At 38.9% G+C, this 50,716-nt stretch overlaps 1 protein-coding gene across 1 annotated transcript; it reads left to right on the top strand.

The window, feature by feature from the left end:
* The first annotated feature begins 5,398 nt into the window (after positions 1-5,398).
* STK17A (serine/threonine kinase 17a) lies at positions 5,399-43,820 on the top strand. Its single transcript, XM_007941231.2, has 7 exons — positions 5,399-5,592; positions 15,902-16,114; positions 28,194-28,338; positions 40,033-40,159; positions 42,208-42,256; positions 42,344-42,523; positions 43,496-43,820. The coding sequence occupies exons 1-7, from the start codon at positions 5,399-5,401 to the stop codon at positions 43,818-43,820; spliced, it is 1,233 nt and encodes a 410-aa protein (XP_007939422.1).
* Positions 43,821-50,716: the final 6,896 nt, after the last annotated feature.

Genomic DNA, 50,716 nt, shown 5'->3' with positions numbered 1-50,716 from the left:
GGGCAATCCTACTTCCGTAGTGATACTGCCTCGGAAACCCAAGGAGGGGTCGCTATGAGTCGGGGCTGACTCGACGGCACATAACAACAACAATAACAACAACAATTTAAAAATTTGCCTTTAAGCTTCAATATCTGGATCTCCCATTTTATTGTTTTCTGTATTTTTCTCCTAATTTTCAAGATAACTCTTGTGTGTGTGTGCATGCGTGTGTGTGTGTGTGTGTGTGTGTGTTTTAAACTGAGTGCCAGGCATTATGTATGAAAAATTGTAGAGCTAATTTGTAGCTCTGGATGAGGTTGTTTTCCTCCAGAGGGGATTTACTTCTGCCTTTTGAAGCTGGTCTTCAGTCCTATGAGAGTTGGTCTATTTCCCTTTTACTCATGCTCCTAGGATGTATGTAGACTATCAGGATCTCGCATGAAAACCGAGAGCATTTCCTTAATAGGTCCTAAACTTCAATTTTTTGTCTCCCTAGCACCATGAGACTGCTGAAAGATTCCTCTATTATATTCTTTATTTCCTTCTGTATTCTTTTCTTCCTAGTACTCACCACTCTTTTTACTGCATATTTTTGTGATTCTTTGACTGTTATCTACCTCCCTCAATAAACTCCATGACAGTATGTACTTAATCCATTTCACTTGCCTTTGTACCCTTAGTTACTAACACTGTCTGCTGCTTGTTAAATGAATGAATAAACGAACGAGTAACTGGGGCATTAAATTTTAATAATATTCTAAGAAAACATTAATACAACCAGAATGTTAACAATTAGCTACTTTATCCAGTGCCTTTCATACTCAAGCAGTTTCTTTTCTCAGCACCTTAGAAAATGCTGTTTTCTCTGTTTGAATCACCTTCTTCAGTCTTTTCTGCGAGGATTGCTTGTCTTTGAGTCTCAGCTTAAATGCCACCTCTTCAGAGAAACTTTTTCTAACTCCACATCTGAACCCATGCTATAACCACTCATAACAGCCATTACTTTGATTTATGATACCTGCCACAGATGTATTTCAACAGTTATATGGTCAACGTACATTTCCCCTACTACCAAGCAATATCTCTGCACTGTCAACTTCTGAATCACTAGGTACTTAGTGGCTAACACGTAGTAAATGCTCAACAAATATTTGTTCAATAAAGCACAGAGGAAGAGCAAGACTAAGAAATAGATAAACTGCAGTTGCTGAGTGACTGACATGTAAGGAAACGATGAAAGGGAGAAAGTGAAAGGGGTATTCTTAAAATAAAATAAAAGCATAAAGCACAAATATACACATATCCCTGACCATCTTTTTCTTTTTGGTTCTCTAACATGATCTCCCCAGGAGCCCATTTCCGTTAGCCATTTATGAGATGATTCTCAAGTCTTTGTCAGTTTGCTGTCAATTGATTCATTAATAATATTTAAAGAATTTCTGTCATATATACAATAAAGCAAAAATCCCTTAATGAACAAAATCACCCAGTGAGAATCTCAGCTCAAATTACTCTTAGACAATCTCCTCTGCCCTATCAGGTATGCCAGATCTCCCCACACATGACAAACAGGTGCAAACCATCATCACTAAGGATTCCCCCCACTCCACAAGCCCAGAATCCCAATATAAGTGGTTAAAGGTTGATTCACCCTGAGTTAGTTCAGAAAGGCAAATTATGTGCCCCATCCTAAAGAATTAGGAAGGTTAAGTACCACAGGAAATGTGCCCTATTGTAATGAGGTGGTTTCAGCAAGGTTTAGAGAATAAAAAATACTCTATTTTTGTTATGGCACATGTAATGAGGTATTGAAATACATTATAAGTAGACACCATGAAGTAGCCCTGGGCTTTATTTCAGTGATGCGTGGCTTAATTTGTAGTCTTTGGATTTTTCTACAAAGTTTGGGAACTCTAATAATTAGCCTGGTATTGTAGAAAAGTAGCTGACATCTTTTATAGACTTCTACCCTGCTAGAAACTGTGGACTTTCAAGCATCTGTGTCACAAAGTGAGTCCTTAAATTTAGAAATTTTTTTATAAAATTAGTATATATATTAGTGTAAAGTATGTGTTGTTGTTGTTGTTATGTACCATGGAGTCGGACCCGACTCATAGTGACCCCTCCTTGGGTTTCCAAGGCAGTATCACTACGGAAGTAGATTGCCCAACCTTCCTTCCAAAGTATATAGTATAGTATATAGTATATAGTATGTTAACTTTTAATATCATATGCAAGTAAAATTTTGCTGAAGATAATTCAAAAACAATTGCAGCAGTACATCAACAGGGAACTGCCAGAAATTCAAGCCAGATTCAGAAGAGAGTGTAGAACGAGGGATATCATTGCTGATGTCAGATGGATCTTGGCTGAAAGCACAGGATACCAGAAGGATGTTTACTTGTATTTTATTGAATATGCAAAGACATTTGACTGTGAGAATCATAACAAATTATGGATAACATTGCAAAGAATGGAAATTCCAGAACACTTAACTGTGCTTATGAGGAACCTGTGCATATTACCAAAAGGCAGTCATTCAAACAGAAAAAGGTGGTAATGCATAGTTTAAAATCAGGAAAGATGTGTGTCAGGGTTGTATCTTTCACAATACTTATTCAATCTGTATGCTGAACAAATAATTCAAGAAGTTGACTATATGAAGAAAAATGTGGTATCAGGACTAGAGGAAGACTCATTAACAATCTTCGATATGCAGATGACAAAACCTTGCTTGCTGAAAGTGACAAAGACTTAAAGCACTTACTGATGAAGATCAACAACTACAGCCTTCAGTATGGACTATACCTCAACATAAAAAAAAAAAAAAAAAAAAAAAAAAAACCTCAAACCAAATTCACTGCCGTCGAGTAGATTCAACTCACAGCAACCCTTCCTTGGGTTTCTGAGACAGTATCACTATGGAAGTAGATTGCCCAATCTTCCTTCCCAGGAGTGGCTGGTGGGGTTTGAACTGCTAGCCTTCTGATTAGCAGTCAAATGCCTTAGGCACTACGCCACCAGACCTCCCAATCTTTATAGAAATAGATTGTCCAATCTTGCTTCTGTGGAGTGGCTGGTGGGTTTGAACCACCAACCTTCTGGTTAACAGTCAGACACCTTTAGGCACTGTGCTACCAGAGCATTAATCTTCACAACTGGACCAATAAGCAACATCACAATAAATGGAGAAAAGATTAAAGTTGTCAATGATTTCATTTTACTTGGATCCACAATCAATGTGTATGGAAGTAGCAGACAAATCAAACCATGTATTGTATTGGGCAAATATGCTGCAAAAGACTCTTTAAAGTGTTAAAGAGCTAAGATGGGACCTTGAAGATTAGGGGCCACCTCACCTATGTCATGGTATTTTCAATTGCCTCATATGTATCTAAGAGCTGGACGATAAATAAGGAAGACCACAGAACAATCAACACATTTGAATTCTGGTGTTAATGAAAAATATTGAATGTACCACAGACTGCTAGAAGAACCAGGAAATCTATCTTGGAGGAAGTACAGCTGGAATGCTCCTTAGAAGCAAGAATGGTCAGACTTCATCTCTCATACTTTGGTCACGTTATCAGAAGGGACCAGTCTCTGAAGAAGAATATCATGCTAGGTAAAGTAGAAAGTTAGCAAAAAAGAGGAAAATCCTCAACTAGATGGATGAACACTAACTGCAACCATGTGCTCAAGCAAAGAAACAATCCAGAGGATGGTAGGGGAGTAGGCAGTGTTTCCTTCTGTTGTACATAGAGTCTCTATGAGTTGGAAGGGATTGGACTGCATCTAAAATAACTTTGATTATTGGCTATGGAGATTTAGAAAAGATGGTTTGTACTTCCCATAAGTAGCTCTGTGTGAATCAAACAGCTACCAACAAATTTATTTAAATGGATACCTCTACATTTGAATGACTAGATAAAACGACTTTCCATATAAAAGTAGAGGAGCTCTGGTAGCGTAGTGCCTAAGGCTCTTGACTGCTAACCAGAAGGCTGGAGGTTCAAACCCACCAGCCACTTGTTGGAAGGAAGGTTGGGCGATCTACTTCCGTAGTGATACCGCTATAAGTCAGGTTCGACTCACCAGCACGTAACAACAACAGCAACAACATATAAAAGAAGGGTAATCAGAAAGCTCAAATGACCAACATATGTTCAAATCACACACACACACACAGTTTCCCACAAAACATTTAACTAAAATGGATACTTTTCTCCTTTGTCTTCTTGGTACAAAGTCTGGAATATTGGACATACTGTACCCTGCCATGAGAAATCACATGTTACATCTTGACTAGGTTTTATGATAAGACAAGATTTCGAGAATTTATCTGGGAGTTTAAGTATGGAAGCCAGAAAAATAATAAACCATAAGACAAGGTGATAAAGGTAGAAGGGAAAAAACATTCCTCTGTGGTCACTCAAGGTAACGAGTTTTCCAAATTATAAATACCTATCTTGCTGTTTTCGCGGGGTTTGTACTCCTACCTCCAGACTAGGAACCAACCAGCTGCCAGGTGCAACTTCCCAGCCCAACACTCTGCATAACAGCCCAGATCAGGGTCTTAACGTCCCTCCCACAGGCTCAGGGGAAAGTAGATCTTGAAGCTCTGACTCGTAGCGCATTCCCTTTTCGTTAACCAAAGAAACAAACAAACAAAAGACTCACTGTCTTCAAGTCGATTTCAACTCATAGCGACCCCTTCTTGGGTCCCAGGTATCTCAACGGAAGTAGATTGCCCAGTCTGGTAGCATAGTGCCCAAGGCACTTACTTGACAGCTAACCAGAAGCCTGGCGGTTCAAACCCACCAGCCACTCCTGGGAAGGAAGACTGGACAATCTACTTCCATAGTGATACTGCCTCGGCAACCCAAGGAGGGCTCGCTATGAGTCCGGGCCGACTCAATGACACATAACAACAACAAATGCTCAAAAGGTGCGCAACCTGGCAGTGGATCTCCTGGCCAAAAGGTGGTGCTGTTCTGCTCTAGGCCGCGCTGGCGGCCCTCTTGACTGCACCTTCTCCTCCTCGGCTCCAGAGGGCGTGCGTGAGGCATCTGGCTAGAAAGAACACACTGGAACACTCTGAAGGGGAGGAGCCAGGTGGAGAAGGGAGGCCGACCGAGGGGGTGGGGCTGAAGATAGAGGCGGAGCTAAGACTAGGGGCGAAGCCAGGCTGAGTTGTGGAACCCGACCGGAATGCGGGGCGGAGCCAAGCTTTCGGCTAGGGTCAGGCAGAGGGGCGGGACAGTTTGTAGCCGGTCGGCGATAGAACAAGCGCCGCGCGGGAGAAAGCGCTAGGTGGGAGTTTTCCCGGACTCGCACGAGTCAGCTGTGCCGGACCGTTACCCGCCAGGAGCTCGGAGCGAGCGGGACGGCAAGAAAACAAGTGCGTCCGAGCACCATGATCCCTCTAGAGAAGCCGGGCGCCGACGACTCTCCCCCTGTCGCCGCCTCAGGCCCGGCCCTCCGGGGTTCGAGCGTGTTGCGCCGGTCGCCGCCCCAGGCCCGCGGGCTGCTAATGGAGATCAGCGCTACCGTGCGCACAGAGCCCTTTCAGGACGCCTACAGCCTAAGCCCTGGCCGGGAGTTGGGCAGGTGAGCGCAGGTGGGACGGGCCGGGGCCCGACTTAAGCTTCCCTCTGGCGAGGCGGGCGGGGTGGGGATGTGAGGCCGATAAGTGCTGGGGCCGTCCGCGTTGCTGGGGCCGATAACAGGCGCAGTGACTTGTCACATACTTGGTGCTGGAGGCGATTATGGCAGCTGCGTCTCATCTGCTTTCACCCTGCCGGCCAGGACTAGCCCATAGTGTCGGCCGGGCGTTCCGAGAAGGCTGCTGTTTAAATAGCATCAGTGAGAAAGTGTCCCCAACGGATAAACCAAGAGGAGGGACTCGTTTCATCGGGTAACCAGAAACCTTGACACCTTTCTCTGCTCTCGCTCATTTGGTAATTTAACGAAAATTGCACCTGGAGTGTGAACCACGCTTTTATCTTACTCTGGAGTAGCAAATCTGAAAGGAAGCTAGAGTCAGCTTTTGTTTTGCCTTAAGCTCTTCTGGATTTCTCCTTCTCTTTGTGGCTTTAATAAAACATAACACCAGTGGTGACAACTTCCTTTGCACTAGAAGTGTGTTAACTTGTATTAGCTGTTTTCTGCTTTTCTCATCATTTTAGTTTTGTTCTTTTAGTACTGTTCTAAAATATTTAGGCCCCTGTGCCTCAAGAGTGGCTTCATTCATAGGCTCTTGACCCTTTTCGCACTGTGTATGTGGACTCTGCTGAGAGCCAGCTCTTGCCTTCTCCTCCCACCTCCACCCCTGTTCTGTAGGGCTAAAAGGAGCTGACAACTTGGCCTCTGTTTGAAGTTGGAAAAGGCTGTTTGGATACTTTACGTCTTGGATGTTGAAGAGGGGTGACCGGGTGATTTTTAGGGAGTTTTGGGGCTCCCCTTCCTCCCTGAGAACAGTTTGGGGAAGTTGTCAGAAGTCCTAGTTTTGGAGTCACATCTGACCTCATATCTCTGATGTGCCTTTTGAGCGGGAGGCTTAGACCCTCCAACCTCACTTTTCTACTCTGTAAATTCCCTGTAATGGCAGTACTTACCCCCGGAGTGTTGTGAAGCTTGCATGCCTATAAAGGGCACACCACTGACCCTTGCAGGTGGTGTTCAAGAAATTTTACCGATTATTGCAAACATTTGTCATGGTTGCAAAATAGCACCATGTTGTAATGAGGAATGGGTCTGACAGTTATGACAGCCTTCAGCTTGGGTCTTGGAAAAGCCATTGGTTAAAAGTAATGGTCAAAACATGGCTGCTTTACAAATTTTAAGGAAACTTTTTATTAAAAAAAAAAAAAATTAGAGGAAACTTACCTTAAAATGTCAAACATACTCCAAAAATATTAGCAAAAGCAACAACATCTTTCAAGAACAAGATTTCCTTCAATAAGTTAGGCACGAATTGATGCATTCTGTGCACACCTTTTGAAGTTGAAAAAAAAAAAAAAACAGGTGAGGTGGGCTACTGGCTCAGCTAGATATTCTTATTTGTCTAGATTCCAGACATTCTGAAGTAACTGTGATTACTTGAAAAAGGAAAGCTAAACCTTCCGTTATTGGTTGAGTTGTCTAGCCTCATTCCAAAAAAAGGAAAACTGGAAATACAAAACTTAAATGTCTTCAGGTGGCAAGCACCATCTTGTAGACTTTATAACAAATAATTTAATCTAATACACTGATTTGTACCCTACCAGGTATTGTGGTACTAATTCCTCCAGGAATGTTACTTTTGACTTTTGTTTTAAGCTCTGTTACAGAATTAGTTTGTTTATAAGGGTTTTGTTTTTTTCAGGTGTGATGTTTTCTATATACTTTTTACTACACAAATTCCTTTACAAAAGGAATAAATCCTGAAGCACTGAACCAATAGAAATGAGATAGGTACTTGATATAAGAGCCTAAAACTGTGAAAAATAAAATTAATGTATGTTTTTCTCTTGGTTCCTTCTTTCATCTTGGAGGAGGTTAATGCAGTGTGGTTAAGATCATGGCTTTTGGAGTCAGAGAGTCTGGGATTAAGTCTTGGCTCTTACTAGTTATGTGGATTTGGACATTACCTAACCACATTTTTGCCTTACATGCCTCATAGAATTGTTGAGAGAATTAAATAACATACCTCTATAGCCTTACAGTTGTGCTTGGCACAGAAGAAGCACTCAATAAATGTAATTCATTGTGTAACTCAATAAATGTTATTTTACATGTAACCAGAAAGCACAAATAGACAACTTCAAAAAACAAGCAAGAACTGTTTAGAAATCTTAGGAAGTAAAAGCTCTGTTATGTGTTATAAGTAGTCCTTGTTTAAGAATTACAAATTTTGCCAGTTTATTATGGTTTTGACATAATTCAGTGTATGTATGCTCAGTCCTTTCTCTGGTAAGATAGGAAAGTTGCCTGTTTTTACAGCTATTAACTCTAGTTGCATTTCTAATATTACTAATTGGTCTCATACTAATACAGAACTTACAGAATTACTTGTGTTATATTTTAATGTTGTGGGAGGAAACACAAGATCTATTCATTTTCTATGGTCTTTCATTTAGTAAAATGTAGAAGAGTACAGAGTTAACTGTTTAAACCCCGAAATTGATTTATTTCATGAGTTACCATTATTTTATCTTAACAGAAACATAAAGCATTCACTGAGATGGGTGTTCTAAGAGAATTTCCTAAATGGTCAATATTGATTCCAGAGTAATGACAGGATGTGATGATCATTTAAAGAAAAGTCAGACTCTTTAATTTCTCCAGTAGAGGCCATAGCAACCTAAATGTGGGTAAATATATGATGTAAAACTTTCTTTTATTGCTTAAAGCTTCCCTTGTTATTTCTAAGGCTTGTTACCTTTCTTTGAGTCAGGATGTATGCCAATGTAAACTGCATTAATGATTGCAGTACTGAGGCACAGAAGAAATGACCTTGGGTTCTGAGAATTTTTTCAGAATGTTGCTTTCCCTTGTGTTTATTGATAGGTTAGGAACAGAAAGATGTTTTTAGAAACTTAAAATTACACTAATTTCACATTAGATGATTTGCCTTACATGCATTTTATTATCTAGTCCTCAACTTTAACGTTTTTTGACATATTCATAATAGTATCATGAGAAAAAATGATTTTTTTCACTTTTTAAAATACATTTTTTATTGTGGTAACAATAAAGATAATATTTCTTATTTCAGCAATCTTCATATGTACAGTTCAGCATAAAATATATATATATTTAAGCCATAAGAACATACTTTGCAATAGTTTCTATGTTATGACATACTCAGTTTAATTTTCCATTGAGGGGAAAATAACATATAAATATGAGTTTCCTGCTGGAATGTTGTTGTTGTTGTTACGTGCTGTCGTGTCGGACCCAACTCATAGCGACCCCTCCTTGGGTTTCTGAGGCAGTATCACTACAGAAGCAGATTACCCCATCTTCCTTCCGAGGAGTGGCTGGTGGATTTGAACCACCAGCCTTCTGGTTAGCAGTCAAGTGCCTTAGACACTATGCCACCAGAGATAGGTACCTATAATTGTATAGGGCTTTACAGTTTTACAGGTGCTTTCACATGTGTTATCTCATTTAATTCTCACTATAAACCTGTTTAGGAGTTCTGGTGGCATAGTGCCTAAGGCATTTGACTGCTAACCAGAAGGCTGGCAGTTCAAGCCCACTACTTCTGTAGTGATACTGCCTTGGAAACCCAAGGAGGGGTCGCTATGAGTAGGCTCCGACTCCATGATAGTGAGTTTGGTTTGGTTTGGTATAAGCCTGTTTAGGGAGCTCTGGTGGCATAGTGCCTAAGGCATTTGACTGCCAACCAGAAGGCTAGTGGTTCAAACCCACAAGTCACTCCTTGGAAGGAAGATTAGGCAATCTACTTCCATAGTGATACTGCCTCAGAAACCGAAGGAGGAGGGGTCGCTATGAGTTGGATCTGACTCAATGGCAGTGGGTTTATAAGCCTGTTTGGAAAGCCCCATTTTTCAGAGAAAAATAAGAAAAGCCAAAACCAAGAAATTGAGTCTCTTGTGAGAGATGGCTGAGCTGGGACCTCTGACTTTGAGATTACTCCCATTATATCATGAAATTTCTCAACGAATAATCTATGTAGGTAAAGCAACTTCCCATTATTTTATGAGAGGATTTGTTATTGAGTTCCAAATTGGAACAAATCCCACCAAGCTTCAGTGTCATATGGTACAGAGAGATGTCCTCTCTCCTCTCCTCTGAGCAGCAGAGACAAGAAAGGATTTTTATCAGAGAATAATAGAAATTTCAAGCTGAAAGAGACTTATTTCAGTAACTGTGTGTCCTTTACCTAAATTGATGACTGTAGGTAATGGCTTCAGGTTTTGTACCTTATAATGCCTTAAGCATATATCATAAATTATAAGTTATAATTCTTTAGAAATAAAGATCATTGTTAAATAATATTATTATTCATGTAGAAACTGCCTTGTTTTGGACAAAGATTATTTAAGACTTCTTGGCAGCTAATTATTAATTTGAAGAATTACATTTACAAGCAATTCTGGATAACCTGATATTTTTGGATGGATAAAAGGAAATTGCCCTTGTTTGTGATTTAGCAGTAGAAGTTGCATAGGAAGTATAACTTCTGCTCTAAGGCAGTTACTTCATTGTTTTAATTTTGAAAGTTGGAGTTTATAATGTTAAAATTGTTGTTGTTGTTGTTGTTATGTGCCATCGAGTCGGCCCCGACTCATAGCGACCCCTCCTTGGGTTTCCAAGGCAGTATCACTACGGAAGTAGATTGCCCCATCTTCCTTCCGAGGAGTGGCTGGTGGATTTGAACCGCCAGCCTCTGGTTAGCAGTCAAGTGCCTTAGCCACTATGCTACCAGAGCTCCTAATGTTAAAATTAAAATTCAAAATATGTAAATTTAAGAATTTAACAAATTTTAGGCTTGTTGCAAAACTATAAATAAAAAATTATAAAATCTGATTATCATACCAAATGCATTAGAAAAATTAAGAGCTAGGGTCATTGATTCACCAATTCAGGTAATAAGGAACTAGACTTATTTGGGGAAATTATGCATCATTCGCTGTCCCCTTTATAGGCAAGATGGCCTGCCACGGGGGAAGATTACATGTCATGGAGGAACATCTTATGGGAAAAATAGCATTTGAGCTGAGCTTTAAAGAATGGATGAAATTTCAATAATAGTGATGAAAGATAGTCTAGCCATTGGTAGCAAAACAAATAAGACATAATGCAAAAAAAGCACAGCCACTGCTGTGGTGTTGGATGCAACTCATCGCAACCCCTCCTTGGGTTTTCAAGGCGTTATCACTACAGAAGTAGATTGCCCAACTTTCCTTCCAGGGAGTGGCTGGTGGGTTTGAACCGCCAGCCTTCTGGTTAGCAGTCAAATGCCTTAGGTACTATGCCACCAGAGCCCCCAAATAAGACATAATGGCAGAAAAATTCAGTGAGAGAATGGCAAATAGTCCAATGTGGCTAGAAAATTAAATTTCTAAAAGGTTAAGTTGTCATAAAACTTGTATTTAAGAAAATAATAGGGACAGAATACATATATACTCTCAGTGTGCTAGCTGGTATCATTTGGTCACCCACTGCAGGGTACTGTGAGATACAAAGATGAATAAGCAAGATCCCTGCCCTCAAGGAACTCACAGTCTAGCTGGGGAGACAGTTATGAGTACACCAAGTTGTAATATGTCAGACCGAGATAAATAGTATAATGAAGGCATAATCAAAGCACTATATTATAATCTAGAATCAAACAGAACCTCAGAGATCATTTTTATTTTAAACCAAACCAAACTCACTGCCGTTGAGTCATTTCCGACTCATAGCGACCCCTCCTTGGGCTTCCAAGGCGATATCTATATGGAAGTACGTTGCCCAGTCTTCCTTCTGAGGAGTGGCTGTTGGGTTTGAACCACCAGCCTTCTGGTTAGCAGTCAAACACCTTAGGCACTGTGCCACCCGAGCTCATCTTTATGCCGCTCAGATTAGCATTGACATTTTCTGTCTTTGCTTAGGTCTTCTATATTCTGTTGTTTGCCTTTGTTTATAACCCCACATTTGAATTTATATTTTGAATCTGTCCAGTAAATAGATTTGTTTTTATAGAGAAAGGTACCACAGACTTCTCCCATCCAAAATCTAATGGATATCTTTGCCCTAAAATCTGTTATTATTCTGAAAATTCTTGTCTCAGCTGATGATAGCACATTTACCCAGTAGCCCAGGCTAAATATCTACAAGTCATCCTCAATTTATACCTCTCTTTTCTCCCCTCATCTCTCTCTGCATCTTAATCTGTCAAAGAGTACTGAGGAATCTTAAACTGAAGTATCTTTTAAATACATTCTCTCATCCCACCTCTACTACTGCAACTTTATACTCCTTTGAATTATTTTATTGGCTTCTCCGTTTCTAGTTATCACTTGATAATCCACTCTTCCCAGCATTACCAGAATTATGTTTTTTAAATAACTACCTTATTTCAAAAAATCCCAATAGGTGCACATTTTTATCCTGATGAAGCCAAACTCCTTAGCAAATCATGTGTACTTTTTTATGTATCTTTCCTTTTCCACCACCCTGGAATATGTTGTTTATCAGTGAGTAGTTCAGAAGTATGGTGTTAGTTTTTTATAACCCCTAAAATGCTTGGTGACCTAAGTTCTCTGTTTTGTATTAGTGAACTACAGATGACTGTGAAATGAATTAGTAACTCAGAAAATTCTAACAGCTGTGTATTCCAGGAAGAATTCTGGTGTTTAAGTCAACAACAACAACAGCAAGAAATAAATGTGTCTAAGTACATTTTATGATCTTTTAACTTCATCATTCCCAAGTCTCTCTAGATAACTGCAGTCTGTAGTGAGAGAAGAGCATTCTTTCTTATGCTTTGTTAGAGCCCTCAGTAATATAAAGCTAAGAAACAGTAACAATCTTTACCAGGAAGCCATGATTAACATGCATATTGGGGCCCTTTTGGGGTATGGAATTTATGGGGAATGCTGTGATAATGTACTTCTTAGTGTGTTTACTAGGGCTGTGCACTTTGAATGCATGGTTTTGAAGATTTTGCTCTATAGAAATACAGCTCCCAGAAATCTCTTGATCTGCTTCTAACTCCTCCTTAGTGGTTTTAAGGACCCCCCCCCTTCCATTGTACCATTTTTTTAGAGATGAAGATAGTATGCATGTTTCCTCAAACCATTGTGATGTGCTGTCACTCTCAGTGGTGTGCAGTATCAGAACAATTAAGAATTTTCCTAAGCATGGGATAGTGCAAGGGTCAGCAAACTACTGTGGCTGCCTTTTTTTTTTTTTTTTTTTGTATGGCTCGAGAGCTAATGTTTTTTGCATTATTAAATAGTTTAAAAGAATCAAAAGAAGAGTATTTTTAATAACATGAAATTCACATGTCAGTGTCCTTAAATAAAGTTTTTTTGGAACCCACCCACACTCATTAGTTTATGTATTGTCTGTGGCAGTGTTGAGTTAGTTGCAATAAAGCCGAAGGATTTACTATCTGGCCCTTTACAGAGAAAGTTTACCTACTTCCGATGTAGTATGTGATATGCTGGAAAAAGAGAATAAACCTAACCAGTGAGAAATGATGCCACAAAAGCAAATAGCGTATCAGAGTAGTCATTGATACAAGAGGAGAGCCATGAAACTGTGTTCTGTTGACTTAAAGAAATGGGTGACAAGCGTGACAGCAGACAGAATTTAGTAGTGGCTACTACTAACCTAAAGTTTGGTGGTTTGAACCCATCCAGAGGAAAATGGCTTTATTAAAGAATCAGTATGGAGACAAAAGTTTCTGATCTGTCATTTAAAAATAAACTTGTATTTCTTCATGTTATATAGTAAAGTAATGTTAAAGACTATAGGTACAAGCTCCTTTCTACTTAAACTATCTAATAGGATAGCTGTAGTCATTTCCACATTGCTAGAAGCAATTTTAAAAGTCTCTTCTGTCCCTTCCCTTCAAAAAGTGATGAATAGTATCAGAAGATGGGATTAAAAAAGCCATTTTTTCCTTTTCCTTCTGTAGTATTGGATGGGTGGCTGTTGCTAAGAAGTTATCATAATTTTGCCCCTTGTTAGCTTTATATGGACATTCTTACAGCACAGTACTTTTATCATTATAGGGTACAATTCTCACTTTATCCACTTTAATATACTCTGTTACCTCTCTGAATTGAACATTATTCAAAACAAAATTCTACATACTATCACAGAATCCGTGTATATTTAGAGAGCCCTTGAAATTGATTCTGTTCCTATGGAGCAGTTCTACTCTACACACATAGGGTTGTCTTGAGTCACAGTTGATTCCATGGCAACTACCAACAACAATTCTGTAACATAGGGTTTTATAAGTCAGTGATGTATATGAATCCAGTTCTCTGTTTGCTGATCACTTGTCTTCCCATCTGGTCTTCAAAAATATCCTTTCAAGCTAGATAATAAGTAGTGAGTTTGGTTTTGGTTTGGTAATGTTTGTTATCACTGATAACACCGTCTTATATACGTAAAAGAGTTTATCTTTGTGGTCTGTACCTCTTGTGCACCTCTTTATGTCTCCCTTGTCCTTAGCGTTACTGTGTTGGTCACAGGCTTTTGGTATATTGCGTTTCCCTTCACCCAAATCAGTATTTGCCTCTACCTGTCTAGCAGTGTTCCTTTGCCTCCCCTCCTATACCTGGTAACCAACAAAGTTTTCTTCCATATATAAACCTTTCTTTGACTTTTTACAATAATGAACTAATACAATATTTGTCAGAAGTCTTTCATATTTCTACAAACAAAAAGAATTATAATCTGAATAATGATATTAGATTGTTACCTAGTTAAATAACTATAGGAGTATGCCTAACAATTTATAATTCACCTTTTTTCTATTATTACTGTTGACAACAAAGATATAGAGCATATGAAAATCATATTTGTGGTTAACAGTAGCTGGGAAAGAAATCTTAATACTCAAAATAATGTCAGTTTTCTAGAACACTGGGCCAAAATCTAGAAGTTAGAATTTCACTGGGCAAATTAATACTTTACATTTAATTCTTTAATGCATTTAAAAAGTATAGTAGGAGGATGCAGGCTTGACAAAATTCATGAAGAAAAAGATACACATAGGTTATTTATTAGCCCAATATAAAATATGGAAAGCCTATAAATTTTTTTAAAAAGCAGTATTCTGTTGTATCAAGGTAAACAAAACAATAATTATGTAACACTTGATAATACTATACTTGGCGTACTTGTTTCAGATTTGGTTGGCACATTTCAGGGCAGTTCTGATGAGCCATATTAGCGAAAGGGTCAAGAAACCTTATGAGGAATGATGAATAATTGAGAAAGGGAAGAGGAGGTGGCACTTAACAGATTCATGATTGCTGTGGAAGAGTGAGTGCATCTATTCTGTACTACTCTGCAAAGGATCCAGAACTACAGCCCTTCAGTTGAATTTATAGAAAATCAGGTTTTGGCTAATAATGAAAACCTTAAAATTATATTCCTCCAGTAATGGAACAGACTACCTCACAATTAGAAAGAAGGCATATTGACATTTGCCATTAAGTTAAAAAAATATGATTTATAAGTTGCCTTCCAGCCTAAGAAATCATTGGGTATTTATTAGTGGTTACTATCACAACTTAATGCTTTGTCTCATGAATATTTTATTGCATACTTACTTTGTGGCAAGTTCCATACTAAGCAATGATGTGTATTACATATTTTAATTCTCACAGTAGCCCTTTGAAGTAGATGTGTTCCCATGTCACAGATAAGGAAAATGAGACTTAATGAGGTTAAATAAATTGCTCAAGATCATGTGTCCAGTAAGCTGCAGAGCTACTTGTGGGATTGAAGCCCACATCTCTCTTAATTCCAGAGCTCATACCCTTGATCAATATACTATACTGATTCTTCTGTTTGACTTGCTTGTTTATTTAGTGTAGTATATTGAGTTAATGCTTGTTGTATCTGTCTTTATAGGAAAATTAGATATTTTAGTTGGTTTTGTAGTTGAAATGAGATCATATGAATAACAATTCCAACTTTTATAATTTTGGAAAGTGATAGTGTTCTTTAGAGTAAATGAGTGGCAATAAAATTCATTTTATTAGGAATTCTGGTAACCCGATTTCTATTAAAAAAAGCATGTGGTTTTTAAATGATTTATAAATGTATAAATGTGCAGAAGATTAATTTTATGATCTAAATTTGAATCTCTACCAATGGGTATTTAGAAATTTGATTAAGATTTACCATTTCTGGAAAGCTGTCAATATTAACAATGAATGATGTTATTTAATTCTAGGGGGAAATTTGCAGTGGTGAGGAAATGTATAAAGAAAGATTCTGGAAAAGAATTTGCAGCAAAGTTCATGAGAAAAAGAAGAAAAGGCCAAGATTGTCGGATGGAAATAATTCACGAGATTGCTGTACTTGAACTAGCACAGGACAATCCTTGGGTCATTAATTTACATGAAGTCTATGAGACGCCATCAGAAATGATCTTAGTTCTGGAATAGTAAGTACTGTTGTAACTTTATTTGATAGTTGAACCACTTTACAGGATGCCACTCACCTATGATAATGTGGCAGGGCCTGATTCTCCTTTTTTGTTCTTCTTACTAATTTGACATATTCCACAGGACATGTGTATGTTAGATTTCTCATTTTCATTCTTAATGAAATTCTTCTGATTACAGTATAACACTTTCTTGTATTCTCATTGGAGGCATTCTTAAAAAGGTAAGTGATAACATGACATTAAAATAAAAGGCATATTAAAACCTCTCACATGTTCATGTATCTGAATTAATATTCTCCTTTCTTTTAGAAACAAATGTCTTGACTCATACCATGTTTTCAGTTTGATTAAGTAGGTAGGTGCCAAACAGCCAGTATGTTTAGTAGAGCCTGTCACTAGCAGTTTGGCATTGGCTACTAACCTAAAGGTTGGCAATTTGAACCCAGTCAGTGGCTCCACTGAAGAAAGGCCTGGCTAGCTGCTTCTGTAAAGATTGTTGTTGTTATTGTCATTGAATCATTGAGTCATTTCTGATCCAAGGTGTTCAGGGTAGAAATGCTTCATAGATCTTTCTTGTCCTACATTCAAAAAAAACCCTATGGAGCAGTTGTACTCTGTGACACATGGGGTTACCATGAGTTGTGAGCTGGCTCATCGGCAGCTGACAACCGTAGCAAGTAGGTACAGCATAGAATACAGCTTTGGAAAATGAAAGATTGTCCTTTCTCATTAAGAAATCCATTTTCCCTCTCTGCTTCCCGTGCCAAAGGAAAATATTTATAGATTTGGATACACTAAAAACCTGAGTATGTAAAAAAAACACAAAATGAAGAGACAGACTCAGGGAAAAATACTCATTTAGGCAAATCTTTAGTATCATATGACTAGATCTTACAAATCTAGCAAAATCCTAAATCTCCCAGTTTTAAATAAAATAAAGATACGAAGAGAAATTTCACAGACACACATATAAATGCAAATGAATATTGAGTCTTATAATTTTTATAATACAAATAAAAAGTAAGTTGCCATTTCCCCCTGTAAGATTAGCAAAGACACAAAATAATTTTTATTGGTCGAACCATCTCATTTATACTATAAGAGGGGAATATTAATGCCTTTAACTTTTCTGGGGAGCAGTCTGGTCGTTATTGTTAGTTGCCATCAAGTCAGTTCTGACTCATGGTGACGCCATATGTACAAAGTAGAATTGTGTCATTGGGTTTTCTAGGCTATGACTTTGTGGAAGCAGATTGCCAGACCTGTCTTCCAAGGCACTTCTGAGTGGGTTCAGACTGCCAGCCTTTTGGTTATTAGTCAAGCACTTAACCATTTGCCCCAGTTTTCTGGAGAATAGTCTAGAGTGTGTTTCAAAAGCCTTACCAGGAAAAAAAAAATTACACTCTTTAACCAGCAATTTCACTTACATAAATTTTTTCTCAAGGAAATAATCAGGCAATTGTGCAAAAATGTGTTACAAAGATGTTCATTGTAGCATTATTTGTATAGCAAGGAAGTAGAAATCTAAATATTTAGCAGGAAGGTTGATTAAATAAGTGAGAGCATTATAAAATGGATTACTATGTAGCTGTTGGGAGCTCTGGTAGTGTAATGCCTAAGGCACTTGACTGCTAACTAGAAGGCTGGCACTCCTCAGAAGGAAGGTTGGGCAATCTGCTTCCGTAGTGATACTGCCTCGGAAACCCAAGGAGGGGTCACTATGAGTCGCGTCCGACTCTATGACACATACCAACATAACAACATGTAGCTATTAAAAAAAAGATAAGGTAGATCTAAATATATTGACATAGAAAGGTTTTTTTAAATACCATTACATAAAAGATGTTACAAAACAATGTGTGTTTTCTTTTGTTTTTATTTAAAACTTTTTGTATATTTATAGAAGTAAAACTTTGGACAACTGAAATATTAAGTATCTTTCTCTTGATAATATTCAGAAGCATGATGGATAATATTACTTAAGAGCATTGTATTCATATGTTTTTAATTCTATAATTTCATTTGTAGGAATTTCTTCTAAAAGAATAATAAAATGTGAGCAGTGAGAGGCACAGAAGTGTTTACCACAATGTTTTTTGTTGTGGTGGTGGTGGTGGTAGTGGTTTTTATTATTATTATTATTATTATAGTAGAAATATCAAAAAAAATTGTGGAATGGGTAAGAAATGTAGTGTATGTGAATTATATCTTAATAAAGTTTTTTGTTCCTTTCCTCCAAAAAATATTGGTTTCAGAATCTCATATATAAGCCTTCTGCCTACCTAGATTTTGTCTTATCCAGTTTGTTTTGTAGAGGATCAAGGTAGAATTAGAAATTGATTTATAAAGACCCTCTGAAATTCTCACACAACCTGCTCTTCAGCCTTTAATCCTTGGACTCTTCTCTGTTTGGTCTTTCAGCCAGCTCCTGACTTTATTTTCTTCCCTTTTATTCCTTCCTCTTTAATAATCATTGTAAGTGATCATCTCTCACCAGCACCACCTATTATTTCCCTGTCAGTCTGCCTTTGCAACTCCTTTTGCCAGTTTGAACCTCAGAATACATGTGTGTTCCTACTCCTGTATTGCTGTACATTGGAAGGATTTGCAAACTTTGGTCAGCTTCATTGTGACTCTAAGAGTTCTATCCTCAGCTAAACTCTTGGTGTAGTTTGGTAATTCTTAATCTCTTAGCACCTCCTTTTAACATTCGCCAGGAGCTCATCAAAACTTTTACCAACTCTTACCTTGTTGCCTACTCTCCACCTGACATCATATACCTAGCCTTTTCTCCCTTGGTGGAGAAAAAAGAGGTCACCAGGCATACTCCCTCAGCTTTTGTCCTGATCAATCTGTCTTTACTGGAGGAAGAGATTTCAGTACTCACTGCCAAAGCTCAAACCTTTATTTATGTTCTCTAATTCTCTTCTTTGTTCTTATAGCATCTATGCTTTGTTTTTTCAACCCATTATCTAGTTTCTTTTAGAGTTTCAGTCCCTTCTGATGTGGTTTTATCCCCTATGTTTTCCAGTATTTCATAGTCTTTTCTTTCCTAAAATTCATTTAAACTATTGTCTTGCTTTGTTCTTTCCTTTACTGCTATATTCCTTAAAAGATTTGTCTGAATTTACAGCTTTCCTCACCTTCTAATCAATTGTGGACTATTTCATTGAACCATTTATCTATTCATGTGCCATTACCCCAATTCATTTTCAATCAGCTGCCATCTGCTCTCTCAGACTTTATGAGGCTACCAGCCTCCTTGCCAAAATCAATAACCTCATTTTGGTAATCATTCTACTTCTTGCTCTCTTTAAGCACTTGAAATTAATACCACCTTGAAAATATGTTCTTTGACTTTTACAGCTCTATTTTTCAAAAATCTTTTCCACCTAATATCTCTATCCTCGTAATGTTTTAATCTTCCATTGTGTGTTGGCCAGAATTCCCTCAGTTCTAGTCTATACATTTATCCTGGATGTTAACAATCTGTTTTTTGTGGCTTCAGCTATTATTCATGCTTATTATTTCTAAAATTTTGTTTCAACCTTAGCTCTTTGCCTGAGCTCCAATTGTATTCTTCCGGCTGCCTACTAAATGTACTCATATGCATCACAGATAATTCAGTGTCAGTACGTGTGAAGTCCTACGTTGGGCTTCTAATGCATGTTTTTCTTTTGTTCGCCATTTCTGTTGGTACCCTTATTTATTTAATTACTCAAGCTAGAGACTTTGAGGGAGTTCTGGTAGCATAGTGCCTAAGGCACTTGACTGCTAACCAGAAGGCTGGGGTTCAAACCCACTAGCCACTCCTCGGAAGGAAGGTTGGGCAATCTACTTCTGTAGTGATACTGCCTCGGAAACCCGAGGAGGGGTCGCTATGAGTCAGGTCTGACTCCACAGCACATAACAACAACAACAAACTTTGAAGCAATCCTCGATTTTTGTTATTTCCTTTAACGTTCATATATAATGCATTAGCTGGCCTTCCACACTTTTCCTCTAAAACCTGTTGGTCCCCCACCCCTTTTTTTGTACCCTCTGTTTTTCCTCTGCATTGGGCCTTCATTCTCACTCTCCTAGTAGCTTCATAGCTGATCACTGTTATCCTGATGTTAGAAAGGTAACCAAAACATAGATGTGGTGCTATTCTTTGTTTATAAACCGATGGCTTTTTTTTTTTTGCTTTGATAAGCATGTTTTCAGAACCAAAAGTCAGTATGATTTGGCCAAAAAAATTTTGTTCTACTTTTAGTTTGAAAGGAGCTCTGGTGGCGTAATGGTGGATAAGACTGTTGTTGTTAAGTGCCATCGAGTCAGACCCAACTCATAGCGACCCGTCCTTGGGTTTCTGAGGCAGTATCACTACGAAAATAGATTGCCCAACCTTCCATCCGGGGAGCGGCTAGTGGATAAGGCATTTGGCTGCTAACCAGAAGGTCAGTGGTTCAAACCCACCAGCCACTCCATGGAAGGAGGATGGGCCAATCCATTTCTGTAAAGATTTATAGCCTCACAAACCCAGTGGGGGTCACTATGAGTTGGAATCAACTTGATGGCAACGACTTTGGATTAGTTTACCTTTAGTTTGAAGGGGAAATCTTAGAGATACTCTTTGAACACTTAAATATCCAAAATTCTCAACCACATCAATAGATTGTTGTTAAAGAAACATGCAGGATATTACCACTGAATCAGTTACTTATTCCACATTACTTAAACATCTGCCATGTGCACTAAATACAAAAATGTGCTGGTAATATAAAAGTGAAAATAACAGTCCCTGCCTTCCAGTTTAAAAATTTAATAGAATAAATTGATATAAATGATCATAGCAGTGTTTGTTTGTTCATTTGTTTTAACTAGAAATTCTTGTTAGCTGCTGTGGGAACATAGAGGAAGTATAAGAGTCTTAATGTATTATGTATTTACTGTGTGCCAGGCACTATGCTTATTGCTTTATATACAGGTAGTCCCTGACTTACGAAATACTGGAGTGTATATACGAATCACACTTAAAATTCTGGGGTTTTTTTTTTGGTACATGTTACTGATAGTAATACACTATTTATAGTGCTGCAGCATGTAATTTGCTGATGTATCACTCTCACATGTTTACTCATAGATGTTCAAAGACCAGATTTATAAAGATACTGATCATAAACAACAATAATAAAACTAAAAAAAAAGAAAAGATCTTTGACTTATACCAGAACTGACTTAAGATGGAGTCATCAAAACCAAACCTTGTCATAAGTCAGGAACTACCTGTACAGTATTTATAAATTTTGGAGCAAGATTTTTATGAGAAAAAAAAAAAGGAGCTCAGAGAAATAATCAACCTCAGATTACACAGCAAGTAGCAGAGCCCCAGGATTCAATTCAGCAGTGTGTGATTCCAAAGCTTCTGCTTTTATGTATCTCCTGTACTGTTTGACTCTTCCTGGGAGATTCCTGGAGGAGACATTTAGCATTACATAATAGCTCATCGTTGTCTTGGTCAAGATTTTTCCATTTGTTTTGACATAAACCCATACTGTCTGTCTGACTTCTGTTCTACGTCCTGCAAGTTGTTGTCCAAGCACACAGTCTGTATTCTATTTGTTTTCTCAGCACTTAAAGATGTTCTTCCATTGTCTTCTGCCTTGGATTATTTATGACAAGAAGTCTATGATCATTCTAACTTTAGTTCTCCTAAAAATGGTCTTTTTATCGCTGGTTTTCAGCAATTCAGTCATGATGTACCTTGGTGTGGTTTTCTTTGTGTTTATCCCACTTGAGGTTCATTGAGCTTCTTGCATCTTTGGGTTTATAGTTTTTATCAGATTTAAGAATTTTCAAGCTATTAATGTTTCAGATATTTTCTCTGCCCTGCCTTTCTTCTTTCCTTCTTCCAGTTGTAGTGTATTAAACTGCTTAATACTGTCTGAGAGGTCACTGAGGTTTGGTTTATTTTGTTTAGTCTTTTTCTGTTCTTTCTCTCTACTTCAGATTGGATGGTTTCTATTGCTGTGTCTTAAAGTTCACCAATTCTTCTGCAGTGCCTGTTGTTGTTGTTGTGTGCCATCGAGTTGGCCCCTACTCATAGCGACCCCTCTTTGGGTTGCCAAGGCAGTATCACTATGGAAATAGATTGCCCAGTCTGTAGAGCTCATTTAATGAATTTTTTCATTTCAGCAACTGTGTAGTTCCATTCAGTTCTTTTCATACCCTCCATTTCTCTTCTCATTATATTCATGTTTTACTCAATCCTTAAGTAATACCGTTTTTAAGTAATAATACCGTTTTTAAGGTCCTTATTTGCCAGCCATTTTTACTATCTCGGTCATTTCTGGGACTGTTTTCATTGATGATTTTCCTGCTGGTTACGGGTTTGTAGTTTGTGGCTTTTTCAGATGTTTAGTATTTTTAATAGGATGCTGTCCATTTTGAATGTTACAGTGTTGAATGCTGTAACAGTCAAGGTTCTCCAAAGAAACAGAACTAGCAGGAGAGAGGGGAAAAGAGAGAGACTGATTGATTTTAAGGAACTGGTTCACCCAGTTGTGGGGGCTGGCAGGTCTGAAATTCATAGGCCACGCCAGCAGGCTAGAAACTCAGGCAAAGTGTCTATGTTGTAGTTTTACAGCAAAATTCTTTATTCCATGAAACCTTGTTTTTTTGCACTTAAGCCTTCAACTGCTTGGATGAGGCCCATCCGTATCATCAAGGTTAATCTTCTTTATTTAAAATCAATTGATTATAAATGTTAATCACATTTAGAAAATATCTTCTCAACAACATCTATACTAGTGCTTGACCAAACAACTAGATGGCATATCCTAGCCAAGTTGATAAAAAATTAACCATCACAAGTGGATTTTATGGTTCCCTGCAGTGCGTTGCATTTCATTGCATTGTTAAAGAGTGGCAAAGTTTATTTTGGCATGCATTAATTTGCTTGTAGAGCAGGTTTGTTAGGACAGGCTTAGCACTGGTTTCACTAATATGAAAGGCAAACCCCTTCTGGGGAGTCTGATTTCCCCAAGTGTTGGCATAATTTTTCTCCTTTGGGTGGACAGAATTTAGATACCTTCCCAAGTCCTTTGTTTACTCTGGAGATTGCTCAGCTTCTATTTCCATTCTTGCCTGACCTCATAGCATTTCACCCTGTGCATATGCATGTAAGGCGCTGGTAGCATAGTGCCTAAGGCATTTGACAACCAACTACAAGGCTGGTGGTTCAAACCCACCACCCACTCCTCGGAAGGAAGATTGGGCAATCTACTTCCGTAGTGATACCACCTCGGAAACCCAAGGAGGGGTTGCTATGAGTTGGATCCAATTCTACAGCAGTGAGTTTGGTTTTTTGTTTTTTATATGCATGTAAGTATTTTTGCCTAAGATTCCAGGATACCACTAAGCAGATTTCTGCAACTCTTTTGCTGTTTCAGTCCCCCCTCTCCTGTACTCTTCCTGAAAATTCCCACTGCCTCAGCCTAGCTGTTTTCAAGTCTATCTCCAAAATTTAGCAAGACTGCCAAATTCTGCTTGGGTTCCTTTCCTCTCTGTGCATCAGCTCATAAATTGCCTCCAATTAGGAAGGAAGGAAGACAGTAAAGTTCACCTTGTTTGTTTCCCTTCTCTCAGGGATGATGGTCCTATACTGCTTGTTGTTAATGCCTGAGCGTAGTTCTTTTTTTAGTTGTTACAACCAGAGGGCAAGCTATATATAAGTTGGCTGAAAGGGGAAGTAGCTACTTATCCTTTGTAAAGGTACCATGCATTTTTCACAACAGTGTGTTCTCTTCACTCTACCTAGTATGTACTTTTACCATTTTACCTAATAGATTCCTTTTCCTCCTTCCAAGCCCCAGCATAGGTATCATTCTGAGATATTTTTCTTCCTCCATTTTCATTAATTGACCCATAGCTAAGTTACTAATCACTTGATTTATAATTTCACACACATATATGTATGCATAAACATTTGTTCTTAAAAATATCTTTCATTTTTCTCTCCGCCACTAGTGTTTGAAGGCTTAGATATACTTGTTTGTAATTCATCTTTCTACGCCTAGCACATAGCATAGTGTCTGACATATTTGATCAGTGTTTGTTGAATTTAAATAGTGAAGGAGTAAAGATCCGCACTGGCCATCTGAGTAGAGTAGAAATGGAAATGCTAGTTTAGATAGAAAAAAATGTTTGGTCTCTGAGATTGGAAGCTGTGTTCTAGGCAAGGCTCAGGCAGCCAGGGAATCTTTAGTTACTGGTGGCCTAAAATGTCATTTATGTGGCTATGAATAATGTTGACCACATATACTTACAATTTTCTAAGGAACTTTAGAAAATTGAAATTTTAAAGTTCTTAATTTTTTTAAAAATAGCTTTTGTATAAATTTTTTTAAAAGTTCTTGAGTTATAAGAAATTTTTGGTAAGATGTAGTAATCTTGCTTTAGTTAAAGGGAGGAATAGCAAAATTCTTCTTAGTGCTTCCAAAAAGCCAAACCAAACTCACTACCATTGAGTCGATTTGACTCATAGCGACCCCTCCTTGTATTTCCCAGAAAGTATCTCTATGGATGTAGATTGCCCAGTCTTCCTTTCTGAGGAGTGGCTGGTGGGTTTGAACTGCCAGCCTTCTGGTTAGCAGTTACATACCTTAGGCACCACACCACCAGAGCTCCCAGTGCTTAGGTACATTTTATATGAAGGAAAGTGCTTTGTGTGAAGTAAAGTTGTTAATTACATTTTTTGTTACCCTGCTTGACAAGATGCTTTTAACATTTCAAATTATACTTCAGTAAAATTACATTTACTTACATTACTTAATATGTGTTTTGGTTACCTAGTGCCAGTCTAACAGAAGATATCACAAATGGGATGGCCTTAACAAACAGGAGTTTATTCTCTTACAGTTTGAAGGCTTTAAGTCTGAGTTCAAACTGTCAGGCTCTAGGGACTGAGTGAAAGCCCCTGAACTTCAGATTTCAGCTCTGCCTTCTGTTCCCAGCCCACTGAAGCTGGAGGCTTTTCTTCACTCAGCTGCTGGCTGCTGAGGCTGACAAGCCCAAGGTTGACTAGTAAAAAAGACACAGTCCCAATGTTACCAAACCACATGGCAGGCCATTAATTCAAGTCCATTGAAAGTCCCAAGGTTGGCAGAGCATGGCAGGCTGCTGAACAACGACACGGGTACATGCAGGGTTCAAGTGTGCCATAAGCTAGAGACTATGCCCAAGGCTTCTCCTTATGTACAAGAAGCAGACCGCATCCCTATGGTAACTACTCAGCTGCTCATAATAGATTCCACCATGGAGTTGATTACCAGTCTCATCATGGGGAATACTGCATCTAGCTGCCCAGCCCCTCAGCCACACCCAGCCAGGTTGACACACAAATGTAACTACCACAATATGACAATTAGTTAAGTCAATGGATAAAGTTTACAGTTAAGCAGGGTAAGCTCATGATTGCACATTGTACCCATGAAGTATCTAGTCTTACTTACTGATCACTCAAGGCTGCCTTTTGAATCTTATCTTATAATAGTCTGCATTTAGAGTTGGCCATATTTTTTGAGCATTTATGTGGCCTACTTAAATTTTTGCTTTTGTTAAAGCAAGATGGGTAAACATAGTGGAAAGAACTAATGATAAATTCCACTTAAATTTTAGATTAAAAAGATTTTTGTATTTATGTAAATTGACCTCTGTTGAGTTTTATTGGAGACGGTAGTAGTGAGCCGACTCAGATGACAATAAGTTGCAATTGAGAAACTTTTCCAACTGAAATGCAGCACTTTGTTTCAATTCTGGGTCATGGACAATTCTGAGTATACCTGGTAAACCTTGGCTGGTCTATGTACAGGGCTTTGTGGCCTGCACAGCTTGGGGCTTAGTCAACCCAGCTCATGCTGCATTTTGTTTTAGGTCATCAAATCCCTAGTGTACTATTCTTCTAGGCCATTAGTAATTTACTCTCAAATTTGTAAATGTTTACCATTTCCTTTCTTTTGAGTTATTTATTACTTTAACTTTACCAGAATATCTAATAGCCATTCACAGTTAGTTACATAGAAATTGTTTAAGTGCTTTCAAATATTATTTTTATGTGATAAATAAAATATAATAAAAAACCAGTAGTATGTTGTTGTTGTTGTTGTTATGTGCCGTCGAGTCGGCCCCGACTCATAGCGACCCCTCCTTGGGTTTCCGAGGCAGTATCACTACGGAAGTAGGATTGCCCAACCTTCCTACCGAGGAGTGGCCAGTAGTATAGGTTTAACCAAAATGCAAATCTTATCAGCCAATGAATTATTATCTTTAACTTGCATCACCTGTAACTTTTCAGCTAAATTATGTTTCAAACATAATAGAAAGAACTAATTATAAATTGCTCTTAAATTTTAGATTAAAAAAGTCTTCGTATTTATGTAAATTGACATCTGTTGAACTTTATTGTAGATGGTAGCAATGAGCTGGCTCATTCTTCATCTTAATGAGAAATTATGTTTCTTTACATGGGCAGACCTTGGAAAATACGTTACCTTAAAAAAAGAAAAGCATTACATTATGTTCATGTAATAGAGGTTAATGAATGACTTTGATGTAGTTGTGTGGTCCTTTTGGATTATATATTTCATGTTAGTATTATGTCAACTTCATGGAGGCACACCAAAATTTTTTAAAACTCATAAATAAAAATTTTAAGATATGCCATTGATTGTCATTTATGGTACAAATTGATTTTTTTTATTATTTATTTTTTTTCCCCTTCACCCAAGTTAATATGAGTCTACCCTATAGTTAGTGTTTGTGCTCCCTTACCCACCCACCCTTGGTAGCCATCAAAGAATACTTCTTTGTGAAACTGTTTTCTTGACTTTTTACAATATTGGTCTCATGTAATATTTGTCCTTTGGTGATTGACTAACTTCACTCAGCATAATGGGCTTTGAGTTCATCCATGTTATGAGATATTTAGCAGATTCATCATTGTTGTTTAATATTGTGTAGTATTTCATTGTGTGTATGTACCATAATTGTTGATCTATTCCTCTGTTGATGTTAAGAATGAATTTTTTAAATGTGTCAGTTCCATTGAAGGGAAATACCGATTCAAACAATGATGATTTTCTTCTTGGCAAGATTTTTTTAAAATAAATAAATAAAACTAAGAAGCTTTGGCCAGAGGGTGGAAGAAAACATTAATACTGCTCTTTTGATAAGCAGTTTGGCTGTATCTGTTAAAATGTTAAATGCACATATTCTTCAACGTAGCAGTTTCATTAATAGGTGTCTACCTTTGAGAACTCCTCGTACCTGGGCAAACAAACATGAATGTGCCTTCTCATCAAAGCATTGTTGATAATAGTGAATAATTAGACTGAACTATATGTCCTCCAATGGAAAATGGTTAAATAAACTATGGTTTATCTGTTCACTGAGCAAGAGGAAAATAATGACATAAGTAGATAGATGTATAGAATCTTCATGGAAAGACTAAGAAATTTTGTTGTGTGCCATTGAGTCAGTTGACTCATAGTGATCTTACAGGACAGAGTAGAACTGCCCCATAAGGTTTCCTAGCCTGTACTATTTACGGGAGGGAGCACATTGCCAAGTCTTTTCTCCCCTGGAGCCACTGGTGAGTTCAAACCACCAACCTCTTGGTAAGCAGTTCAGCACTTAACCAACCCTTGTATCACCAGGGCTTGTTAAGAAATGTTAAGTAGGGAAAAAAGAAAAAGTTGTAGAACAAGTTCATATTATACGTTACCATTTATGTTTTTTTGCTTTTTAATCAATAAAACTAACATTTTAAATGCATTGCAATACGTAGGCTCTGGAAGGATAATTTACCAAATTGATAATAGGACTTACTTCTGAAATAGGCACTAGGATTAGAGAATGGGTCTTTATTTAAATTATTTGCTTTTTTTTAAAAAAAAAATAGTACTTTTGTGTATTCTATAACCAAAAATTAAAAAGTATACATAAAATTAAGAACAAAAAAGGATTTTTTTTTTTTTTTTTTTTTTGGTGTCATTCATTTCCCTTTGTAATTAACATATGCTCTGTCCTTCTCTAGCGCTGCTGGAGGTGAAATCTTTGACCAATGTGTTGCAGACAGGGATGAAGCCTTTAAAGAAAAAGATGTTCAAAGACTCATGAGACAAATTTTAGAAGGTGTTCGATTTTTACATACTCATGATGTAGTTCATCTGGATTTGAAGGTAAGATCTGAATTACTTTACAATTTTGAGGTTGTTGGAGCTAATGACATTCAAAAAAATGAATGGAATTGCAAGACCAAGTAGAAGATGCAGAAAATTGAGAAAAGACCAGATTCTAAGAATTTCAAATGTCATGTAGAAATGTTTGAATTTAATTTTGTTACAGTGGGTGTTAATAGATGGTTTTTGAGCAGAAAGATTTGAAAAGCAGTGTTGTGTAAAATTATGCAGGCAACAGTGAGTAAAATAGGGAATGAAAGAGATTAAAACTCACTGCCATCAAGTCAATTCCGACTCATAGCAATCCCCATTGGGTTTCCAAGATAGTAATTCTTTACAGAAGTATATTGCCCCATCTTCTTTCTGCAGAGTGGCTGGGGGGTTTGAACTGACAACCTTCTGATTAGCAGTCAGATTCCTTAGGCACTGTGCCATAGAGGCAGGTATATTTCTAATTTAAAATTTTCACAGAAAGAATTGAGAGGAGGAGGAAAGAAAATACAAAGAGCCATACATCCATTCCTCACTTATTGACATGGTTAGGTTCCAAAGATCAGGTCTGCAAAATCAGCATTATGCAAGGATGAGGAGGACACGGAGGGGCCCCAGATCCCCGTTCCTCAGAACTGCTGTGCCCTTGGCACCATTTTGCTCTGGACCTCAATACCTTGCTGTAGGAGCTGGCGCTTGAGCAGTTGATGACTCTGGGGCTCAGAGAACACATAGGGCTGGGGGTTAAGATGGTCAGTGGGGGTTGCTCCTTGTGCCTGTGCCCCCTGCAGCCACTCCCTATGCAGCCCCAACCACCTGCTGCCCCATAGGCCAGGGAGGACCCTGCGGAAACAAGTGATGTTCTGTTGGTCTTAGAAGACTTAGAATCCAAGAGCCTGGAGACCAACACCTGCTCTGAAGAGTGCTCAGAAGCCAGGACTATGGAAGAAGAGGAGGGGCCAGCTGTTGCTGTTGCAGCCTCCAAGTACCCTTCCCACTGCAGGACTTGGTCCTCTAAGGCACTTGAGTAGAGAGGAACAGCAGCAGCAATCTCCTCTCTCTCCTCCTGGCCCCTCAGGTCACTTACAGGCCTTTATTGAAAGGGCTCCCTCAAAATCCACCACATTCACCTCTTTCACATGAAGAGCTCTGGCGGTAGGGATGGGACCAGCAAGAGGCCTTCTGGAGAACTGGCTGTTTCACCTATGAGTCTGAAAGACATGGGTGGCTCTGCAGGCCAGGAGCTGGGCAGGAAGGAAACCCAGGTTAATCTGCAAAATAGTCTGAGAGTAGATTGTTTACTATTGTCCTGGATGTGAAATGTCAGGTAATGAGAGAGTCAATAATTGAGGAATAGGTGTATATCAAGTATTCTTTCAAGTAATCAGAAATGCCAGTTGAAATTTAGAGTAAGTGGGGGGGGGGGGGAAGGAAAGGAAATTGTATTGGTTAAAAAGTCCAGAGAGAATTCTAGCTTAAGTCTTGGTAGCATTCAGGGCTCAAAGAGAGTTCCCAGTACTTGTCTCTGTCCCTTAGCTCTGCCTTCTCAGAATATCAGTAAAATGGTGGTTAGATGGACGCTGCTCTTTTAGCCTAGCATCTTCCTGGAGTTTCAGCAGAAAAGAGCCTTCTCTGTTCACTAGCTCTCTTAAAAGTCCTGATCAGACCAGTTGCCAGGCTAAGGGGTACAGGGCTTTAACTGGCGAGGCCACTGTCAGAGTCATATGCTCCAACATTGGAGGGGTGAACCCCTGCCACCATTTTTCATGTGGACTGAAAGTGGGGAAGGATGAATTCTCAAACCAGTTCACTTCTAAAAGCATGAGTGCTTGGAAGGCACATGGTAAATGTCACTGCATCTTAGAAATTCCTTCAGGCATCTATGGTAGAAGTTTAAGGTCCTTGTTGAGTTTCAGATGATTGTTTTCAAGTCTCGATGTGGTATTGGGAGGTGAAACAGTCCTCAAACATAGAACACATCAGAGTACTTCAAGTTCTAATTATTTATTTCACAAAAAGATAACTTATCAGCCAGAGGCACTAGGGTTAGAAAGGAAGGTAACCTAAGAACGCTGCAGCAGTTGGACCCCAAAAGGCTTTCTGATCCTGAACTTCTGCAACTTCTCTCACTCCACGTCCTCTACTCATGTACCTTGACCCGTACCGTAGTATACGTTATTCTAGCAGAAGTGGGTGCTTTATGGCAGTGGTTCTCAACCTTTGGTAAGTGTCTGAATCACTTGTAAGGGCTTGTTAAAACAAATTACTGGGCCCCAACCCCAGAATTTCTGATTCAGGATTGGGTCCAAGAATTTGCATTGTGATCAAGTTGCCAGGTAATGTTGATACAGTGAGTCTAGCAACCATATTTTGAGAACTGCTGTATGGCACACTCTATAACCTTATATAGACCATGATTGTTCTTAATTTTTATTGCATGAAAGAATGCTTTCAAGAAAGAGTGTATACTGTGTATAATCTGGAGGTTGACCTCTAAAGTAAACTTGATAATGTTCAATTCAAAATCAGTGGAAGGCTAGTAGAAGCTCCCTTGAATACTACTTTCCTACAGCGAAAACAAAACTATTTGGAAACTTTCTTGTTCTCTTCTGAAAGATGCCAATTTAAATTCACTATGTAAAGTTATCTTTTTTCAAAGATAATAATATTTTTAAACAGTGGCTAAAATGAAGAATCACAGCACAGTAGCCACATTGTAGTGACAGTGGCTTTTTTTTTTTTTTTTTTGAGGCAAATGTGGACATGTGTGCACCGATGTAGTCCCAGGTTACCAATGCTAAAGTAATCTGGAGATCACCTAGTGTAAGTCCTTCAGTACAAGAGTGATGAACTGACTTTTTCCCATTAGTTTATCATCCACATTAAAAGTTCAAAGATCTTTGCAGCAAGAAATACCTACCTATTCTTGCCTCAGGAGCTCTGATAGTGTACAGCCCAGGGCACTTGACTGCTAACCAGAAGGCTGGTGGTTCAAACCCACCAGCCACTCCTCGGAAGGAAAGTTGGGAAATCTACTTCTGTAGTGATACCACCTCAGAAACCCAAGGAGGGGTTGCTGTGAGTCAGGTCTGTCTCCGTGGCATATAACAACAACAGCATACTTGCCTCAGGAACATTTACTAGGGAAAGATGATCATTTAGGTGAGACTTCAGTAGACCCATACTTTAAGAAGACTTACTTTTGCCCATGCAGAATTCCCAAAAGAAATGTTCCTACTATAGGTTTTCCCATGCTTAATTTTACAGACTTTGTAAAATTGTGTATTTGTTTATTTTTTAATGATGTTTTGCTAGTTTTATGATGTAAAAAGAATTTCCAAGAACAGAATCCCAATTTAAACATCATGGTGCCTATAGGAAATGAGTGTTTGACTTAAGAGAGCTTACCCTATGACCATTATTCAGGAACTAATTAAGTATCAGACAGGTTGCCAACACTGTGTGTCATGGGTCTTTGATGTTACTTGAAAGCAGTCAGAAGTGAGTATTAAATTCTTGAATACCAGGTTCAACTGTGTATTTACACAAGGAAATTATATCCCTTTCTCCCCATTGCACTCAGTGTAACTCACATTCCTTTCTCACAATTATACTTGGTGTAGATTAATAGATTTACAAGAGGCCTTGATGACATTCATGATGGTGGTAATAGACCTTTGATGTTGGAGACTACTCTCCATGTGTCCTAGGCCCTAAGAAACTAGGAGACAGGTCCAAAGAGTTCAACTCAGCCTTTCCTCTACCCTCATACTGTCCACATGTGCAGGTAGGCCTGTCTCTAACTGAGACGGGGTTGGTATAGCAGAAGTGCAGGTAGGAATGATTCCAACAAACGATCATTTCCAGTTGACTTCTATGAGTTTTGGCAAAAAGAATCCACTCTCCTATACCTTAAACAATCATCTGTCCAATAAGAATTTATGCTTATAATTAATGTTGATTCACAGTCTGTATAAAATCTTGAAAGACTAAGCTATTAAAAAGAAAAGGTTATTTTCCTTCACTGTTTCTAAGCTAAGGATCGTTTCTTATGTTTTAATTGTACAAAAATTTATAATTGTAATATATATAGTAACTTTCAGTTAGACTACTTCATCGCCATTCTGGTTAAAATGGGAAATTCCTGTCCTGGAGTCAGAAGTTAATTAAAAGTTAGGACTGTTACACCAAAACCCATTGCCACAGAGTCAATTCCAACCCATAGTAACCCTACTGGACAGAGTAGAACTGCCACACAGGGTTTCCAAGGCTGTAATCTTTACAAAAGCAGTGGCTATTAGGTTCAAACACCTGGCATTTAACCACTGTACCACCAGGGCTCCTAGATAGTTGCCCCTGTAAAAGAACTTTTTGACCTTATAGTGTTATGAATTGAATTATGTCCCCAAAACACATGTATTGTAAATCCTAACCTCTAATACCATTTGAAGGCGCTCTGGTGGCATAGTGAGTAAGTCATTTGGCTTCTAACCAGAAGGTTGGTAGTTGAAACCCACCAGCTGCTCTGCAGTCTACCGCTTAGGAAAGCCAACTAGGGTCCCTATGACTCTGAATCAACTTTATGGCTGTGGGTTGGGTTTGGGAACCCCATTTGGGAATAGGTTGTTTTTGTTATGTTAATAAGACAGGATTTGTGTAGGCTGTATCTTGAGTCAGTCCCTTTTGAGATACAGAGATTAAAGAAGCAAGTTAAGAGAAGAGATGGGGGAAGATCGATGCCAAGCCACATAGATATCTCCAAAAACCAAAACCAAACTCACTGCAAGGTCAATGGGGACAGCAAGGAAATTTACAGACAGTCCACAAATATACTCAAAATATGGCAGTAGGGTGGTCTTTACAAAATCTGATTTCCCTGCTTCAAAAAACCAAACCAAATGCACTACCATGGAGTCGGATCTGACTCATAGCGACCCCTCCTTGGGTTTCCTAGGCGGTATCACTACGAAAGTAGATTGCCCAACCTTCCTTCTGAGGAGTGGCTGGTGGGTTTGAACCGCCAGCCGTCTGGTTAGCAGGCAAGTGTCTTAGCTCTACATAAAGAAATTCATTCTTCAGCTACCATGCAAAGGTTAAATAGCTCTTGTTGCCTCCTCCTTCGATATAGATATTAGCCAAAATTCGTTTTGGCTCACTTCTTTTCTTGACTTACAATTTTACCTTCCATGGTTTCAGTCTTCCCTATATGCTGTTAGGAGCTCTGATGGTGCAGTGGTTAAAGTATTTGGCTGCTAACCAAAAGGTCAGTGGTTCAAACCTACCAGTTGCTCCATGGGAGAAAGGTGAGGCTGTCTGCTTCCGTAAAGATATACAGCCTTGGAAACCTTTTGGGGCAGTTCTGCTCTGTCCTATAGGGTTGTTATGAGTTGGAGTCAACTCAATGGCAGTGGGTTTGGGTTTGATTTGTATGGGCTGTTAGGAATAAGCTGTAGTTGCGTGGTTAAGCACTCAGAGGTTGTTGTTATTTGCCGTCGAGTCATACCTGACTCATAGCGACCCCTCTTTGGGTTTCCGAGGCAGTATCACTATGGAAGTAGGATTGCCCAACCTTCCTTCCGAGGAGTGGCTGGTGGGTTTGAACCGCCAGCCGTCTGGTTAGCAGGCAACTGTCTTAGCCACTATGCTACCAGAGAGGTAGTAGGTATATTTTGTTGATCTCCAAAGCTATATCCTCAGCCTTACATTCCCTCCAGACTGACTTGCCTTCAAATGTCCATTGGGCATCTCCAGCAGGATATCCTGCAGGCACTTAGAATCTGGAGATCCAAACTTGAACTAATCGTCCACTCTGCTGACCTGACTAGATCAGTCAGTGACAAGCACATCTCATTCTTCTGACTTCTACACATAATCGCTTACAATGGTCTGTGGGTTCTACCACTGTAATATGTGATATATTTTTCTTTGTTTTGTTTTCATTCTGCACTTCTTCATATCTTCTTACTGCTCTCTCCCCGTCCCTCTCCAGACTTTTAAAACAGAATTAAGAAACATCCTTTAGAAGGAGATTTCCAGCTACATTATTGTATTTGATAATATATTGCACAACACGGTATATACTGGCTCCCTGTATACTTTGGCACATAGCCTTTTCTTTTCCTAGAATATCTTCTTTCCTTCCCTCTGGCCTTCCTTGTCCCTTTTATCCTAGAATGGTCTACCTGGGCCCCTTGATTTCCACCCCCTCTGCCCTCCACAATTGCCTTTCAGTTTCATATCCTACACTACTCCCACTCCTTTGACTTTGTGCTCTTCTCTAACTACACTGGTAGCTTGTCCTTGCCTTGGTGGCTTTTATGTTTGCTCTTCTCTGCCTGGAATGTTCTCTGCCTACCCAACCCCCAAGATACTCTGCCATCTGACTCCTTCTTACTATTGTATTGTTCTTGAGTGGTAGCTTCTCTGAGAAGCCTGCCCTGACAACCCTCTGAAATAGTGTTCACATGCACACGCACCCTCATCAGGTATGCTGTCATCTACTACGCTGCTCTCATTCTCTGTAGCACTTAAAACTACCTGAGGTTATATTATTTATTAGTGCTTATTTGTCCATCTACTCTCATTAGAATGTAAGGCTCCATGAAACCAGGAACCTCGTATCTTCTGTTCTTTCCCCAAGGCATAGCTTAGGAGGCAGTCAGTAAACATTTGTTGAATAAATGATGAAATTTTTTTCATATTTAAGCTTTCCTCATATATCTTCTCTGTAATTCTCCAAGGTTGAATTAAGTCCTCTTATTTGGCATTTGACTGCTAACTAGAAGGTTGGCAGGTCAAACCCATCAGCGGCTCCTTGGAAGGAAGATTGGGCAATCTACTTTGGTAGTGATACTGCCTTGGAAGTCCAAGGAGTGGTTGTTTTGAGTCAGATTTGACTTGATGGCACTGAGTTTTATTTAAGCCTTAGCATTTTGTATATACTGCCACCATAGCACTTATGACACAGAGCAAAGGTAGTTGAGCCTGATAGGTCCATCTGTTTTCTGATATGAACTCTTTGACAGTTGTTGTTGTGTTGTTGTTGTTACATGCCTTTGAGTCGGACCCGACTCATAGCGACCCCTCCTTGGGTTTCCAAGGCAGTATCACTATGGAAGTAGATTGCTCAACCTTCCTTCCAAGGAGTGGCTGGTGGGTTCGAACCACCAGCCTTCTGGTTAGCAGTCAGGTGCCTTAGGCACTATGCTACCAGAGCTCCTGTTGTTGTTGTAGGAACTTGTTAATACTTAATATCATCATTCCTGACATATAATACTTAACTCACTCACTGCTGTAGAGTTGGTCCTGACTCATAGCGACCCCTCTTTGGGTTTCTGAGGTGATATCTCTACAGAAGTAGATTGTCCAACCTTCCTTCTGAGGGAGTGGCTGGTGGGTTTGAACCACTACCCTTCTGGTTAGCAGTCATATGCCTTAGGCACTATGCCACCAGAACTCCTTGACATATAATGGATACCTTTAAAAAAAATACTTTTTTTTTCTTGTTAGTCACATTTCTTCATTTGCTATTCACTAATACAACAACAACAACAACACACTGCCGTCGAGTCGGACCTGACTCATAGCGACCCCACCTTGCGTTTCCGAGGCAGTTATCACTATGGAAGTAGATTGCCTAACCTTCCTTCTGAGGAGTGGCTGGTGAGTTTGAACCACCAGCCTTCTGGTTAGCAGTCAAATGCCTTAGGCATTGCACCACCAGAACTCCCACTATTCACTAATAGAGCCAATTTTTTTTTTTTTGGCCTATTGTTCACTGATCACTGGTAATGCCACAGTGATTGGTACTCTTGCCTCTTTTCTCACGGAGGTGCAGAGTCTTCTGTTTCCTAATTTCTGAATTCAGGCTTTGATAAAGTCTACAAGCATTTTCATAATAGAAGACAGATGGGATGGATGGTTGGGTAGACAGAGTCATTTTAAGAAAAAGGATCATCTATATGCCTCTGTAAAGAAACTGGTGGAGCTGTGGTTAATGCATTGGGCTGCTAACCAGAAGGTTGGCAATTCAAACCCACTAGCCACTTCACAGGAGAAAGATGGGCAGTCTGCCTCTGTAAAGGTTTATAGTCTTGGAAACCCTATGAGGGTTGCTGTGAGTCAGAATTGACTTGATGACACTGGGTTTGATTTTGGTTATATGCCTCAGTTTCCTTCTCCATATTGCAGCCTTTTACATGGTTGAAAATAGTTAAAATCTGCCTCACTACAATCCTAGATCTTCTCATCAGGTTGACACTAGGCAAAAGGAATATACCATACATAAAATATGTATTCCATATAGATAGATAGATACCACCAAACCAAACTCACTGCCATCAAGTCAATCCGACTCAAAGCGACCCTTCCTTGGGTTTCCGAGGCAGTATCACTACGGAAGTAGATTGCCCAACCTTTCTTCTGAGGAGTGGCTGGTGGGTTTGAACCACCAGCCTTCTGGTTAGCAGTCAAATGCCTTAGGCACTACGCCACCAGAGCTTCTAGATAGATAGATAGTATACACCATATCCAGAGATGTTGTGAGCATGGCAGGTATGAGGATTGAAATATGGCCAGTGAGACTCAGTTTACTGAGCATATGCTATGTGGGAGCATGGTACATGATGACAGCTAGTCAGGAGCTGAACCTGGCAGGATTTTGTATCCTACATTAAGGAGTTTGCAGGTTATCCTAAGAGCAATGGAAAAACACTAAAGGGCTTACTTAGGCAGGGGGATAACAGATCAGATTTTTAGTACAAAAGATCCTTCTGATTGCAGGTGGGGCAAAATCCCAGGAAAACTTTTAAGAAGCTACTGCAGTTGAACAAGAAATGATGGCAGCTTGTTCTGTATGTAGATAGAATTGTTGTTGTTATGTGCCGTCCAGTCAGCCCCGACTCATAGCAACCCCTCCTTGGGTTTCCAAGGTGGTATCACTACAGAAGTAGATTGCCCAGCCTTGCTGAGCATTTAGAATTTGAAACCAACAGGTATGTTGACATGTTAGCCAAATAGGAGAGGCAGGGAAAAGAAAGGAAGGACAAAGGTGACACTTAGTGTGCTATCACAATGCATGATAGTAGCATTTCCTCAGATGGACTGTCACTGGAGTCGAGTGGTTTGGGAGGAAATACAAGAATCTGGTTTTGGTCATGTTGAATTTGAGGTACTTTTGGGACATCAAGGGGGAGATATTAGGTAAGCACCAAGTTGAGAAGGCCTAGCGCTCTGAGAACAGGTCTGAGCCAGAGCTAAAACTCTGACTCATAAGATATTGGTGATAATTAAGCCTTAAGTGTGGGTAGAGTGTGGAGTAAGGAAAGTACTTTGGGATTAAGCTGTGAGGAACCCAACATTTCACAGGCCAGAGAAAGGAGGGTGAACCAACAAAGGAGACAGAAGCAGCAGCCAGAGAAAAATATCATTGGATTTTAGCAACCTGAAGGTCATTGTTGACCTCATCAAGTGCTGTTGTAGTGGGATGAGAGGGCAGAAGCCAGGTGAAATGGTTGAGTGTGAGTTGAAGGAGAGGAAATGTGGGCATCGATTATAGGTCTTAAGAAAACCACAGTGTGACTGGGAAGAGAGAAAAAGCACAGTTAACAGCGGAATAAGTTTGTCGTGTCTAAGATACTGTGGAGCAGAGCAGGAACAGCCATGGAGCCCTCCTGGGAAGAGGGGAAGTCAGAGAGGGCTTCACAGAAGAGGTGCTGCTTTGCAGAACCACCATGCACTGAGTGAATGATGGAAATAAATCTGTCAGGCAGAGAGGAGAGGGCTTTCTCAGCAAAGGCATAAATGTAAGCATATGCATCTTGTTTACGGATTACACCTTGTTGATTTGGAATACAGATTGCCTAAGGAGCAGTGACAGGAGATTAATCTTGAAAAGGCACCAGGGGACAGTCATAAAACATTCTGGATGCTGGAGTGAAGTATTTGTGATTTACCAGTACTAACTGAGCAGTACTAATGCTTTTCAACTTAGCTCTGGAAATATTCTTAGTTGCAGAAGACAGTAAATGTGGACCTTTTCTGAAGTAAACATGAACTTTTCTGTCAAATTTCATATTAAAAATATCTAATGAATTTTGCATTCTAGTTAAGAATATATCTGCTTGAATTTTTTATATAAAAGAGTTTTATTTTTCAATTAGGTAAAAATGACTCCAGAAATACAGGCTTTATTGATTCTGTGGCTTTGGGTAGCTCTTGCACACTACCTAATATAACATCTTCCCATCCCAGCCCCATTTGAGATAGTGTCTCATGGCAATAAGGAACCACCAAGGGAGAGTATCAAGGTCAGATTTATGTTATGGAAAAATAATGATATTGTACAATGGAGGATGGGTTCAAGGGGGGCGGGACTAGAGACAGGAGGCTACCAAAGTGGTCTAGGTGAGAAATGAAAGCCTGAACTATAAGCAGTGGAGATAGAGAGGAGGGGATAATGAGATTTGGGTACTAGAACTGACATGATGGTGACTTCACTACATGTGAAAAAACATTGTTAAAATGAGGTACACAGAGCATTTGAGGATGATTCCTCGGTGTTTGACTTGGGCACTGGATTGGGAACATAGGAGAAGAATCAGTTTGGATGGGGTTGAGGGCAAGACCTTCTGCCACATGTTTGCTAAGCTGAAGGCCTAGACATAATAGAGAGTTGAGAGTGTGATATACTCAGCCAAGTGAAAACATAGGATTTTAATTGGCTGTATGAGTCTGGAGAGGGCTTAGGGTAGAAGTCTTCAGCAGCATGTAAGTGGCAGTTGAAGCTTTTGGAGGAGATGAAATTGTTCAAAAATGGAATGCAAAGTCTTGGGAGAAGAAGGCCAACCAGAGAGAATCTTGGGCACTACCATTATTTAAAAGAAGAGCCAGAAAAAGAAAAGTTTGAGAAAACTGGGAAGTGACCCAAGAGGGAGGAAGCAAAGGGAAGAATTATCAAGACTACAAGAATGATCAACAGTATCAAGTGCTACTTGCATTTGCTTTTTTGCAAAAAGCATCATGCAAAATAGTACCTGAAAGACATCCATTGGATTTGTTGGGTCATTGGCAATGTCAGATTACCCAATAAGCAAGGTAAGCACATTCTTACTTGGGCTTACTTACTAATCATAGTGAACATTTTCATGGTTTTTCACATCAAAAATTCTGCTGCTAGGTATGGCTGGCATCTGTCTCCCAATCCCACAGCACTTACTTGCAGAATCAAAGCCTGTGCTTACCTTGCTTATTGAGTAACCCACCTCTAATCATTGGCTATTGAAAGTCATTAGTGACCTTAATGAGGACAGATTAAGTAGAGGGCCAAAACGCAGGTTTAGCCGGATTGAGAAGTGATAGCAAGTGTAGATGGCCATGCTTTCAAGGAGCTGAGCTGCGAGGGAATATCAGGGAGTGAGCACTGGCTAGGAAAAGATGCAGCATCATGGGAGATGTTGTATAAGTGGTTTAGTTTATATAAGTGGTTTTGTTTTGTTTTTAATTTAGAGCTGTAAACATATATATATATATAAAAGAAAGTACAAGGCCTGGATGTCTTACTCATAGTAAATATACTAGAAAAATGTGTGAATGACTTGTTTACTGTTAAATTCCTCAATCTGAGTTTCACAGGTGAGATTGTTTTATGTGCTGTAGGCTTTGTATATACATTATCACAGTTTCCATGAATTTTTTTTTTTCTAGCCTCAGAATATTTTGCTGACAAGTGAATCTCCATTGGGTGACATTAAGATAGTTGATTTTGGCCTTTCAAGAATAGTGAAGAACAGTGAAGAGCTCAGAGAAATTATGGGAACTCCTGAGTATGTAGGTAAGTATTCATAAGAGTGAGATGGTTTTATGTTTGGGATCAAGAGCCACCTTCCAGGTAGGAACTCACATGTGTTATGGTTAATTGTGGTGCCACACATCTGACTGTTGTGCTGAAATTCTATTAGAGATGTATTCCTTTGGATTAAGTAAAAAAATGGAAAACTTCCAAGAGTAGGGTATTAAGTTGGTGATCCCTTTCCTGGAAGGCTAAGAGAATTCGAAGAGAGTACTTCTAAAAGGAATAGGAGATTTCCTTAAAATAAAGTAAGGTATCAGGTTATCTGAGAGTGGAAGGAAATTCAACAAGTAATGATGTTTAAAGAAGTTCAGGTTGATAATAAACATCATAAAAGCGATGGCAAATGGAGTGATTCCACAGGTGTATGGAGCAGAGAGGGCATTCAGTTAGATTGATGCAAGGATTTAAACACTGACAGTACCATCAAGAGCACAGCCAGTGTGATACATCATGAGTTCTGTAGAGTAGACAGAAAAAGAACTAAACTATGACTTTTTTTAATAGACTGGGGGGAAAGGAGAGCTGTGTGGAATTTGAAGGATTAGTGGTTTGAATGAGTTTTTTAAAGAATTAAAGTATATATAGTAGCGTAGTGCCTAAAGCACTTGACTGCTAACCAGAAGGCTGACGGTTCAAACCCACCATCCACTCCACGGAAGGAAGATGGGGCAATCTACTTCCTTAGTGATTCTGCCTTGGAAACCCAAGGAGGGGTCGCTATGAGTCGGGTCCGACTTGACGGCATATGACAACAACAACATGCAGTAGAGTAAGGCAGTAGAGTAGAGGTTATATTATATTCATAACCTCTGTTTCTCACCTCAACATTTTCAGAAGTCAAAGTTGAGTAAATTAGCATACCTAACATTTCCTCCCAGCTTCTTCCTCCCCCATATCCAATGGTGTTTTTCCCAAAACCAGTAATGGATATGGATTTTGGATAGTTTTTTCTAGAATTAGAAACTTTCATTCTGTTTTTTAATATAATTACCACAACTTTTCAGTCTTTGATCTGTTTTTAAATGGATCAGTACTTACCACCTGTCTTTTCATAGTTTTCCTGTTTGTATACTTTTAGGGGGAAAAATAAATTATCTTTTGGTTGACCAGATTGTATCAATGAGTAAATTTTTCTTTTCTTATTTCTCCCAAGTCCTTGCATGTTTGAGAATGTTTTCATATGTGACAATAATCTAGTTAAGTATTATCAAAGCCTATTATTTTTCTCAAAACTCATTAATACAGATGTAGTTTCATTGCCTCTCTGTATAATGCAGTGTCATCTGAGGATACCCCCTTTTTTTTTTTTTTTAAACCTTGTTGACTGACTTTACTAATGGATAGACAATTTAAAAAATCACTCTGGTGGCAACATATTGTTGTTGTTATGTGCCATTGAGTCGGACCCAACTCATAGTGACCCCTCCTTGGGTTTCTGAGGCAGTATCACTATGGAAGTAGATTGCACAACCTTCCTTATGAGGAGTGGCTGGTGGGTTTTAACTGCCAGCCTTCTGGTTAGCAGTCAAGTGCCTTAGGCACTATGCTACCAGAGCTCTCTTGGTGGCAACATAGGCAGCCCATTAACGAGCTACTGCAGTGGGCCAGGGGAGAGGGGAACTTGCCGTGGACTAAGATGGGGCAGTGGGGAGGACAGAAGGGAATGAATTTAAGAAAGATGTAAAAGATAGAATCTGTTAGATAGGATGTTTGATTAGATAGAGAGTGTGAGGGTGAGAAGAGGAAGGTGTCAGAAATTGTCAGTTTATATTGCAGTGTTTATGCATTCAAATATTTTTTAAATACTAGGATTCTACAATGAAGAGTGGAGGTGTGAAAAGTTAGTTACAAGCATCTGGTTAGACTACAGTATCTCATTACTTTGATTTATAATGTTAATATATTTCTAACACTTTAGCACAGACTGTGGTAGTGTCTTAATTTCTATGCTTATTTTAAATCTCTCTTATCTCTAAGAACAAAATAGAAATTTTTTCATAAAGTTATTTTTCTATTTCCTATACTAGCTCCTGAAATTCTTAGTTATGATCCTGTCAGCATGGCAACAGATATGTGGTAAGAGTTACTTATAAAAAATTAATTAAATTACTTTCTAGAAATTAATATGATACTCATTTTTCTTATATTTTCTTTCCAATTTAGGAGCATTGGAGTGTTGACATATGTCATGCTTACAGGGATATCGCCCTTCTTAGGCGATAACAAACAAGAAACATTCTTGAACATCTCACAGATGAATTTAAGTTATTCTGAGGAAGAATTTGATGTTGTGTCAGAGTCAGCTGTTGACTTCATCAAAGCACTTTTAGTTAAAAAACCTGAGTAAGTATTAGTTAACACTGATGGTTGTCAATTTAAGTGAGTGAAATAAACACGTTAAAACAGTGAAATGCCAAAATAAGAACATGAAAATGTAGACAGAAAACTAGATGAAACCTTTGATATATTTTTTGGGACAAAAAGTCACAAAAATGGAAATAATTTTAAAAAATGTAAACCACACCTCAGTGAAACAGGCTTCAAAAGTTAATCAGCAGGACCAGATTTGCTGGTCTGATAGAGCCTGGTGGAACCCCTGGGACTATGACCCCTAGCTGCCTTCCACATCTAGAATGGAACCCACTTCTGTGGTTTCCAGCCAAGCAAAGGACAGGCATAGGAGCTAAACATTTACCTGAGGTAAATACACTTCTTGGAGAGAACAATCATGGGAGAAAGAAGGGCTGTTTATGCACAGGAGATTGCTCAGGGGGCATTGGTGCATGAAGGGATGGGCACAGGGAAGAGGTGACTAGGGAGGAAATGGGAGGGAAGCTGTTGCATTGTGGTGAATTGTGGTCAATGTCATGAGACAAAGTGTATGTGAACTGCTGCATGGAAAGTGAATTTGCTCTGTAGATTTTCATCCAAATCACAATAAAAAAAAAAGTTAGCAAAATTGAATTACTGCAGATGTGTTGAGAATAGCACTTATAACTCATTGTTATTAGAAACTGACAAAAAAAAAAAAAAAGAGACAACTAATCCCTAGCAGATGTATTTATATGTTTATCCATCTGTTCTTGGACTTTGAGGAGGGCTTTTCAGAGGTACTTGACTTAAAATATTATTTTTCAATATTATGGGGAATTGCATGCAAATATCAAAAGTTCTAGTTTTATTCAGTAATCCCAGTAAGATTTTGACAAGTCTTAATATTTCCAAAATAAAATAAAATAAATGTAGCAATATCTCATACTCTAATTTGTAATGGAAGTTTTAACAATATTGCTTTAAATATGTATTTTTATACAGAGATCGAGCCACCGCTGAAGAATGTCTGAGACATCCATGGTTGACACTGAGCAGTATTCCAAGTCCTTGTCTCAGGCTGAAAGGTACATTAGAAGAAGCAAATGCCCTCCAAGAAGATGATTCTGTGCCTGAATATAATTCAGATACTGAGAAACCAGAAACCAAGGAAACAGTTCTAACAGAGGAGTTAATTGTAGTTACTTCGTATACTTTAGGACAATGCAGACAGTCTGAAAAAGAGAAAACGGAGCAAAAGGCCATTTCCAAACGATTTAAATTTGAAGAACCTTTGCTGCAAGAAATTGCAGGAGAATTTATCTACTGAGTAGTATTTCCCTTTAGAACTTTAAGATTCCTACACTGAAAACATTATTTATGGACCTTTGGCCAAATGATACATGTACTGAAAGTGGATACCAGGTGTTCCTGATTCAAACTAAAATAACTTTGTCAAACTTGTGGAGTTAGGTGAATCAAGCGAGATTCATAATGTTGCCTGCCAGGTGGTTTAACAGGTATAGCTATCTGTTTCAATGTGTTTTTGAGAAGGGAAATGTTTGTACCTTTTAATTCTACATCCTGTTTCTCCAGATTGTGAATTTGTCTGCAAAGTTATTTGTACTTTTTGTATTTGCTTTCTTCAAAAATCCAGTAAAAGTGCCAAAATTATATTATAGGTTTATAAGTTTAATGTGTAACTGTGTCTACATATATGTATGTTGATACCTTTATTAAAATTGATACAGTTATCACTTTGGGTTTTTTTTTTTTTTTGCAAAATTTTAATTTAAATAGAAGTCTTCCAAATTTTTGAGACCTGGAATAATATCCATTATAGTTTGATAATGTCTTATTTTTGTATTTTATTACTGCTTTTTGTTGATTTGATTTGGGTTCTCCTGTTGTCTTTTTGTGTGACAAAAAGACCTATCAGGGAGAAACCCCGGTTAGTTTTTTTTTTTCCCTTTCAGCACTACCACCTCTCTTATTAGTATAAGAGAGATGGTGATTTTTCACCAATGAAACTATTCTGGTTTTCAAAGTCATGGTTAAAAATAACCTATTGTGTGTTAAACTAGTGTTGGCTTTTTGGCCATTTCCCTCATGCTCATCTACTCTCACAGGCTACACCCCTACTGCTGCCTTACCTCTCGTCATTTGTCCTTTAATTTGGGGCACTTGCAGGTGTCAGTGTGATCTGATCAATACTATGGTTGCTTTGATCAGTGAAAAGACCCTATTGTTTTTGTCCCAAAGTTAAGAGCAGGGGAAGAGAGAGAAAGGCATGTTCATTTTTGCCAGTGAGCCTTCATGGGCATTGAGTTTCTTATCAGCCCTCAGGCTACACTAGGAAAAGTTATAAAATGCTAATATATTTATAGACCTTTACTTTGTCCATTAAAAAAAATTGATATGGAACACTTTGCCTTAATGCTTTCAAGGTACCTTGTCCCAAAAGACTTGTAAGAGTGTATTCAATAGAGTGTAATTTGATTAGGATTGAACACTTCAATTGTATCTAAATCACACAATGGGCGGTAAATTCCTGTTAAAAAAAATGGAAATGGAAAAATGTATGATGCCTAACTAAATATCCTTTCAAAACAAAAGTGTGAGAATCCTTATTTATCTGATTAGGCTCTGGTGCTCTGTGTGCTCGGCAGTGCAGCTTCTCATCTGTGTGCTGTGTGTGCGTGCCCTGCCCATGCACAGGCTTTGTGCTGCAGAAAGCTTGGGCTTCTCCTCCCCCATGTCTGCCTGGGATGTCACACAGCGCTTTCTTCCAAGGGTGGTTTCTCATACCACAGTCATGACAGTGGCAGCAACTATCTGCCTTTTCTACAGTGTGTTCAATGTCCTATGCTGGACATTGACCTACGGGGTCTGGGATCTTCACCCAGCCCATGCAGGGAGAGCCTTTTAGGCCCTCAGAATTGTTCAAACACTGTTTGACAAAATCAGTCATTTCAGAGAATCACTGAATTGGTCTCATCTACACAGTTTCTTAGAATCTGGCATTTCTGAACAAGCTCTAGAAAGGGGAAGAGGAAATCCTTCCACAACGGCAGAGGTTTCAGTTAAAACCCCTAGCCATGATGTTAAACCTTAGGTAAGTCTCTTGAAAGAGGTAAAACACAATTTTAGGCAAAATTTTATAAATATCTGACAAAAAAGTTTGAGAAAAAAAAATATTGAATGACATGTTTATGCACTTGATGGATTTGTCAAGTTTTAAAATCAGAATGTTTTGGATAGCATTTAAACTTTTTCCAAATGGTTTTATATGCCACTCAGAATAAATACTTTTAATATAATTATTGTATTTATAAAAAATAGGTTTTCTGTTACCTGGACACTTTGCAGTTTGTAGCATGGTGTATGACCTTAGCTGCTTTTGTACCTTGAATTTTGAGTTGTGTGCTTTTTTTAAGAAGTCCTTCAGAATGTACTTGTAAAAGGTAGCTTGGAGATTTCTGGTTTATATGATAAAAACCAAGCATGAATAATCTTCACAATATTGGACCAAATAAAATCTGTTAATGACTTGCCAGCCAGCTTCTCACTTATCTAAAGCAGTTAATGCTTTTTTTATTAACCAAGTTTACAAAAAACTAAAACAGGACTATTGAGATTACTCATACAGTTTGTAAATAGTTTGAATTATATTAAAATGTAATGTGTTTTAGTATAGTGAGAAGTTGTTTATGAAATATGTAGACTGTATAACTGGTTTTAATGAATTGGGAAATTTTTTTTTCATTTTTCTTTTCCCCGAATGAAAAAATAGGAGAAAATACCTTTCTCTAGTAGTTATACAGAAAGGATAGATGCTAATTTTAGTATGTCTTAAACTTGTCCAGCCCATCTCAGTTTGGAAGAAAATTTATTATAGAAAAGGTTATAAAGGTCACTAGAGAATGTTAGATAAGAGGGGAATTAATCCTTCTTCAGTAATGTAGTGGGGTGGAGGGGAGCTCAGACCGTTGAAGACTTAAGCTTGTTAGGAGTAATAAATAATTGATTCATAAAATTTCATATAGGAGGAAAGATAATTAGCCAAAATATCAACAGACTAACCCTAAATACTTTTTAAGCTGACAGTTGTAGAAACTTGAATTGAACTGATAAAACTGAAAGTAAATAGCCAAACTTATATTAAGATCATCTACCACCTCAGTAGGAGCTCTGGTAGCATAGTGGCTAAGGCACTTGACTGCTAACCAGAAGGCTGGCGGTTCAAACCCACCAGCCACTCCTCGGAAGGAAGGTTGGGCAATCCTACTTCCGTAGTGATACTGCCTCGGAAACCCAAGGAGGGGTCGCTATGAGTCAGGGCTGACTCGACGGCACATAACAACAACAACAACAACCACCTCAGTAGCATAGTGCCTGAGGCACTTGACTGCTAACCAGAAGGCTGGCGGTTCAAACCAACCAGGAACTCCTCGGAAGGAAGATGGGGCAATCTACTTCCATAGTGATACTGCCTCAGAAACCCAAGGAGGGGTCGCTATGAGTCGGGTCTGACTTGACGGCACATAACAACCACCACCACCTCAGAAAACCAAACTCACTGCTGTGGAGTCCATTCAACTCATAGTGACCCTCCTTGGGTTCCGAGGCAGTATTTCTGCGGAGCTAGATTGCCCAATCTTCCTTCTGAGAAGTGGCTGGTGGGTTTGAACCGCCAGCCTTCTGGTTAGCAGTCAAATGCCTGAGGCACTATGCCACCAGAGCTCCCTAGTACTTTGAGTTTGTTGCAGAATTATAAGAACTAGATATAAAACCTTCACCAGTAACCTTACTTTCTAACTGTGTTGTTGAGATCCATTACTGCCATCAAGTTGATTCCAACTCATAGTGACCCCCATATGGTTTCCAAGGCTATAAATCTTTACAGAAGAAGACTGCTTCATCTTTCTCCCATGGAGTCGCTAGTGGGTTCAAACTGCCAACCTTTTGGTTAGCAGCCCAATGCTTTATAAGTACTGTACCACCAGAGCTCCTTGTGTAGTTGAGAGGAGGAGGTATAATTTAAATATAATAAAATGTACACATCTAAATGGTATGGTATAATCAGGATTTACAAAGGGGTTCATTTTTCCATCACCCTAAAAAGTTCCTTTGTGCCCTCCCTGTGTGACCCCACATAAACCATAGGCAGTGGGCTTCATTCTCTTCAAGAAGGGTGAAAGTCTAGTCTCCTCACTCTAATACCTGCTCTGACATCACCCCAGCAGAAGTTGGGGGCCTCATTACAGCTTGGTTAGGGTGGAAGTCTAGGCTTGGTCTTTGCTGATGGGGGTGGAATTAGGGCCATGGTGTTGTCCAGATTATTGGTTGGAGCAAGAGAGTTACTGTCTGAACGTGTTATCTTGCTAGGCTGCCTTTTTTCCTTTGGCTAGAGAGAGCAGGCTTTTCTTGGGGCTTTTTTTGTCTACTCCTGTTGATGTTTCCAGGTTGCAGGTTTCTCCATCACCCAGTCTGGGGTCTGTAAGGCCAAAAGAAAACCCAGGGAACTTACTGCCATATATTCTGTAGATCCTGTGGTCTCTAGCTGGTCTACCTTCTTTTCACTTTTCAGAGCCTTGTTTGTTTTCCATATATCCAGGGCTTTTAGCTGTACTTAGCAGGAGGAATAGGGAGAAGTACATCTCCATTTTGTCTTATTTTTAATAGTTTTTTAAAATTATGGTCCTAGAAATAGTTTAGTTTTGTCATTTGCAAAATGGTATGGTTTTTAGTATTGTTTAACATAGATGAACCTCTAAAAATGCCCCTTGTTGAGTTTAATTACCATGTTCTGTAATCACTAGTTATGTCTCTCCAGTTAGAATCTAAGCCTCAGATTTAAGCTATGTCTTCTGTTAAATAATGCCATTTTTGAAGCTACTTGGAAACAACTATTAAATTTTTTTTAAAAAAAGTGAATTTCAATTTTAAGCTGAGAAATACACCTTTTATTTTTAGATGAGAAACCGTGAAGTCGTAAAGTGTTGGCTATTGAAATTTCCATAGGATCTGTAAGGTATCTTTGTTAGATCAAGCTTGTGGCATGTCAGGCTGCCCATCTAAATTCTCTCCTGCTGGCTTTACCATCCACCCCACTAACCAAGTCATAACACACACACTCCCAAAGCTGTCATTTACTGGTGAGCTGCTTCCAGAGAAGGAAATGAATCAGACCCAGGAGGAGATCCCTTTGAAGAGTCTAGCAAACTATAGCAGGACAAAGACAAAGCAAACCAAAGTGGTGCTGCACTGTGGGAGGAGAGAACAATTCACCAGTAAGAAAGAATGGAAATTTTTGGTGGCAAAGTGAATGTTCTCTTTTTTAGGTCTTTAGAAGCAAATTTTCTTCAGAATCAAATTCTTTTTTAAATGATGGAAAGCTCATTGTGGAAAGTACTTTAAAAAATAGAAATGAATTTATCTCAATCTGTCAAAAATCTTGAAATGAATAACCTATTCCGTTCCTGTTTAAGATTAACTACATTTTTATTATACTTCTCAAAATCACTATCTCCTCATTAGTTATTAGTTACAAAGCATAATTTAAATGGTCACTGGTTTAAGGAGATGTGACCTACATACATAAACTTAACCTCAATGAAATGGGTTCCCAAACTTGGAGATAATGGACCCTACCAGTGGGAGTAAGGGTAAGTGCTGAATATGTTCTCAAATCCACACACAACACCCATTATCTTTAGGCCAAATGACTAGTATCTATACAGTCATGCATCACTTAACATTCACCACTAATTCTGTGAAATAGGATGGTATGTAATTTGGATGCTGTGTGTTCTGGTTACCGGAAGGTTGGGCAATCCTACTTCCGTAGTGATACTGCCTCGGAAACCCAAGGAGGGGTCGCTATGAGTCGGGGCCGACTCGACGGCACATAACAACAACAACAACAACAGTGCCACTCTGACAAGAATATACCACAAATGGGATGGCTTAAACAGGAGTTTATTCTTACAATTTGGAGGCTTTAAGTCCAAGTTCAAAGTGCCAGGCTCTAGGGGCTGGGTAAAAGCCCCTCAGCCTTGGGGTCCAGCTCTGCCTCCTGCTCCCAGCCCACTGGGGCTAGAGGCATTTCTTCACTCAGGCAGCTGCTAGCTGCTGAGGCTGAGGTAGACCCAAGGTTGACAAGTAAAAAGGCATAGTCCCAATGTTACCAAACCACACGACAGGCCATTAACTGAAGTCTATTGTAAGTCCCAAGGTCAGCAGAGCATAGCAATGACATGCTACATGCAGGATCAAAGCATGCCATAGGCTGGAGACCATTCTCAAAACTTCTCCTTATATACAGAAAGCAGACCACATACCCCAAAGGCAGCTACTCAGCTGCTCATAGTAGATTCCACCATGGAGTTGATTACCAGTCTTACTACATCCAGCTGCCCAGCCAAGTTAACACACAAACATAACTACCACACTGTGTGAACACCATAATATGTACAGGCAGTCCCCAGATTACAAAGCAGTTCCGTTCCTAAGTCTGTTTTTAAGTCGAATGTACGTATACGTCAGAATGGTTAGGTACAGTTCATATCTAAAGTCAAATGCTTGTCTTAGTGTATAGTGTATTTTTCAATGTGTAAAAACATTAAAAAAACAATTCCAGATACACATGAACATCTTTAACATGTTGTTATGTGCCATCAAGTCAGACTCAACTCATAGCCACTCCTCCTTTGGTTTCTGAGGCAGTATCACGACGGAAGTAGATTGCCCAACCTTCCTTCCGAGGAGAGGCTGGTGGGTTTGAACTGCCAGCCTTCTGGTTATCAGTCAAGTGCCTTAGATGCTACACTACCAGAGCACCTATCTTTAACACAGTACAGTAAAAATAATGTTTTGATGCTTGTCACAAAGTAGTACCCACTTGTTATTACGAACCATTGTATACCTTGAATTTTTAATATAATAGGCTTTATGGAGACTGAGACCAAGGACGTATATGCAATCAGATGTTGGCTGGATGGATGTTACATGGCACATGACTATTCCTGCGTTGAATGTATGTGATGAATAAAAATGAAATTCATATTTATAGTACTGAATTCATAGCTTCTTGTCACACGTATATATTTTTTAGTCCCATTATCTAAAACGTATAATTTAATAAATGGGGAAAGGTTCACAGAATGTTGTTTTTTTTTTTTAATTGTGATTTGAGTGAAGATTTACAGAGAAAATTCACTTTCC

The sequence above is a fragment of the Orycteropus afer genome, unplaced genomic scaffold (assembly GCF_000298275.1).
Source record: "Orycteropus afer afer isolate SDZICR_OR568_19922 unplaced genomic scaffold, OryAfe1.0 scaffold00077, whole genome shotgun sequence".
NCBI classification, from domain to species: Eukaryota; Metazoa; Chordata; class Mammalia; order Tubulidentata; family Orycteropodidae; genus Orycteropus; species Orycteropus afer.
This window is presented reverse-complemented; position numbering and strand designations above follow the sequence as displayed.

Coding starts and splice junctions, on each gene's coding strand:
- STK17A (XM_007941231.2), top strand. CDS start 5,399: ATGATCCCTCTAGAGAAGCCGGGCGCCGACGACTCTCCCCCTGTCGCC. Junction 40,160..42,207: donor GGGAACTCCTGAGTATGTAG/GTAAGTATTCAT, acceptor TTCCTATACTAG/CTCCTGAAATTCTTAGTTAT. Junction 42,524..43,495: donor CTTTTAGTTAAAAAACCTGA/GTAAGTATTAGT, acceptor ATTTTTATACAG/AGATCGAGCCACCGCTGAAG.